General features: G+C 41.4%; 3 protein-coding genes across 3 annotated transcripts in view; 2 read left to right on the top strand and 1 right to left on the bottom strand.

The window, feature by feature from the left end:
- Positions 1-22,338: 22,338 nt before the first annotated feature.
- On the top strand, positions 22,339-31,872 carry LOC150040320 (amelogenin, X isoform-like). The gene is made up of 7 exons (XM_090327349.1): positions 22,339-22,392; positions 25,021-25,068; positions 26,414-26,458; positions 26,688-27,125; positions 27,908-27,923; positions 30,461-30,751; positions 31,778-31,872. The coding sequence occupies exons 1-7, from the start codon at positions 22,339-22,341 to the stop codon at positions 31,870-31,872; spliced, it is 987 nt and encodes a 328-aa protein (XP_090183475.1).
- Positions 31,873-34,862: 2,990 nt separating this feature from the next.
- On the bottom strand, positions 34,863-59,576 carry LOC150040319 (ubiquitin-like modifier-activating enzyme 1). Its single transcript, XM_090327327.1, has 25 exons — positions 59,514-59,576; positions 59,318-59,373; positions 59,065-59,233; positions 58,841-58,975; positions 57,694-57,800; positions 57,373-57,463; positions 57,146-57,278; positions 54,466-54,563; positions 54,209-54,355; positions 53,893-54,069; positions 53,677-53,781; positions 53,512-53,592; positions 53,096-53,251; positions 44,410-44,575; positions 44,083-44,279; positions 41,917-41,981; positions 39,667-39,862; positions 38,924-38,998; positions 38,628-38,817; positions 36,554-36,642; positions 36,293-36,385; positions 35,983-36,174; positions 35,431-35,532; positions 35,233-35,333; positions 34,863-35,096 (listed from the first exon to the last, which is right to left on the bottom strand). The coding sequence occupies exons 1-25, from the start codon at positions 59,532-59,534 to the stop codon at positions 34,961-34,963; spliced, it is 3,078 nt and encodes a 1,025-aa protein (XP_090183453.1). The 5' UTR covers positions 59,535-59,576; the 3' UTR covers positions 34,863-34,960.
- Positions 59,577-64,952: 5,376 nt separating this feature from the next.
- The window catches only part of LOC150040318 (ubiquitin-like modifier-activating enzyme 1), a 24,709-nt gene continuing 17,721 nt past the window's right edge, over positions 64,953-71,940 (top strand). The window contains exons 1-13 of the mRNA XM_090327326.1: positions 64,953-65,005; positions 65,146-65,201; positions 65,286-65,454; positions 65,544-65,678; positions 66,719-66,825; positions 67,056-67,146; positions 67,241-67,373; positions 69,955-70,052; positions 70,163-70,309; positions 70,449-70,625; positions 70,737-70,841; positions 70,926-71,006; positions 71,267-71,422. Of these exons, the coding sequence (XP_090183452.1) occupies positions 64,985-65,005; positions 65,146-65,201; positions 65,286-65,454; positions 65,544-65,678; positions 66,719-66,825; positions 67,056-67,146; positions 67,241-67,373; positions 69,955-70,052; positions 70,163-70,309; positions 70,449-70,625; positions 70,737-70,841; positions 70,926-71,006; positions 71,267-71,422 (1,476 nt within the window). The 5' untranslated portion in view covers positions 64,953-64,984. The remainder of the gene's footprint in view (positions 65,006-65,145; positions 65,202-65,285; positions 65,455-65,543; positions 65,679-66,718; positions 66,826-67,055; positions 67,147-67,240; positions 67,374-69,954; positions 70,053-70,162; positions 70,310-70,448; positions 70,626-70,736; positions 70,842-70,925; positions 71,007-71,266; positions 71,423-71,940) is intronic.

Here is a 71,940-nt window from a genome sequence, read left to right as displayed (position 1 = left end):
TTTCTCAAGGATAGATCTCTACCACTTGAGCCATAGCACCACTTCTGGATTCTATATGTGGTACCAAGGAATCAAATCCAGATCTTCGTGCATACTAGGCAAGCACTCCACCACTAGGCCAAACTCCTAGTCCCTCAAATGTCCTGTTCTATAGCCAAGTATTCAAGACAAAAAAATCTCTATAGGCAATTTAAGAACATGATTAAAATTAAGCTGAATCTTTGTGTCGTAAATACATATCAATCTATATAATGTAATATATTAATATTTGTCTATATAATATATCTCCTATCATAAACTTATATATCTATATAGATATATTTATATCTCCAATTCATGACAATGACTTGGAATACCAGAATGCTGTATTGTTTAGGTCTAATACCCACATATCAGGGAGCTCATGAAACTTTTGTTCCTTTTGTCTTGACTTAGATCACTCAACATGATTTGCTCTAGTTTTATTCACTTCCTAGAAAATGTCAATATTTTACCTTGTCTTTTGACTATGTAGAATTCCACTGAATATATGTACCAGTATTTGTCCTGATTGAGGAAAGGTGGTATCTCAGGGTCATTTTTATTTGGATTTCCTTTATAAAGATGGATAATAAGCATTTTCTCATGTTTCTTTGCCATTTTTATGTCTTCCTATAATGAATCTTTCTTTATGAATATGGATTTTTGGATTAGTTCTCTATTTCAGTAAACAATATCCTTGGGATTTTGATAGGGATTGCATGAAATTGTATATCAGTTTTGGCAGTATGACCATTTTCACCATATTGAATCTCCCTATCTGTGAGCATAGGATGTCTTTCCATTTCCTGGTACCCTCTTTCACTTCTTCCTTTAGGATTTTATACTTTTCATTAAATAATTCCTTTACATCATTGGCTAGTTTAATTCCTAAATATTTTATTTTGGGGTCTAATGAAAATGGTATCTTTTAAAAAATTTCTGCTTCTGTTTGTGTATTGTTGCATATAGGAAGTTTACTTATTTTTGAAGGTTGATCTTACATCCTGCCACCTTTCCAAGTTGTTTATAGTTCTAAGAGTTTGGGACTGGAATTTGGGTTGTTCAGGTCATGTGTGAAAAGGGATACTTTAATTTCTTCTTTCCCTATGTGGATCCCTTCTCTTGCCTTATTGTTCTGGCTAAGGGTTCCAGCAGGATATTGAAGAGAAGTGGAGAGAGTGGGCATCCCTATCTAGTTCCTCATTTTAAGGTAAATTGTTTTAGTTTTTCTCCATTTAGTATGATACTGGCTGTTAATCTGTCACATATGGCTTTAATTATTTTAAGGAATTTACCTCTTATTCCTATTTTTTGACAGTCCTGGGCTTGAGCTCAGGGCCTGAGCCCTGTCCTTGGACTTTTCAAGGCTAGAGCTTATCACTTGAGCCTCAGCACCACTTCCAGCTTTTTTCTATGTATGTGATACCAAGGAATTGAACCCATGTCTTTGTGCATGCTAGGCAAGCACTTCAACCACTAGGCCAAACTCCCGGCCCTCTTATTCCTATTTTAACCAGTGCTTTCAACATGAATAGGTGCTTTATTTTGTCAAATGCCTACTTGGTGTCCAGAGAAATATGATTGTTGACCTTAACTCTATTAATATGATTAATTATATTGATTGATTTGAGAATGTTAAACCAGCCTTGATCATAGTGTAGGATTTTTTTTTTTGGTGCCACTCCTGGGGACTGAGCTCAGGGCCTAAGCACTGTCCTTGGACTTTTCAAGACTAGAGCTCTACCACTTGAGTCACACTACCACTTTTGGTTTTTCTATGTACACATGTGATACCAAGGAATTGAACCCGGGTCTTTGTGCATGCTAGATAAGTACTCTACTATTAGGCTAAACTCCTGGCCCATAATGCAGGAGCTTTTAACTTTTCTCTGTATTGTGTTAGCTAACATTTTATTGAGGAGCTTTTGAATTTATCTGATAGATTAGTGTGTAGTTGTCTCTTTTTGGGGTTGGATCTTTCCTTGGTTTGGGGATAAGTGTGATATTGGCTTCATAGAATCAGTTTGGGATGGCTCCATTGCCGGGGCCAGCCGGCAGCAAACCAGAGTTCGCAGATTGGGGTTCCTGAAATAGGGGGCAAGGACTAGGAAAATATAGAAGAGAGACAGACACACCGGGTCCGGGATGTCTGCAGCCCAAGTAAAGACTGCCTCGTTTATTGTCAACTCCAGCTTATATCCCTTCTTGAAACCAGGGAACTTCCAACTGTTACATTCATATGGTAAATCTCAAGTAATTTAAACAGAATAAGGCCATAAAACAATAAGACAATAAAGCCATGGTCTGATGCAAATCCAGGTACAATTTGATTCTACTCTGGCTCCCAACATATCCCCCGTTTTTATTTTAAAAGAAACACAAGTGCAATTTTTACTTTTTCCTATACCTCTAATTATCCTGTCACATTTTCCAAAAATGACTTTGGTCCCTTCATCTAACGGAGATTGATGGGCGGAGATTCAGCTTCTGTGACTTCTTCAAGCTGACTCAGGGGCGTTGTCTCTGTGCTTGACCAGGGACCTTAAGAAGCCTAGCCTGTATTATCAAGGGGTTGCAAGGATTAGATATCAGGAATAATAATTTACTCCAAACTAGAGATCGTATTTAATATTTAACAACTGCACAAACCATCTTTGGCTACAATAGTGTAACTTACTTAGCACCCATTTGCAAAGGCTTTTTCTTGAATGTCTGGGGAACTAAATTTCTGCAACCTTAACAATGCTTCAGTTGTCAGATCTAAAGAGATTAATAGAGACACAAGCCCCAGATCCACAAACTTTCCTGAGTTTGTGGCTGGTGTCAAATAAAAAGTTTGCTCAATTAGGACTTTAAACTATCCACTATCACAGAAGATTAACAAGTTCCTGCCCAGTTATGAAAGGCACAGGAATTAGTAAGGCATGCTTACAAACTATTCTATGACCTCCCGGCTCTGATTAATTTGAGTGGCCAAGCACAAGTGACTCTAAGATCTGACACCATCTCTGCCATCCAAGCAGAGGCTTTCGTGTCCCAGCAGTGTCTCTCCACACAGGGATAAACATGCCATTGGCATTTCACTTTGTTGGTTGCTGTATTTGAACTCGGGGCCTGGGCACGGTCCCTCAGCTCTCCAGCTCTAGGCTAGCACCCTGCCACTGTGAGTCCCTAGCTTGGTGCTTGAGTGCTTCCCCACAGCTGTTCCTGTACCAGGTGCTGTACTGCAATGATCTTTTCTAGTGAAAGAGGCCACTGTTCGACCCATACCGGTTCTTCAGAGAGCCAATTTATGGGATCAGCATGAGGGGGAGGGCAAACAACAGCCCGCGTTAAAGAATACCCTAATCCTTGTCTCGTAGGGTGAGACTGGGGTTGGAGTGGCTCTAGCTCCCCCTGTGCTGCTCGGCCTAGTCCCCTAAAGGGGAGGAGGCCTTGATCAAGTAACTGCTTAGTGACCGCAGCACTAGGACTAAACATATACACTCCCATTTTTTCCATGATATCACGACCCCATAAATTATTTGGCAGATGATCCAAGACAAATGGCTGAAAATGACCAGAGTGCCCTTCCTCATCTCTCCAAACAAGGATAGCACTGCTCTGCTGTGGGTCAGTTGCTTGCCCAACCCCCTGTACGGAAGTCATAGAGGTTGTCAGGGGCCATTGGGCTGGCCAATGTTTTTTAGATATCACAGACACATCTGCTCCAGTGTCTAATATTCCTTTAAAGGGCTTTTCTTGTATAAATATAGTCATCTCAGGCCTCTCTTGTTTTATGCTTTGTACCCAATAGATATCAGAAGATCTAAATCCTCTCTGTTCACATGGGGAATTAGCAGTCTCCCCAGGAGGTAAAGGCACAAGTATTAGTTGTGCTAATTTTTGACCGGCTGGGATCGATACCACGTGTTTCGGGGGCAGAGGCCATAACTTTGATTTCTCCAGTAAAATCCTGGTCAATTTTGCCAGGTGTAATCTGTATCCCTTTAAGGGCTGAGCTACTTCGCCCTAACAGCAATCCAGCCACTCCCGGGGGAAGGGGGCCGAAGACCCCCATGGGGAGAGCTTGTGTCCCCATCTCTGGGGTCAATACTGAGCAGGTGGAGGAACAGAGGTCCAATCCTGCGCTGCCTGGGGTGGCACGGAGGAGGCTGGAGACTGATTTTGTGGGTTTGTTAGAAGATGCACTTGTGGCCGAGAAGACGGAGGGACTGCCCCATGGTTTTGCGGGGCCAGGGGATGGCCCCTTCTCCAGTTTCCCGAAAACAGGCGGCCATTGCGATTTGTTGCTGACTTGCAATCTTTAGCCCAGTGCTTCCCTTTACCACAGCGTGGACATGTGCCAGGTGATTTTTCTCTCTTTAACCTGGCCTGGCGTGGGCATTGCGTCATCCAATGTCCTATTTGTCCACAAGAAAAGCAACGCGCTGGGGGTCTAGCATCCCGAGAATGCCGCTGACCTCTATATTTTAGAAATTCAGTAACAGTCTTTCCTTGAGGAGCGGCGGCTAAAGTAAGGCCTTGTACATGGGAGGGTCCAATATCAGCACACAGTGAAATAAAGTCCATGATTCCTCCCTTATTCCTATGGGGTCTGATAGCCGCCTGACAGGCGGCGTTGGCATTTTCATAGGCTATGTGTCTAACTATAATCTTCCTTGCATTCTCATCTTGTACTAGGCGGTCTGCAGTTTCCACTAATCGAGACAAAAATTCTAGATATGGTTCATTCAGTCCCTGTTTAACTTCTAGCTAGTAGATTTTTTGTACGATTGGAATTGCCTAACCTTTTCCAAGCCTCTCTCTCCACAGCATTTATTTGTAAATAGGCCTCCTATGCATAACCCAATTGATCTTCGGTGTTTTTATAGGTTCCCTCTCCTAACAACTGATCAAAAGTGTAAGGCAGGTTCTTAGACCTATTTGTTTCAATTTTAGCCCGACACTGTGCAGTGAACTCTGTCTCCCATAATAAGCACTCTCCTGCACTAAGGCATGCTCTGGCAAGCCGCTTCCAGTCATTTGGGCATGCAATACCAGCACACCCGGCCTCCAATATTACTTGAGTAAAAGGGGCAGTTGGCCCATATTGGGAGCAGGCACTTTTTAAATCCTGTAATAGTTTAACAGGAACAGGTTGATGGTATACTTGTTCATCATGATCAACTAAACTAGGGAAGCATGGAGGCTCTGAAATATCTTCCCTCTCTCTAGCAACCTGAGCCAGGTTTAATTGCGATGCACTGTGCCTGGTTGTAGTGCCTGTTAAAAGGGACTTGTTGCTAGGGCCTCTAGGCTTGCCTAAAGGTTGAAAAAGGGATTGAGGCCGTAAGGCTGCAGCCGGAGGCGGTGGGTGTGAGGGGTAAGGTTTAGAATCAGACACCATAGTGGCCTGAGGGTCATATTTCTTTCCTACTTCTGGGGGGGCTCTCTGCTCCATCCCCATTTTCGATAGAAGATGTAGGATTTCTTCTAACTTCTTCTCCATCGTAGCCATCCAGCCCTCCATTGACTCATCATAACTTTCCTCCTTGATATTCAAATCTGAATTCTGATACTCAATATCTACTGGTTGTTGTTCCCTTTTCAAGATCTCACTTAGACTCTCTTGGGCTGCGGCATATGGCTCAGCCTCAGGTTTTTCAGAAGGGTCCTTTAACTCATCAATTTCCCTTAATTCAAGATTAAGTTCAGCATTCTCATGTTGAGGATTTATGCATTCACTTACTAAATTCCATACATCAATAGCCTCTACTGGAGTCTTTTTGGGGCCATATACATTATAATATTCTTGAATTCTTTTTCCTATCCGCTGCCAGGTTTTTTGGAATTCCTCCTCTATAAACCTCGGGCATGCCTCCTCGACAAACTGTAGGAAGCTCTGAAGCACCCCTTTTTCCACCCACGTTCTGTGGGCTTCAAGTAGGCCTGTTAAGATCGGTACATATGACCTATGGCTATTAACTTGACCCATAATTTTTACTCCTGACTATACACTCTCTTAAGATCCTCTCTTAATAGACCTATGATGTGTTACTCACCACAGGGGGGGGGGTCCTTCACCTTCGTCCCAGATTTTCATGGTCCCTGTTCGGGCGCCAGTTGCCGGGGCCAGCCGGCAGCAAACCAGGGTTTGCAGATTGGGGTTCCTGAAATAGGAGGCAAGGACTAGAAAAATATAGAAGAGACACAGACACACCGGGTCCGGGATGTCTGCAGCCCAAGTAAAGACTACCTCGTTTATTGTCAACTCCAGCTTATATCCCTTCTTGAAACCAGGGAACTTCCAACTGTTACATTCATATGGTAAATCTCAGGTAATTTAAACAGAATAAGGCCATAAAACAATAAGACAATAAAGCCATGGTCTGATGCAAATCAAGGTACAATTTGATTCTACTCTGGCTCCCAACACTCCATCTGCTTCTATTTCTTGAAAGAGCTTCATGAGTGTACATATTAACTCATCTTTAAAAGTCTCATAGAATTTTGAAGTAAAACCATTTGCACTTATACTTTTCTTCATTATCACTCTTCTGATTACTTTATCTTACTGTGTAAAATTGGTTTATTCAGTTCACCTGGTTCAGTTTGGCAGCTTATTTTAAAAAAATCTTACATTCCTTCTAAATTTTTTCTGTTTCAGTAAATCTGGAAGCAGTGATTTATAGTTGTTTGGATATCTTTATGTTGGTTGTAATTGCTCCTGTGGCATCTCTAATCTTATTTATTAGAGTCTCCTTTTCCCCCAACTTTTTTTGGTTAATCTTGAAAGAGGGCCATCAATTCTGTTAATTTTTTGCCAGTCCTGGGCTTAAGCTCAGGTCCTGAGCACTGTCCTTGGATTTTTCTCAAGGCTAGAGCTCTACCACTTGAGCCTTAGCACCACTTCTGGCTTTTTCTAAGTATGTGGTACCAAGGAATCGAACCTGGCTCTTCGTGCAAGCACTCTACCACTAGGCCAAACTCCTGGCCCCTTGTTAATTTTTTTAAAGAACAGTTTTTTGCTTCATTTACTTTATGGATAATATTCTGAATTTTAATCTTACTAATTTCAGATTTTATTAACATAATTTCTATCGTCACTCCTTTAATTTTTTCTTGCATTCCTAGGTGTTTAATTGCTTCTTTAGGTTATTTACATGAGTTTCTTCTTTTTTTTTTGCCATTCTTGGATCTTGAATTCAGGGCCTGAGCATTGTCCTTGGGCTTTCTCAAGGCTAGAGCTCTACCACTTGAACCACAACACCACTTCTGGGTTTTTCTACGTATGTGGTACCGAAGAATTTAACCCATGTCTTTGTACATGCTAGGCAAGTACTCTAGCAGTAGGCCAAACTCCTGGCTATTCTGTCTTTTCCACATGAGCTCCTAGGGAAATAAATTTGCCCCTTAGGGCTGATTTTTCTGTGTCCCAAAGGTTTCTTTGGGAAGTATTTTCATTTTCATTGCATTGTAGAAACTTTCCAAATTCTTTTTTAATTTATTCTGTAACCCATGTTTTATTCAGTAATGTGCTATTCAGCTTCCTTGTGTTTGGTTTTTATCAGTGTGTTAGGTTATTCAGGACTAGTTTTATTCCACTATGGTCAGATAGAATGCAAGGTATTATATCAGTCTTCTTGTATCTACTAGGTGTGAACTAATCTATAATCTATTTTGGAGAATGCTCTATGGGCCACAAATGACAAAGTGTAGTGTTTTGCTATTGGATGGAAAAGTCTGTAGATAATTATTAAGCCCAGTTAGGCTATAGTTTCATTTAACTCAGTGGTTTCTTTGCTTGGTTGATCTATCCTTTGGTGAGAGTTGGGAATCAAAGACTCCACTAGGATTGTGTTAGATGAGTAGAGATGAAGACAGTTAGTGTTGCTTGTATAATTAAACATTGTTTTTAATTTTTTCATCTCTTAGCTTCTTTACTCTCCAATTTCCTTCACATGTCTTTAAATGTGTCTTGAGATTTTTAACAGTTCCTTTTTCTAAACTGGCATTTTGAATTTAACTAATATTGTATTGTTATAACTTCCTTTTGCATAATAAAAGGTAATTCTTGGGGCTGGAGTTGTAAAGTTCATTTGGTAGAGCACAGTCAATGAACAAAATGCATCAGGCACCAGGCTAGATTTCCAGTCTCAAACCTTAAAAAAGAAAGAAAGAAAAGCAAGAAAGAAAAAGGTAATTCTAAATTTTATGAGTTTGATGAGGCTTTATTCCTTACAACTTCATAGTATTTTAATACTTATAAATAGAAGTTAAACAATGGTAGCCAATATTTGCTCCTTATCTAAGAAGATTTTGTTTTCAATTCAGGTGGCAGCAGATATAGTCTTAATTTCAACATGACCTCTCCCAGGAGACCCTTACCAGTTAAAAGAAACCCATTTCCTGGACTTGGCAGTACTCCTCCTAAAAGATCTAATTGTTCTTCTGCAGTGCAAAGCATTATAAAATGGGAGAACAAGGTATCTATTGCCTAGTGAAAGAGAGCTTCTTGTGAGTGAGGATAGTATCTTTTTACATATATTTTTATTGTAATTAATAGAAGGGTTACATTATATTCGCCAGATAGACGGTGCATTGCTTCACATACATTGGTTCCCTTTCTCGTGTCTTGGTCCCCATTTCCCTCCCCCATCATAGTCTCTCATCTTATTTTCCCCCCTTTTCTATCTGACTTCAAATACCCAAATACGTATATATAAAATATATCTGATAACCACGAGAAATTCTGTAACAATATGAGATAACCAAGTGACAACAAAAGAGATGAGAGATAACATAGTACATTAAGGACAACAACCACTCATTAGACATACTAATTTTCTGATACTTCCTACCGCAATGTACTTATCTGAGAGCTGTCACTTGACACAAGTGGATATTACCTGGCTACCTAATAGATATGGTGGGTTATGAAAGGGTAGGCACTCACCTTGGGGAAAATGATCTCAAAGGATTTTCTTTTGTGCACTCATGGTCCTAAGTAAACTGGTAGAAATGCAGGCAAGCACACAAGGGAAAGATGCCATGCAGGCAGTATTGTAAGAGTTTTGTTTAGCTTTTCACGGAGAGTCCTGGCTCTTCACAGTGTCAGGAGAGTAAGAGTACTTTGATGGTTTCTCAGAATTGGTGATGGTCTGGATGTGGAAGTGAACCTGTTTCACACTTGAGTATTGTGCATGTACCTTCTTCTCACAGATGGCTTTCCCAAGGAAATCCCTAAGGTGCATAGGATGGACTAAACAAAGTACTTGATTTATGGTATCCTTCTTACCCATTTTACACAAAAACAAAATTCCAAAGAAGGACTAGGCATTTATAAATAGTTCATTAGATTTTATATGTCACAGAAATACCAGAAATCTACTGCATCATTCTGTCACCAAGAAACCTTTTCAATTTTCCCCTCTCTACTTAAGAACCATATAGGTCATTATTAAATATACTATATAATTTTTCTACAAGTATTCACTGAAGGTTGCTGAAATTTTTTCCTGTTTACTAACTTCATGGAGTTTGCGTTTTCACTTACGAGAATACACAGGCACACTGGCATACACAAATACACACACACATGCAAACAGTGCACTCAAACATCTAAAATATCAGGTATTATGTTAGGTCATATTCACATGGCAGTGGTCAATGTTTGAGACTAATTGTGCAGCACCAACTGAGTCTTCCTGAGTGGCCAGCAGGGTAGAGAGAGTGAAGGCTGTCTTAAAAAGGCCTCCCTGGGTCCTTATGTTTCAAACATATCCAAGACCCCTGTACTATATCTCTGTGAAAATATCACATATTTATTTTCTCAGTCGTTATGAGCTTCTGTCGCTGTCTCTATATCTCTTTATATCTCTCTCTTGTGCTCTCTCTCTCTGTGTCTTTCTCTCTGTGTCTTTCTCTCTCTGTTTCTTTCTCTTTCTCTATTTCTCTGTGCTCTCTGTCTGTCTCTCTCTCTCTGTCTCTATCTCTCTCTCTCTCCAAAAGTATAAGTTCTTACCTGTTGCAGATATGGAGAAATCTTCTAGTGGGAGAGGCCCGGTGTTTGAAATGGGAGCATCAAACTGCTACAAGCCCTAAGAGAAAAGCATTGTGGATATCCTCACCTGGTATATGGCACAGGCACAGGATATAGGGACAGTGAGAAGTGGAACAGATAAGAGTCCTGCACAGGATGTAGCATTGTGGCTGCAAGTGTTAGAGTGTGAATCCTGAGCTGAAGAGTTCAGCGGGATAGTATAGGCTTGTGACCTCCACCACACAGTGCCGCCTTCCAAAAAAAAATAATCCTGTCTTTTGATTTCTTTGGGGAGCAAAGTCTGGAATGCCTCCAGGTCACCTTGGTCTTTAGGAACAACCCATACTACCAGGAAGGAGTGGATGTTGAAAGAATATCTGGTGGAGGCAGATATTCCACTGTGCTGTGGAGGAAGTGATTGTCAATGGCCAACACCCCTGAGATGTGTTTTCTCTTCTTGAGGGATATAGGGCATGCCATTATACTCCCACTCAGGGACATCATGGTGACAAAGGGATGCCTCCACAGTACACTTCCACAGGGGCCCAGACTTCTTCCTATTATTAGAAGAAAGTCAATATGTCCAGAAGCAGAGCTTTTACTGAGCATGTCTGGTGGGCTTGAGAATGGAAATCCCCTGAGAGGGCAGTGATCTGGCTTAGGGTGACTTTCACTGTCTCACAGAGGACCTGTGAGGGGCCAGCTCTCCTAGGTGTGCTGCCTGAGGAGTTATATCCTTTTCTGACTAAGATGAAGGGGATTCTTAGATATGAGTCATGAGTTTGGGTTGCAGATGAGTAAAGCTTTTAGGTATTTGGATGATGAAAAAAAAACTTCATTTATTTGATTGTGGAAGTCTCCAAAAACAATAACGATAAGAAAATGAAAAGGAGGAGCTGACATACCCAGAGGAAAGTTCTGAATGACACCTAGCTTTCCCCTGGCATAATGAAACAGAGAACAGGAGAAATTGAACAGGAGTACAATCCTGTTTGATCATGTTGGCCACTAGATTTAGCATATGTAAGTGGGGCCTTCAAATATAAGGCACTGAATTTTTGTGACTTAAGGGTCACATCAGTTGTGACAGATTTTTACTAGTTGCTAGAGAGATATAAAGACTTTCTTCTGCATTTGAAATTTTGAAGTAAGGAAGCCTTGTTTATTACTGGAAAACAATTCCTTCACTCCATGTTTTGCCCGTTTAGCTTCCATTACTGACATTCTATTTCTTTTTTTATTAAATAATTTTTATTGTGATTAATAGAAGGGTTACATTATATTAACCAGAGAGGAGTTGCATAACTTCACAAACATTGATACCCTTTCTTATGACATGGTCGCCATTTCTCTCCTACCCTTCCCTTCGCTTATCCTGATTTCCCCCCTTCCCTATCCAATTTCAAAAAACCAATTAAGCACATATAAAATATATCAGATAACAAGGTGAAAAATTATAACAATATGAGATAACCAAGGGATGGCAAAAGAGATGAGAGATAACATAGTACATTAAGGACAATACTCACTCATTATATGGCTTTTGTTTCCTTACCCTGGAGGCCCTTACATTTAGTGTCATACTATTTGACCTAATGTCTCTAGATTTTGTTCTATTGTAAATCCCTGCTAGGAGAGCCCAAGGTTTCTTCTGATTATAACAAATGAGGGAGACTCTTGGGCCTATGTTTCTTTGAGTCTGGCTTACTTCACTTAATATGCCTGGATAAGTGGGACTGCATTAAACTGCAGAGCTTTTGTATGGCAAAGGACATAGCTAGTAAATTAATTAGGAAGCCTAAAGAGTGGGAGAAGATCTTCACTAACCATACAATGGACAAAGGCCTCATATCTAAAATATATCAACAAATCAAAAAATTGAATCACTCCAAAACTAATCTCCAAAGTAACAACCATCCCATTAAAAATGGGCCAAAGACTTAAAGAGAGTCTTCTCTGAAGAAGAAACAAAAATGGCCTATAGACACATGAAGAAACGCTCAACATCTCTGGTCATAAAAGAAATGCAAATCAAAACAACTCTAAGATTCCACTTCACTCCGGTTAGAATGAGATTCTAGTTTCTATGTCAGTAATTCTCTTACCTATACCTTCCACTGTGGTTTGTGAACCCTTCATGTTTTCTATGTCTTATCTGAGTGCAATTTTTTTCCATCTAAAGAAACTTCATCTATTTTAATCTCCATTTCTTTTTTAAAAATGAGAAGTTCTTAAGCAATTTTGTTTATGTTTTGGGAATTATGTTTGGCATTCCTTGGTCAAATCTGTTATTATTTCTTTAAGTGATGTCCTGTCTTTCTTATTTTCCCTCTATCCCCTTTTGGAGTTTGTTTGAGATTTTAATTATTTTTAAATTTCATGATTTTTTTCTATGACTTTCATATTGGAGCTTCAAGGCTTGCCAGTTATTGTTATTATTGCTATTGGTGGTAATAAGTGGCAGTTCTTACCTGCTCTCAGACTGGTGATTCATTCTGGGTATTTATGTGCACCTGGCTTTCAGCTACATAGCATAATTGTTGCTGGCTTGTCCATCATGTTCCCAGTGGCAGAGCCCAGCTGTTGATGAGCTTGTTTGGTTTTATCATAGTATGGTGGGGCATACACCAGATTCCCAGTATGAGCATGAAGCTGTTGCTGGCACACCCACCTGCTCCAAGTGGTGGCTGGTAATTGCTATCCATGCATGTTCCTAGGTCTCAGCTGGATAGCTCATCTGTTTTTGGCTTGCCTACCTGAGGCCCAGCAGCAGGGCCCAGAAATACATACACACTTTTGGGTTTTCTGCAGTAGGATAGAGCATATTCTGAATTCCCAGTAGAAGCCTGCAGCTATTGCTAACATACCCACTGGTTCCCCTTGGTTCCCAAAAGTGGTAAACAGTTGTTGGCTGTGCACACACCAGTATCTTAGCTACATAGCACCAGTATTGCTGTCGAATTTATGCGCCCAATATCCAGCAGCAGGGACAAATTAAGTGTGTGCTTGTATCTATTCCACAGTAGCATGGAAAGTACACCTGATTTCAGGTTGGAGCATGTGATCTTTGCTGGAGTACGCATAGGTTCCCAATGGTAGCACTCAGCTGAAGACCAGAGTCTTGGTCATATAATAAAACTCTTGCTGATTTGCCCACCTGATTCCAGCAGCAAGGGGAGGTAAAAATGTACATTTCTGGGCTGGGAGTTTGGCCTAGTGGTAGACTGCTTGCCTAGCATGCATAAAGACCCAGGTTTGATTCCTCAGCACCACCTTGTGGAAAAAGTCCAAGGACAGTGTTCAGGCCTTAAGTTCAAACCCCACAAATGGCAAAAAAAATTTGCATTTCTGAGTTTTCCACAGTAGGACAGAGAGCACTTCTGATTCTCATAATCAATGTTTGGCGTGTTCACATGCCCTCCAGTTCCTAGTGAAAGCTTAAGATTGCTATCCCTGGCCCGTTTTTCTGTACTAGGGCAGAGAACACATATTATTCCCAGTAGGAGCATAGAACAGTTGTTGACTGTGTGCCCATCTGTGCCTCAGATAGGTAGCCCTACTGCTATTGGCTTGCCCACCAGCTCCCAGCAGCAGAGCACCCTGCCAGGTACTGGCCCCTGTGAGTTCACATATGCGCGCACACACACACTTCCCCTTTAGTCAGTGTTAGTGGGGAAACAGGATCTTACCACCCAGCAGTCTCAAGTTTCTGTGGCCTGGTGGCAGGGTTGTGGGGGACTCCTGGTTTCCTCCCATGGTTCCTTCTTAGATAAGAGTGAGAAAAGTCTGGGTTAAGTTCTGTGGCTTGTCATCAACTCTGCTCTCTGGAGTAAGTGGGTGGGGGATTCTGGTGGGCTAATCACTGATCTTGGGTCTGGCTATGGGCTCTTCCATGTCCAGGATGTTATAGCTTAAAAGAATTACATGTCATAAACACTTGATGTTTTACTGATATTTTCAACATATTTCTTTAATTGCTTCTTTTCCAGTATAAGTTATGTATGAGTACTGAGGTCTTCCAAATATTTCATGTAAACTATAATTTCCTTGTACTGTCCTCCTGCTTTCACTTTGTCTATCTTTCTAATGGAAGGTTCTGGTACAAGTCTGTTTATCTTTTTCTCTTTTCAGAATATTGTCATATTATTTATTTTTTCCTTTAAATTATTCTCAAATTCAGACAAGCAAACACTTGAACACTGGGTCTGGGCATTGTCCCTGAGCTCTTCAGCTCAAGGTTACTGCCCTTTCCCTTGAGTTGTGGTGCCACATCTGGCTTTCTGGTGATTAATTGGAGATAAGAGCCTCACAGACTTTAGTTCCCAGGTTGCCTTTGAACTACAATCCTCAGATCTTAACCTTTTGAGTAGCTAGGATTACAGGTGTGTGCCACCACACCTGGCCTCATTTTCTATTTCTTAATCATGAAGACTAGTATACACATACACATATGTATATGTACACAGATGTACACATACAGAAATACTTTTTAATCCATTGGGCTAGACATAGAATGGGGAGGGAATAAGAGTGTGAGGGAGAGAGGACAGAGAGACAGACAGACTTTATAACAAGGCTATATAGTATATGAAAATAGGAGAGATATAGTAGTATTTCGAGTGGTTTTTTTGTGTGTGTGTTTATGTGTTTGTATGTGCAGGATATGTATGTATCCAGGACTATTGTCTTATTATGTCATTAGTAGAAATTCAAATAAATTCATAAACATGTTAGTTAAAAAGTCACAAACTGGGGCCAGGAGTTTGGCCCAGTGGTAGAGTGCTTGCCTAGCATACATGAAGACCCGGGTTTGATTTCTCTGTACCACATATATAGAAAAAAAAGCCAGAAGTGGTGCTGAGGCTAAAGTGGTAGAGCACTAGCCTTGAGAAAGTCCAAGAACAGTGCTCAGGCCCTTAGCTCAAGCACAGGACTGGTAAAAAAAAAGTCGCAAATTATTCTCAATTATACAGTGACTTTGTCTTCCAGTACTGTTGCCGGTAATGTTTGGAAACATTCTGAGTTATCACTGGCAATGAATGATTTTTTTCCATATATTTTTATTGTAATTAATAGAAGGGTTACGTTATATTCACCAGATAGATATGCATTACTTCACATATATTGATACCTTTTCTTCTGTCTTGGTCCCCATTTCCCTCCCACCATCCCTGACCCTCATCTTATTTTTCCCATTTCCCTATCTGATTTCAAATAACCAAATACTCATATACACAATATATCAGATAAGAAGGTAAAATATTGTAATAATACAAAATAACCAAGGGACAGTGAAAGACATGAGAGATAACATAGTACATTAAGGACAACAGTTACTCATTATATGGCTTTTGTTTCTATATCCTGGAGGTCCTTTCATTTAACATCATACTGTATGGCCTTATGTATCTAGGTTTTCATCTATTGTAAATTTCTGTTAGGAGGAACCAAGGTTTCTATTGATTGTGAGAAATGAGGGAAACCATTGAACCTATGTTCTTACTTCACTTAATATGATTTTTTTCAAAGTCTTTCCATTTCCTTAAAAATTGGGTGATGCCATTCTTTCTGATGGGAGCATAGAATTCCATTGTGTATAAATACCACATCTTGTTGATCCACTCATCAACTGAGGGGCATCTGGATTGGTTCCATATCTTTGCTATGGTAAATAGTGCTGCAATGAACATCATTGTGCTAGTGGATTTAGTATGTCCTTGTTTCTGGACAATTGGGTAAATGCCAAATAATGGAATTGCTGGATCAGAGGGCAGCTCTATGTTTAGTCTTTTGAGGAACTGCCGTACTGCTTTCCATAGTGGTTGAATGAGTTTGCCCTCCCACCAACAGTGTAGTAGTGATCCCTTCTGGCCATATCCCCACCAGCATCTGTTGTTTTTAGATTTCTTGATCATGGCTATTCTAACTGGAGTGAGGTATAATCTTAAAGTTGTTTTGATTTGCATTTCTTTTATGGCCAAAGTTGTTGAGCATTTCTGCATGTGTCCATAGGCCATTCTTTGTTCTTCTTCATAGAAGACTCTCTTTAAGTCTTTGGCCCATTTTTAATGGGATGGTTGTTTCTTTGGAGGTTAATTTTGGAGTGATTCAATTTTTTGAGTTGTTGATATATTTTAGATATGAGGCCTTAGTCTGTAGTATGGTTAGTGAAGATCTTCTCCCATTCTGTAAGCTTTCTAGTTCATTTGAGAATGAATGTTTATAAGCAGAAGTCAAGGCTTGGAATAGGCAATGGTGTCTTTTTCAACTTAAAATATATGAACATAATTCTAAAAAGGCTGTTCTGTCACAAATTTGATTGCTTTACTCTGTGATTTATTAGTTATATGAGTTTTGACCTTCATTCCATTTAGTAAGTAGGGAATATTAGAGAAGCAATTATGAACCTTTCAATACAGGGCTCTATCTACTCAGTTACCAAGTAGATAACTCTACAGCTTTTGCTATATTAGCAAAAGTTTATGACACCTTATACCTAGATAATTCTATAAGTAAGGTATAATTTTATAAGTAGGTTATAATTCTCCTATCAATTATGAGGATTATAGCTTAGTCTCTGAAGTGCTGACATAAGATATCATGGGCAATTTTCAAACACAAATCCAGCAGGAGATCCAGTAATTATAACTTCTGTAGAAATAAATGTCTACCTAAGTAAAGTTCCATTTTTGTACTCAATTATAGGGAGAAGAAAAGAAGTGACTTTCAGAATTAGAATGAAAAATTACATGTATCTATTATCTTTGGCAACTAAATATGCCAAGCTCAGAACTTAATCCATAATACAGATGAGCATTACTTACAATTTAAATAAAAGTTTCTATGATTATAAACTCCTTGTTAATTTCCTTCTTGTCCTAAGAAATCCAATGTCAAGGACATGCATGGGTATATGAAATAAAAAATGAAGATCTCTTAAATAGATATCACATGCAATAATATAATAAAGAATGGATGTCAGATTTCTTTATTCAGGATGAAAAATAAAAACACTCCAATGCATAATAGACCAGTGAGAATCAAAGATGTAAACCTCAGAAAAGGAGATGAAAGAATGTTATACTTAAAAGTACTTTTGCATCTCACTGCCTTTCACAAAGATTAAGGTCTAGAAACAATAGAATACTTTAGAATAACCTTGACATATAAGGGATTATGGCTCTAAATGGTCTTCCCACATATACAAATCTTTCCAGATATACAAAATAGTAAGAAGAAATGGAAAGATGACAACAGTTTCCAGTGAACTGGCTATAATGATGAAATATAATATAATATAATAATAATTTAATAAAATAATATTCCATTGGCATGCCTGACCATGATGAAGAATTACATATTGTAGTGGAGGTTGTCAAAATGCAAGAAGGTTGAAGCAATGTGTGGATCTTGAAGGTTCTCAGCACTTTTTCCTAGTTTAAACACCATACAAAGCAAAACAAATGGTTCTGTTAAGAACATGGACAGCCTGCACCCTTCAAACAGAGTAAATTCTTCACCTGAAATGTCTTATGGTAAGATCTTAGCAGCCAGGAACATTTCACTCAACCCTGTGTTCTAAATATTCATGAGACTGACAGAATAGGTTAAAGCCACGCCAGATAGATAAATCTTTACCTTCAATTAGCTCAGAAAAAAATCAGAAACTGAAGTTGTGGCTCAGGTGGTAGCTTGTCAGTTGTGCAAAAGAGCTGAACAAACTCTGGAGGGCCTCATAACCACCTTTCCCAATTAAAAAAATAGAAAAGAAAGAACAGGAGAGAGAAAGAAGGAAATATTACCAAAAGAAAATCATTTTCTATCTTCACACATTCTCATACTGTTGTACAAATTAAGATGCAGGTCTACTTGAAATAGATAATATATCAAAGCCCTAATATCCTGTGGAATACTATAGACTGTCTTACAAAAAGCAGTTCTTGTCTTTTATGACATTGGGGATGAACACTGAGGACATTGAATTAAGAGAAATAAGCCTTTTGTTATGGTTTCCCATACCTATCATCCCAGGATTGCAGATAGAGGTCATCTCCAGGGGGAAAATATGGTAATACTACTACTCTCAATCAAATATTCCTTGCTTTGTCTTTTAGATGACTGGTGGGTGTTTTAATACTATGATAATTACCGTAACAATCTTGGTCATGGTATTTTAATGTCAATGTTTTCAGAATAGGAATAAGAGGAAAAACTTTTCCACATTTATAAATAGTGAGTGAAATGAGGAATAGCCATCCATATTGAATAAAAGATACAGTTTGAAGAGCTCACAAAACACAGTCTCTGAATTTTACTCCTCCAAAGTAATGATATAACATCTTCTAAAGAGTATGTCTAAACGTATCTACATGTGAAAATCAACTAATTTTCTGACTTAGTACAGCCTCTAATTTGCCTGTTAAACATATTATTACTTATAATGAAAGACTGCATCAGGTAATCACAATATATACTGCTAAATAACATGGTTGTTAAAAGTCCATGACACAGGACTTTTTAGTCATAATCAACACATTTATTCCTTTATAAATCTGATTGGTTGGTCTACATAACCTGAAAGATATAAATTGAGTTCATACTTGTAGTAATTCTAAAGGACTCATCATTCTTGGTTTTAAAACAGGAATTTTACTTGGAACAGATTGAAAGGTATGTATGTTTACTTGTAATATTTTATTTATATTACCTGATTTTGTATTTAATAAGAAACTTATTCTACATGTCTACGACTTCATGCTATGAAATTTATTTTATCAGTTGCACTAAAGTATCTATTAGTTACATTTTTTGCTACTTGAGCATTAAAGTAGATACATTTATATATATATATATTAAAAAAAATAGAGCCAGGAGTTTGGCCTAGAGGTAGAGTGCTTGCCTAGCATGCACGAAGTCCTGGGTTTGATTCCTTGGTGTCACATATGTAGAAAAAAAACCAGAAGTAGTGCTATGGCTCTAAGTGTTAGAGCTCTGGAGTTGAGAAAACCCAAGGACAGTGCCAAGGACCTGAGTTTAAGCCCCAGAACTGGCAAAAATTTAATAAAACATATCTTGTTAAGTACATAAAATAATAACATATTTATATAGAATTATCAAATATTTTCTGCATATTTTTATTGTAAACTTTACACAACAAATTTATTTAGTCATTCTGTATAGCTCTAATATCAGCTTTATTATTAATTATATAATATGAATATTACATAATATATAACCTATTTCCAATATGTAAAATATTTCTCATAAATTATTGTTCATATTTTAAAATCAACATTTTAAGAAATTTCTTTATTTTTATTTTTATTTTTTTTTTTGCCAGTCCTGGGCTTGAGCTCAGGGCCTGAGCACTGTCCTCGGACTTTCTCAAGGTTAGAGCTCTACCACTTGAGCCTCAGCACCACTTCAGGCTTTTTTCTATGTATGTGGTACCGAGGAATCGAACCTGGGTCTTCATGCATGCTAGGCAAGCACTCTACCACTAGGCCAAACTCCCGGCCCGAAATTTCTTTATTTTTATTAGAAGACCATATACAGAAGGGTTATAGTTCAATTTCAGATAATGAGTATATTTCTTTTTGTACAATGTCCCCCTTTTCCTCACCATATCGCAGTTTTTACCTACTGTCCCTAATCGTAATTTGTATAGTTTATTTTCAATATAGGGCCTAGTGGTTATCATTGCTGCATTTGTTCATCCTTTTCCCCAGCTTTTCTGCCCCACTACTTGCCCTCCCAAAGACAGAAAGACAAGACAAAGGAAATAAATGGCAACAAAGAATAAGAAGGGGAAAAGCCTCTTGTCTGACCCCTTGAAACTCATTTCAATAAATATTATTTTATATGGTCTGATACACATGCACATGTTCATAGCTCTTGTGCCTATGTGGTCCTCTCAAGAATATCTCCACTCTAAGTGAATGCTTAGAGACCTGTATAATTTACCACTTCATGTGTGTGTTTTTTTCTGTTCCTATTACCATTTTAGTGTGTTGATTTGTAAATTTGTAGGCAAATTCTAGTTCCACAGATGAGGAAAACCATGCAACTTATATTTCTTTGGATCTAGTTTTCATTGCTTAGCATAATCTTTTTTCCAAGTCTTTGCATTTCATATGGATGATACAATATCATTTTTTGTGATCAATGAGTAGCATTCCTTTGTGTATATACCACATTTCCTTGTTCAGATCATCCATTGAGGGGCATTGGTGTTGATTCTATATCTTGGCTATGGTAAACAATGCTTCAGTGAACATGGATGTGGTTAGCTGCAGTGTAGCTTTATTTGTATTCTAATGGATAAATGCCCACTCATGGGGTTGCTGGGTCATAGTATAGCTCAATATTTAGTCTTTGGAGGAACTTCCATACTGCTTTCTATAGCAGTTGAAGAAGTTTACACTTCCAAGAACAATGTGGTAGCATTCCCTTTTGTCCACTTCCTTGCCAGCATTGTTATTAGTTTTCTCCAGGTTATCCATTCAAAGAGGAGTCAGGTGGAATCTCAATGTTGTTGTGATTTGCATTTCTTTTTGGCCAGAGAGGTTGAACATCTCTTCATTTGTCTGGTGGTCATTCTTATGTATACTTTGGAGAAAGCTCTCTTTAAGTCTTTAGTTCATTTATTAATTGAGTTGTTACTTCTTTGAGAGTTTATTATTTTTTTAAGGTCTAAGAATACTTTCAATATGAGGTCCTTTTCTGATGCGTACCTTGTAAAAATCATCTCTCATTCTATGGATTTTCTATTTATATTATTAGCTAAGTACCTGTTTTTATTTATATAACATATATAATTTGTGGGTTAACTAAATGCAGCATCTGACTAAGGACAGCTATGACTGGAAAAAAGTAAACTTGTTATAATAGAAATCATTCAAAATTCATTCAATTTCACTTTTTTTACTTTTATTAACATTTTGCTTTTCTTTTTTCACTTTTATTCACTCTCTTACTCTATAATGTATATTTTGAACTCCAAAATATATTCTCCAGGTTCCTGAATGAAGTTCAACAGAATTGTAAATCTAAAAACGAATTCATGTCATTTCTACTTCTCAATTAAATGTTTTCAATACTGCTGTAACAAAGTCAGTATCGAAGATTCTTTTTGATATTATCCCAACAGTGTCAAAAACTAGATATCACAACATAAAACAGCTCTTGTTTTCTTATTTGCAAGAACTAGATTGAGTTTATTCTTAAGTAAGTATTAATTGAAGTTCTATGACTCTAGGTTATAGAAACTTAACTATATATTAAGCATAGACAAAAATTTCTAAGTATCATCATGTAAATGCTAGTGATGGTGGCTCACTCCTATAATCCTAGCTACTTAAGAGGCTGAGATCTGAGGGTCATAGTTCCTTGAGACTCTCATTTCCAGTAAATTACAAAAAAAAAATGAAGCTGGCAGTGGAGCATTGGGTCAAGTGGTAGAGTGCTAGCCTTGAGCAAGAGAAGTTCAGGGACAGCCCTGGGCTCCCAGTAGTGGCCCCAGTATATATACATGCATACATACACATGTATATACATATATAGCTTATGATATATTATCATATATTATTGTCATACATATATTTTTTGTGCCAGTCCTGTGCTTGAGTTCAGTGGCTGAGCACTGCCCCTGGACTTTCTCAAGGCTAGAGCTCTACCACTTGAGCCTCAGCACCACTTCCAGCTTTTTTTTCTATATATTTGGTACTGAGGAATCGAACCTGGGTCTTCAAGCATGCTAAGCAAGCACTCTACCACTAGGCCAAACTTAATAGCAACAAAAGCCATATAATGAGTGATTGTTGTCCTTAATGTACTATGTTATCTCTCATCTCTTTTGCTGTTCCTTGGTTATCTCATATTGTTAACAATATTTCACCTTGTTATCTGGTGTATTTTATATATGCTTATTTGAAATTGGATAGGGAAGGGGGAAATCAAGATGAGTGGGGTTGGGGGAGGGGAAATGGGGACCGTGTCATGAGAAAGGGTATTAATGTTTGTGAAGTTATGCACCTTCTATCTGGTGAATATAATGTAACCCTGCTACTAATTCCAATAAAAATATATGAAAAAAAGCATTTTTTAGTCTCGTGATTAGTAAAAAGCTACCTTACATTACTCTGACTTCAGAAATATTGCATCTGAACAAAGGTAGCTTACACAGAATGACTCTTTTACTAGCAACAAGTAATTAATTGTGGGTCTTTATGGAGAATTCATGATACTCATTTTTAAAGAAGAGGTGTTGATTTACATTTCAGAATTATCAGAAAATGGGGACATGGATTTTGTTTGCCTGTTTGCTGGGAGCAGCCTTCACTATGCCCGTAAGTGAATTATCCTTTAGCATGTCTCTGTCCAGTTTTACATATTTGGAAATAAAAATTGATTTGTAAATGTCGTGGCTTATAATATCACACAAATATTTAATTTTTTGTGTGTGGGTCATGGGGCTTGACCTCGGCCTGGATGCTGTCCCTAATCAAATCACCTCAAGGGGGTACCACCCTACCCCCTGGGCCTGGGCGTTGTCTCTGAGATCTTCAGCTCAAGGCTACCAGCCTACCCTTGAGTCAAGCCCCACTTCCTGTTTTCTTAGAAGGTCACTGTAGATAAGAGTTTCAGGTCCTTTAGTGCCCAAATCATCTTTGAACCTTGATCCTCAGATCTTAGCCTCCCAAGTAGCTAGGATTACAGGCATTACAGGCGTCAGCCACCGCGCCGGCAAAGCAATGCCTTTTTTTTTTTTTTTGGTGGGTCATATGGCTTGAACTCTGGGCCTGAGCGCTGTTCCTGAGCTCAAGGCTGCCGCCCTACCCCTTGAACTACAGCCCCACTTCTAATATTAAATGTTTTTGTGTTTAATAATCATCTAAGGTGGTCGTTAACATTCTTTTTTTTTTTTGCCAGTCCTGGGCTTGAGCTCAGGGCCTGAGCACTGTCCTTGGACTTTCTCAAGGCTAGAGCTCTACCACTTGAGCCTCAGCACCACTTCCGGCTTTTTTCTATGTGTGTGGTACCGAGGAATCGAACCCGGGTCTTCGTGCATGCTAGGCAAGCACTCTAACACTAGGCCAAACTCCCGCCCCAACATAGATTCTTTTCATTCTAATTTTCTCTGGACTATTGGAAATAGTATTCAATTAACATCACACATTTTAAACATATCAGAACATTACTTTCTCCCATAAATATATGTAGACATATAATTATTACAAATTAAAATAAACAGATGTAATTAATTATTCAAATTCTGTACAGATGAGAAGTACTGAGTAAACTGGTTTCTATTTAACTACCATTCAGGACATTCTGTTGAAACAATTATCTTTTAATTATGGGGCTATTAAAATTTCTCTATTAAGGAATTTACTTCCTGAGCTATGTTCCAATTCCCAGAGGTCCTAATAATTCTATTAAGCAAGTGGCTTGTTTTAGCACAATTGCCTGGAATCCTGCAATATGTGAAATGTACAGGAATTATTTTACATTTAAATGTATCAACAGCCAACCAGAGAATTTGAATATATACCGCTCTGTTGGTTACTCCTAAGACCAACCTGATTCTCTACTTTCTTGAAATTCTACACTCTGAAAGATGACTACATTCAAAATTCCACATTTTCATATTCAGAGCTTATACTGAGACAATATTGAAAAGATAATTACTGTAGTGAAACCATTTACAGTTGAGTAAAAGTAAGTAAGCCTTGTGGGATACTGTAGGATCAAGCTTGTAGTCCTAGTTAATGACTGATATTAGAAAATGTGCAGTTTGAGGTCAATCCAAGCTGACAAGTTGGTGAGATCACTTCAGAAATCCATGGATCGGAGCAGTGATGATGCATGCTGGTTACGCTAACTTTATAGAAGACTGAGATTTGTAGGATCAAAATTTCAGGTCCTCCTGGACAGGAAATTTTGCAAGACTCCCTTTTAGTGCACTAAGCTGGGGGAATGGTGGTATGGTATCCCAGCTAGGACAGGAAGCCGAAGGATAACTATATTTCAGGCATGTTCCTGGGCAGCTGGCAAGACTTGATCTGAAAGCAACCAGTACAAAAATGGGAGAATGCCATTGATTATTGTTACAAACTGTATAGAAAGCCTAACTCCCAGAGTGTAAATCAAATACTACAAAAATAGAGTAAATAAATACTCACAAAAGATGACAAACTTAAAAGAAGACAATAGGGTCATTTGAACAATATTTTCTGCACAAAATCCTCTTTTTTTGTGTCAACTACATCCCAGGATCACTTGGTGAACATGTTATTGATTGCAGAAAGTACATATTTATACTGTTTTTATGTGAAACTTTAAAAGTTCTGCCATACAAGACAGAGACATTATTAAGAAAAATTGACATATACTTTATAAAATACTTTATATTTTTATATATTTTATATACTTTATATTTTATACATTTATTTATTTCCATTTTACTGTGTCTTTTCTAATGTTTCTTTAATTCCATATTACATGCTAGCAATAAGAAATGCTTTTCACACTTAAGCAATTAAAAATAATTTGAAGATCATTTGTTTCCTTCTATGGATTTTTAAACTGCATAATAGAATTATGCCTTTCTCAACATGGAGGGAGTTTCATCAATGGATTGGTGAGTGGATCTAGTAGCCTTTTCCCTGATACCAAAGAAAATGAGTTCACTGGAGAATAGTTGTATATTCTTACAATGATGGCTCTGCTTCCAGGTCCTCCACTAAAACACTTTCACTCCTAGAGAAAAGTGTTTGTTTCTTACTTAGCTTCTTTAAAAGTGGAAGGCTTCTATTTCATAGCATACATAGTATGAGAAGTAGACCTTCATATATAGTCTATATGACATAGATATAAAAGTTGCATCTCCTTTAATATTGACAATTGATACTGACTTCCACTCTTTTTCCCTCCTTTTATTTTTTTGTATTATTCTTTCCCCTCTGCTATAAAAGCTACCACCTCATCCTGGGCACCCTGGTTATATCAACTTCAGCTATGAGGTAATTTTTCTTTTTTACTAATTTTAACTATGTTAATAGTGCCCACAACATTTTTTAATGAGTGCATTGATTCTTAAGAGATTTCTGAAGTGGTCATCCTTTTTCACTTCCCACCACTTGTCTCCAAGTTTATGTCTTGATGATTCAGGCTTTCTTTGTCCTCACTCTTATATAGGGGTGCTCTGATTCAACTTTTCTTTTTAAAATAGCAAAACATTTTCCAGGCAGACTTCTTGGTAGCCATAAAGTAAGTCTGAATTGAAAAGACTTGTTCTGGTCCACTTGTAAAATGTGGGGATGACTAAGATGTTGAAATTTCTAGGCAGAAAATTTCTGATTCTAACTTAGCAAAAGTGTCTCTCTTTAGCTTTGATGAACAAGCACAGTGATGGAAATTGTAAGAGCTTTGGAAATTGAGGTTGATGTCTTATCAGACGTACGCTAAAAAAACTACGCTGGTGACTTGTGCATATAATCCGAGCTACTCAGGAAACTGAGATCTGAGGATCACGGTTCAAAGCCAGGCCAGGCACTAAAGACCATGAGACGGTTCAAAGCCAGGCCAGGCACTAAAGACCATGAGACTTCTATCTCCAGTTAACCACTAGAAAAACCAGAAATAGTGCTGTAGCTCAAGAGTAGGCAGTAGCCTTGAGCTGAAGAGCTCAGGGACAATGCCTAGGTCCAGAGTCCAAATCCTACAAGCGACAAAAAAAAATTTAGAAGAATGGACATAATGATAATTTTACTGGAAAATAAAACACACATGCAAATCAAACTTGAGTAGTTAGTAGTTACAAACCTGAGGCTACTGAGAGGCTCAAATACATTACCCAAGTATCTGTTTGGACATATGACTAATCTCCTTACTACATACAAAGCTGAATAAAATGCTAGTGTCTCAGAGAAGATTTTTCTGTTAAATTTTTGAAAAGTTAACATACTCTACCAGCAAATCTGTTTTGAGGATAAGAGAGAGCATGTACACGTTTTCTGCTTCCCCCACCATTGTATGATCAAATAAAAAGAGATTAAACTAAAATGTCATAATTCTGCTTATTTGTTTTGTTCTTGCAATAAAGGACAAAAGTTGTTGAAAGGTTCTACTACTTTTATAACGTTTGACAAGCTAATAACCCTCTTTAAAGCCTCAGAACCTTGTCCATACATGTGAGGGTGACAGCAGTGACCTCAGAGTGTGTGAGAAATAGTCACATACTCAGACAAAATAAACAGAACTGGGCCAAGGAACCTAACAGTAATCTTAAGGCAGGAATAAGATAAGTATTTAGCTTATATTATACTAAATTTAATTAATTAAATGAACTTTAATGTTTCTCCCAAGGTGCTTACCCCTTTAAAATGGTACCAGAGCATGATAAGGCAACCGGTATGTAGATGTGTTGTTCTTTACTCCTTTGAAATTGAGAGGATTTTGAATTTCTTAAATGGCTATCCTGTCTGCCTATAGACACTAAGATTTTGCTTGGTAAAAAGTCGTATCTATGTGCATAGGTATATTTGTGTAAGGAATGGAATAGAATGTCTAGTACACTGCTACTTCTCCAGTTGGAAATCAACTGAGCCGATGGTAAACCTGACTCTCTGTTTCTCACCAGTATCCTTCCTATGGTTACGAACCCATGGGTGGATGGCTGCACCACCAAATCATCCCCGTGCTGTCTCAACAGCATCCCCCGAGTCACACCCTTCAGCCTCATCACCACCTCCCCGTGGTGCCAGCTCAGCAGCCCGTGGTCCCCCAGCAGCCAATGATGCCAGTTCCTGGCCACCACTCCATGACTCCAACCCAACACCACCAGCCAAACCTCCCTCCATCCGCCCAGCAGCCCTTCCAGCAGCCCTACCAGCCCCAGCCCGTTCAGCCCCAGGCTCACCAGCCCATCCAGTCCCAGCAGCCTCTGCACCCCATGCAGCCCCTGCCACCACAGCCACCTCTGCCTCCGATGTTCCCCATGCAGCCCCTGCCCCCCATTCTTCCTGATCTGCCCCTGGAAGCTTGGCCAGCAACAGACAAGACCAAGCGGGAAGAAGTGGTGAGTATACCTCCAAGCCACTAAAAGGCAGACCTTGGGCAATGGCTCTGTGCGATGGGCCCCACAGTCATAAATTTTCAAATAACCTAGGGCATAAAGTGTAGAAACCACAGGTTTCTATTAAGCCAAATTATGTACTATTGAATGTTATTTCATAAAAGTTTGTGTACATAACAATCGTATTGCAGGTTCAAAGCCTACTTTGAGTTCCATCCACAATACCAATTCCGAAGAGGTTGGGGGCGGGGAGCGTGGGACTTGAACTCAGGGCTTGGGACCTGGGTCCCTCTGTTTTTGTTTGTTTTTTGTTTTTTTCCTCTCAAAGATAGTCTCCTGAGTAGCTAGGATTACCAAGTGTGAGCCACCAGCACCCGACTATGTTTTTGTTTTTAAAAGCCAAGTATCATCTTTGAATCTTCATAGTTTACTGTCCAGACCCTGATAGAATTTTGTGTAAATGCATTAGTAAGGGGACTTGTATGTGTGCAGTGTATGAAAAGGAAAGATATGAAAGCACTTTAAAAACTTAACGTTTCTTTCTAAAGTTCTTTAACATAGAGATAAGCCAGAGGAGCTGAACACAGAGGAACGTTCTTTCAGAGTTCTGTCATTAAACTGACCTTTAAAAGGAATCACAAATAAGATTTGTTAAATCCTTACAGGTTTTTGCTAAATTAGTGGGACACAATAAGTAAAATGGCCATCTATTGTTACAAACCCTCAGTTTTATGTGTATGAATATGTAGTCTGATAATTCATAAATATGATTACTGTCATGTTAGCAAGAAGCAGAAGCAGGTGAGATGGAAATGACATTATGGAGGTGCCCAAATGCTCTAGGCTTTAATTCTGACTTTACCCTCTAAAAAGAGAAATAGATACAGATTATTTCAGATTTATGAGTATTTAACATTTCTTTATAATATGGGAAAATACTGGAACTAATTATTTCAATGCTCTGTTTAGAAAAACGTTACCAATCAAGAATTATATGGGGCACATGTAGAAATTGTAACTTACACAAATACACTTATGAAGAATGTAGGACAAAATTGTCTAAAAATTTTTTGTATTCCTCATAAGGAATAACTATACTCTTAATATATAAATAAGGTTTGTCTTTATTAATATTCAAGGCCCTGAATTCTGTTTTATATCTCATCAATATTAGAGAAATATGACTCTGAATTGGCATTTTTAATTTTAGAATTTCTATACATGTAAAATTTGCATATAACTCCGTGTTTAGAGTTGTTTATGTAAATGAAATAATTACATCACTGATACATATTCAACAATATGTTATCAATATAATATTGTTATAGATATTAAATATTCTGAAAGTAAGACTATCTTTTTAAATATATCATACTGAATGACTGTGTGATTGTAAAGACACTTTGTATGTAATAGATTTCAAATTAAGTTGGAACATATACCTTTAAACAATTAAACATACACATTTTAGTCAGGCACTGATGGCTCACGTTTGTAATACTAGCTATTCAGGATTCTGAAGCCACTTGGGCAAGAAAGTCTGTGAGGCACTTATCACCAATAAACATGTGTGTGTGTGTGTGTGTGTGTGTGTGTGTGTGTGCGCACACGCATACATATGCAACTGTATGAATGCATTCATATATTCTTCTATATATAGTTTTATGGGAAGATGTAAATTAACTATTCCTTTTCTTTTTTCTGTATGAATGCATTCATATATTCTACTATATATAGTTTTATGGAAAGATAAAATTAACTATTCCTTTTCTTTTTTTCAGGATTAAAATTCAGGTGCTTTCATGAATAAAAGATGAAAACAACTTACCATTATCATTAGTTTAGGAATTCTGTGATTAAAGTACATATGCCAAGAAGTCAATAAAGTCAATAAAATGACTTTAAAAGTATTCATGTATTATTTTTCAATAAAGTTTTGTGTTGTGAAAAAGTGTAACTGAAGAGTTATAAATACGTATTTGGTAAGAACTCTCCTAAATTTGAATTGGACATAGAAAATAGTCACCAATTAAGAAAAAAAAACTCCAAGCATATAGGCTTAACGTATTATTGATCATAAACATAACTCTACATTAGAATCATATCTATAAAACTTTTATATTGGGAAAGAATGAATATATAATTCTTTCAAAGAATCCTCAGTAACAATTGAATAACCCACCTTCATAAAACTCATCTCACCAAAAATTATTCCATGTCAATTTTGTGAGTGAAGATTGAAGTGCATCTGACAATTTTGGTGGCACAAGCAAACTTCCTCAAAATACACTACTTAAAGAAAAAAAAAGATTTTTGATATGAGAAACTAGGTCTTTATCCAGTTTGATAACATAATTCTCATGAAATAATTAAGAGGAAAATTAATTTTAGGAAAATGTGCTAAAACAAATATCAGATATATAACCTGAGGATTAATTTATTTAAATGTCAGGGTGATGTATAGAGGGGTTACAGTGACATTCATCAGGGAGTGGCTTCATTACCTCTCATACATTGTTACCCCATCCCACGTTTCTGAGGATAAATTACAACATACATAACCATACTGTTCAAAAACACGATTATAAATATATATATGCATACACATATGCATGTAAGCACATATACACAAAACCAATGGGCAACGGAAAAAATCAGGAAATGAAAGTAAAACCTTTCGTCAGATAAATGAAAGTGAACATATACCATATACCATTTACGATAGAGCAATTGCACTTAGTAGTGGTTAGGGAAGTAAACTATGATTGAGGCCAATGTTAAACAACACTAAAAGCTGTAAGAGAGTGAGAGATAAAATTTACCACCTGCATCATGGCACACAGACATCAGTGTTCTGATAAAACAGTATGCAGATAGAAGCTATGTATCATCTGGAAGGACTGAACTTTATAGATGTGTAAGAGAAAATGAGTGGGATGCTAAGATCAGCAAAGTAGAGCACACGAGAATCCTCCAACAGAATGCCTTCAAGTCAAGGTACAACAACCACAAGAAAAAAAAGATGATTGCCTAGCAGATTTATTGTCTAGTCCTGCATCAAACTTTACCTTGTTGTGGCTATCAAACCACTACACACAGGAAATTGATGTCCTTCCCTTGTGTATCAACGAGACTCTCGGGCCCTCTCTTAGCTCCCTCTTTACTTGCTAATCAAGTGATCGAACACCCAAAAAGCTGTTCAAGAAAATGGCTGTGACCAGGAGGAAGAACTGGGGGTCTTGGGTCCTGTGGTGGGATGGGGAAAGACCCTTCTGTCTAGGACATGCACAATCTCTAGTAAGAAAAGTGAACTCTCTGCATGTAAATTTGGGTGGCAGCTGAGACAGAGACGGGCATGATCACAACAGTCAAGATCACTCAGGGAACATGTCTGGCCATCACCACATTCCACACGCTCAAGGCCTCTGGGAATTTTGGTGGAAATACAGCCACTCTTGCCAGGGACTTAACAGGGCCATGCATACTCCAGCTGCAATGCCTCCAGTGTCGCTATGGGAGCAATTTGGATGCAGCACCAATGTTTTCCGAATTGCCAGACATGCGTACAAAGAACCTAGGGAAATTCCACAAGCAATGCCAGTCGTTCATAGTGACTTTCAAAGGCAAGGGTGAGCTCAGCCTTCAAACAGTGCCCTATTCAACACACACCAGTTAACTGCCAACATCAGTAGCTTAGACAAAAGTGAAGTATCTTCTTCCTCTATGTCAGTGGGTTTCCTTTCTTCCCTATTGAGTTTCGAGTTGTCTTCTCATCCCCCACCTTTCTTGTTTATCACTCTACTATTACTACTTCTACACACAGCAGACTTAGAATTTCTACATTTGTCTCAGAGGCTATTCTCTCCTTTGTTCTGTAAGCCCCTCAGCTTCCTATCCTTTCTTGGGGAAGAGTTGTTCCTTAAAAAATAATTTAAGTATCCAGTGGCTACTGACATTTTTAAGCTATTTAACAAAGTACTTTATGAAAGCAATATATTTTGATCAGGGTCGTGTTGATGATTTTGTGACTGTGTGTGTGTGTTTGCGTCTTCAGTGTGCTTTCTCTGCCTCTTTGGTAGTGTAGATGGAGAATCAGGAAGAATGCTCACTGAAGATACTCCACATGAAAACGGAAAGCAGTAAATGTCCCAATGCATCACACAAATCACACCAATCCCGAGAGTTAGGCAGAAAAAGGCATTTCGGCAAAGTTCAAAACTGACTTTGAAAATACCCAAACTGCTGAAATGCCAGGAAACAATCCCACTAAATTTTGGAACTCTATTGTTTTCAGGACACTATTTTGGAACTTTTTATAACCATTTATTTACTCATTCATTCATTTTATTGCCAGTACTGGGCCTTGAGCTCAGGGCCTAAGAACTGTCCTTGGGTTTTCTCAAGGCTAGAACCCTACCACTTGAGCCACAGCACCACTTCTGACTTTTTTCTATGTGTGTGGTACTGAGGAGTCGAACCCAGGTCTTCGTGCATGCTAGGCGAACACTCTACCACTAGGACAAACTCCCGGCCCAATTTTGGAAATTTTGATTGAAAACTGGACTTGTAAACCTAATGATGTACTTGCTCTCAAATCATGATCACCTTGTTTTATTCATGTGCAGGTATTTGCTAGCTTTCTGTTTTTCTTGCAGTAAGATTAAGTACTTCCGGAGTCCTGGAGCTGTATAATTCCCTCGACTATACAGCTGCCTGGACATCATGCCTCCAGTCTTCAGTGTCTATCTAGCCCCCAAGAAGAGACTGACAATAGGGGAAAATGACTAGTATTTTACATTTTCCAGAAGCCACCTCAGTTGCAAGAAGAATTGGGAGAATCGCTGCTGTCTCTTTGCCTCTCTGTAATCAGATAACTCAGTCTTGAATTTGATCTCTCACAATTAGGGAACACAGTGCTCCCTGCCCATCCTGTCTCCTACAAGCCTCACAGTTGTTCCAAGAATAGACACACAGGCCAAGGGGAGGACGCTGGACAGCTGCTTCTGGTCAAAGATCTGTCATGGACTGAAATGAAATGCAGTTTTCCAGACAAATCTTCTCTTGGCTGTAGCCTGTTCTAATACAGGTATAGCAGTAAAACTGTACAATTCCCAAAGAGGAAAAAGATGATCTGTTGTATAGAATTTAGTACTCAACAGTTCCTTCTGTAAATCCATCTGATTTATGCTGAAGGCAGGCTATTTTTATTTAAGCAAAGCCTAGTGTTTTATCACCACTACACTGCCATTTTTTTTATGGGAAGGATTATTTTCACAAAATTGAAGACAGGCTAACACTCAAAAGATCAGAAAGTATTTTAATTGCAACTCTCAAGGTGTGAGTGACATAGAGTTCCTTCTTCATCAGCTGTGTAATGTGCCTGTGGAAGTCTGAAAGTTTTGTCTGTGTGCGTGTGTGTGAATTTAATTTGATCATAGTTGGGTAAACCAGGAGTAGCTCACCTAGGAATATGGTGAATTTCGAGAAATCATTTAGAATAGACATGGCATACCATTGCAAACCATTTCAATGTGGGAAGACAAGATCCTGATTGCTTTTGCTCTTAGCATCTTCCCGAAACTCTGAGGGGTCTAACAAGGTAGCTGTTTCCTGTATGTTCAAAAATATAATCTTCTGACTATATGGAATACATACATTTGATTTAATCTTAATGAAACAGCCCATAGACATATCACTGTCAATTCTGCTTCTCGGGTTGTTTTTTTCCCACTGCTCCACTTTTTTCTCTACATCTGGTGTACTTCAATTGTATGTCAGAGTGCAGCAGCACAGCTTAGTGAGGGCACTGCCATTTTTCCCAAGGGATCCAGTCACAGGCCCTGCACGCTGTAAGACAAAGTTGTTTAGCTTCCCAAGTATGGAATGCAAGCCAGCCACTGACAAGCACATTGCTTCTAAATGAAATTGGGTAACAGGTTGTTTTGTTTTAGAAATGGTGGGGACAAGGTGGTTGGCTCTGATCCTCATTTGCCTAGCTTGGCGTATAAATCCCTCTATCCTGTCCTGGGTGCAAGGATCCATCTATCGTGCTGTACAAGCCAGGCACATGCCTGTAATCACAGCTACTCAAGAGGCTGAGATCTGAGGATCATGTTTCAAAACCACCTGGGAAGGTGAGACCATAAGACTAATTAGGTACCAAAAGATGCTGGAAGTGGGGCTGTGGCCTATGGGGTAGAGTGCTAGCCTTGAACAGAAACACTAAGAAACAGTGCTCAAAAGCCCTGAGGACTGGACCAAAAAGAAATGAAAAAGAAAAAAAAAATGAAAGCAAGCACTTTCTTCACAGCCAGATGTTCACCTGTGATGTTTCCACTTTTTTTTCATATATTTTTTTTGTAATTAATAGAAGGGTTACATGATATTTGCCAGATAGAAGGTGCATTAATTCACATACATTGATACCCTTTCACATGTCTTGGTCCCCATTTCCCTTCCCCCCACCCCCATCCCTCATCTTGTTTTCCCCCCTTCCCTATCCAAATTCAAATAAGCAAATACAAATATATCCGATATATCAGATAACAAAGTGAGATACTGTAACAATAAGAGATAACCAAGGGACAGCAAAAGAGACGAGAGATAACATAGTACATTAAGGACAACAATCATTCATTATATGATTTTGTTTCTATATCCTAGAAGTCCTTTCATTTAGCATCACACTATATGGCCTTATGTATCATTTCCACTTTTTAATAGTTACCATTTCTCTGCTGCTAAGCTTCCAAATGGTGGAAAAGCAAAGTTTGATTTGCTTTTCTCTAAAATTGTATCTCTCACTACTGTGTAGCTGTTATTACACTTTTCAAAATGTTTTAGTAACAGGGGTGATTGCCTTGCTATATTCTGTAGTATGCTTCCCATGACGTACACCGCAGGCTGTCGCTCTGGATGATAGGAGGCACGGCAATCCTATAAAGAGGGGACCGAAGATGGTTGAAGGAAGTGATGGAAACTTGAAAGGGGCTTTGTTTAAACCTGTGCCCACAAACCCAGTATGTTTTCAACACTGTAGAATATATACGGAGGCAGTGATAACTCTCATTCTAGTAAAGATTTAAAGGTCTGTATGTGTAAGTCCCTATTAGGCTCCATTCATAAAATGAAGAGTGAGGTGGGTAAGCCTGTCTGGGTAGAGATTTGAAGAAGCAAGGACACACACACACATGAACAGCAAATGTATGTGCAAACGTACACCACGTATCAACTGCACTTCACCCTGAACTCACTCTTCCTTCCCGTAGACCTGATGCTCCTTTGTTTTCCATGGGGGTGATTAAAAACTGGAATTCAGAAATACCAATGTACTATTGTGTCTCTATTAGGTGGTTAACTCAAATTCAGGTGAACAAAATGCAGAATCTCTACTCTTCCAATAACATCATGAAAGTTACTTCATGAGGAAGTACGGTTGAATGAAGCAAGGGTGGGACCTTGCTAATGTCCCTTGTTATTGTCTCTATTTCTCAGCAGAAAGGGCAAAAAGAACAGTTGCCATATCCGACATTTCCATGGGTACAATCACATTTACTCTTCTTTGGTCTTGGAGTTGGGACGACTTCCATAGGATCAGCATGGCTTACAAAGTTCTACCGTGACCCCCTCCCAAGGAAAAGACCCTTCTGCTTCCCTCAAAAAAAAAAAAAAAAGGACACACCACAGGCAGGTAACCATTTATTATGCTTACCGATTTGGAACCAACAGAAAGCTGTACAGAAAAGAGCTCTTAGAAAGAAGACAGATGGGCTTGGGTAGGACCAACTTTTATTAAAGAAGGAGGGACCTGGAAGTGAACTGATAGGGTTCCGGGAAGATCAGCGTATGATGTATCGTACATAAGGGACTTCGATGTCCTCTCCACTCTGGTTATTGCAACACAGCTCAAGTACCAGGGTCCGGACGTGGCGGCCAAGGTCTTGCTTCGAAACAGAGCTCACGATCTGGGTCATCCTGAGTCAGACAGCAGAAGATCAACGCAAAAATCAAAAGGTAGAGCAAAGAATTCCGTGAACCACTCTGAGTGGTACAGATGGAACCTCAGAATACTACAGAAGGCCTCCTCCTCCCTGCCCGGATACCAACTCACCGCTGATTCAACCGTTCCTTAAGCTTGGTAGCTGGCATAAACATGGAATAGAGCATAGACACACCTTGGGATAGCATGGTGATCTCCAACCTGTGCTCCTTCTGTGGAGAGGGGGAAAAGAGGAACAGTGGTTTCCGTGAGATGGACAGCACACAAGTGCTATCCCAGAGGTGGCACATGAAGGAGAATGAGCCTTACCTTAAAGTACTCTAGGAACTGCTTCAAGGTCATCTCCTCACCATTGGGCTGTATGCCTTGTACCTCAAAGCGATCCCACAAAGTCCACTCGTGCTCATAGTACTGAGGGACAAACAGGTGTGACAAGGGGTTACCCTAAGTGGCCCTACCATCTTATAGTGGGATCAGTCACACCCCTTTCCTTTCTCCAGAACCTTTTCATTTTCCATCCCTTATTCCAAGCAATTGAAAGAAACTCCTATAGTGACAAGAATGGTCACTCTTTCAGTCACCTAGCAGTTGCACTACATTTTCACTCAGTTACCTCCTCCTTTTTATTCAAACACAGTAGTCCAGACTTACTGTCCATAAAGGTATCTGAGGCGTGAGATTGATGAAGTGGGCTCCGCACACATATTAAAACTGCATTGCAAAAGGTCTAATATCCTGTTCTCAGGCCTAGAAGTGGTTAACTGAAATCACGCTCTTTCTCTCCTGTCTCTCTGAACCACCAAGAGACTTCTAGGAAATGACGGGTAAAATGGAAAGTGTTTAGGCTGACAGCCCTCCTACCCGGTGACGTGGAGGAGGAAGGGGTGCAGAGAAGCTGAAGAAGGGCAGGGCCAAGTTGATGAAACCGTTTTTATAGGACTCAAGCCGCTGGTGTCCCTGGACCACCTTGTACAACTCCAGACACACAAGGCCAACTACAGCTGCTGTGGTGGTGGCAATGGCAGGGATGATCTTCCCTGCGATCAGCTTGCTCTGTGTGTGAGAAAGGACAGGATCAGGAGAGATCATGGTTCAGAGAGGACAGAGTCTGTGCGAGGCAAGAAGTGTGGGAAACCCCAGCTTGGCAAGATGGGATCTGTACTGTCTTCACCTTATGCCGGTCTGCCGGGGAGATGTCATAGTTCTCTGCCCGAAGGTTGGATGCAGCCAAAATGAAATCCATGTGGAAGTTACTGTCATCATCCTGTTGGCAGTGAAAGAGACTTCTGTAGCCTTTGAGGAAGACAAACGTCTCCCACCCCAATTATATGCAAATACAGTGAACAACTGGGTTCCACCACAGGCCTAGACTCTTGAAAGACGTGGTGCATTTAACAACCCTCCTGTGCATTCCAAGACCCCTGTCCAGTACCTTTTCAAAGTCAATAGGACACATCTTGAATCCAGGGAGCATAACTGGACTTGGAAGGGTGGCCATGAGCTTTTCCAGGTAGACATCATCTGCGGAATGGAAGGGAAATACCGTCAGTACTGTCAAAAGCACCCAAGTGTCTGAAGTAGAAGGATAATCCAGGGAGGAGCAGTTATTTGGGCAGATAAAAATCTTGCAAAAGACAGGAATTCTTGAACAGAATAAACAGAAGGAGAGAGAAAACCACCCGACCAAAAGGACAACAAGAAATGGTTGAGGCCAGGTGCTGGTGGCTCACGCTTGTAATCCTAGTGACTCAGGAGGCTGAGATCTGAGGACTGCAGTTTCAAGGCAGCCCAGAGTATTACTGAAGTCTGTAAGACTCTTCTTATCTCCAATTAACCACCAGAAAACTGCAAGTGGTGCTGTGGCTTAAATGGTAGAGCACTATCCTTGAGCTGAAGAGTTCAGGGAAAGTGCCCTGGCCCATGGTTCAAAACCCATGACCCACCAAGAAAAAAAAAAAAAAGACGATTTCATTGTCAGAATCACAGATAGATGCGAGCTAACCCAGAAGGCTGTGTGGAACTGAGGTGTTAAAACCCATGCAGAATTAATCAAGGGAGCAAAGTGAACAAAACAATGAGACTACGCCTTAGATGTACAAGTATATGCAATTTTATGTAATTCTATTACATGCATACAGGAGACTACTACTTAGCCTTACCAGGCTAACGTGACTTCTAACACTGAGAACAATGATATGGACAAAGTCAGTAGGGAGTGGGTCTCCCTGACATCTGTCTAGGCACAACTGAGTCTACTTTACTATGTGAAATTAGCAAGACACACGAAGAAAGATCCCAGTACGATTTCACTTACATGCCACATCGAGATTCAGGGAACTGACATACACAGAAAGCAGAAGCAAGTTTCCAAGGACAATGAGAAGCAGAACATAGAACAAACCGTTTAATGGATATACAGTTTTCACTGTGTAAAAACATGAGAGAAAGCCCAGAACCCTGTCACACAGAAAATGTTGATACATTTGACACCGGTGAATACAAATCACGTAGAATTAAGAGCCAGGTAGAAAATCATATGTGTTTTGACTGAAGTAAGAACAAAGAATAAGAAATGGGAAATGTAAAGGAGAATTTCAAGTGAATTCAAAGAAAATGTAAGTGAAGCACTGGAATTGGAAAAATGGGGAAAATTCTGAAGAGCGAGATACAGTCGAACAAGAGCAGGGCTAAGGGATAAAATGATTGTTTACTCAAGAAAATGTAGAGAGGGAGAAACATGTGGGGGAGATGTATGTATTGAGGTAACACAGAAAAGAATGTCAGGAGCCAAGGTACTTGGGAAAGGAAACGTGGAAGAACGCAGGCTAGTGAAAAGTACAAGAGATAAGAAAGGCAAAGAAGAAAGAAAAGGAGTAACCTGATAGTTAATGATGGGGAAAGAGGGACACAGGGATGAGAGATGAGATGAAGGATATTACCATGTGAAAAGCATACAGAGAGGCACGTTTCGGGGTAGATGTGCAGACAGGAAGATGGGAGTGATCTGCAAGCACACACACCCAGCAAGGTATCAAGCAAGGGATCAGCCAAAGCACTGACCACAATCATCTTCCTTGCATTCCTGAAAAGAAAATTTCAAGGAGAAACACAGGAAAGAACACATAAAGAGGCCAATGCTAAGACAACAAGGAAAGAACATGCTAGACTGGTGTGGTCATGACTTAATTCCAGCACTTTGGACTCTAAGGCCGGGGGATTCTAGCTTTGAGTCAGCCTGCAACTCAAAAACAAGTTGGTCCAGTTTCAGTTCTCTTGCAATATTACAGTGGGAAACAACAACAACAAACCAATGGGAGTTTACCTCTACCAATTTGATCCTTCCCTTCTATAGAAACAACATGAGAGGCTCAAGGAGAAGGGTGTATGGAGAAAGCATGGCCACAGCATTGTAGAACATGACCCATGGCAGAAGACTACTGAGGAGGTTTAGATAAGATGGGACAGGTTAGCTTGTGACTTCCGGACAAGGGTCCAAACACGCTCACCAACAGAAGCACTGCTGCTCTGCAGCTCCTGGTCAGAAACATGGATCTTGATGCCAGACTTGGGGGTAAACGTGGGGACCTGAAGGGACTGTATGAACGTGGCCACGGCAGCACGGTCCCGAGAACCTGTCAGTCCATACGTCTGGGCGAACAGGTTGGCAGCGGCCATCACATAGTCCAGATGCAGGGTCTGGGGGAGAAAGCAGCATAATCTAGGATGCACAGTATCTGCCCACTTCTCTCCCATCCAACTGCCACTAGATGCTTGGTGGCCCCACTGGGGGAGAGGGACTTACGTTATTCACATCAAAGATGAGTGGATGGGGACAGCGTTTGGGCCCAGACCAGAACAGCGCTCCTGAGCTTGAAAGCTATGAGAATACAAAGTTTGGGTGGGGGAGGGGTGTTTGTTGTTGCTGGATTCTATTTCTTACAGGTTACTTAAGAGAAGACTCTAGGAATCCTGACTTGTCGTCTGGTTCCTTGATGTCCAAACTCACTATTTCTAGCTCTTCTTACGGGGTCGCACACACACAGCTTGTTAACAAACTCGAGGACTTGTTATTTTGTGCAAGTACTTACCACTAGGCCAAACTCCCAGCCCTAATCTTAATAAATGGAAATAGATCTTCATAAATCTCCTTTGAGATCAACATTCATCACTCGATTGATCTGGACATGTTGGTATGGACAGGAAATGTACAAGGCTCAAATGCAGCTGAGACCAGATTACACACACACACACACACACACACACACACACACACACACTCACCTACCTGTTGTCTGTAACTTAAAAATGCCTCAACTATACCATGGACAGCTCTGTTAATGAAGCATGATCCAGCCCTCACTAACATGCATTGAAAATGATGGACAGGGCAGGGAAAGCCCTATTTGAGCACACAGGACAAAACCGTGTATTTACAGAAAGCACCAGCTTAAATAATCATGGTCCTACGGAGGGTAGCAGCATGATTGCCTTGGTCCTCTTTCCTGGAAATGGTTACGATTAAGATACACAAGAAACATCCCATACCTGGTCAGGAGGGAAGTTGAACAGTAACTGCTGGATGTTGTCGGAATACTGGGTGTGCCAATGCTGGTAGGCCCATGTCACACAGTCAGACCAGTTGTGGGGCAACTGCAGCACCAAGCTGCGCTCTACTACCTCCAACACCTCCAAAGGCTGGTTCCCTGCCAGATTCAGCGTCTGATCCACAAACTTCGAGTCCCTATCAAAGGTTTGAGAAAAAAAATAGCTCTTGCAATGATAGTCACACATTTCTTCATTCAGAACATCGGTTACTATAGCGTCAAATTTCCAATGTTGCTCAAAATACTCCATAAACAAAAAAATGAAAGAAATGCTAACCTATGAATTCAATGAAATGAATAGTCTCCCACTACCAAACCAAACAGAATTATATGAACATCATCAAAGTTACAGACACCATTCTCTGACAAAAACACAGAAACATTCTCAAGGAAATTTTAGAAAATAAACACACTGACAAGATCATGTGCTATGCATGACTTATTTGGGATATCTTCCAGAGATGCAAGGATAATACCAACGAATAAACAGAATCAGATCGTCAACATAATACCAACTAATAAACAGACTCAACAGGTCACCAGGCACAAAGCATGTAATCATATAAATTCTTGAAGAAAATAATGGCCTTGATAAAATTCAACATTATTTCACAATATGAGCTTTAAAGAAAGTAGGAATAGAAGGATTATCTCTACATGTCATTATCTGGTAAATCTACAAAATCTACAAAGTCTCTAGCCAACAACATTCTACACTGAAGAAGCTACTGAAAGCAATTCCTCTAAACCCCTGAACTCTTCCACTACTCTGATTGTTCTTAGAGTAAATAACAAGGCAAGAGACATGTAATAAACAGAAATAGGAAGGAAAGAAGTCAAGTCATCCCTGTGTGCAGATATGATCCTATACCTCGGAGTTCCTTCAGAGGCCCTCAAAAACTCCCACATCTCATCCACATTATGGGCATGGTTGTAGCATACAACACCAACACAAACCAATTAGCAGTACTTACAAATTCACAACAAAAACTGAAAAACTTCAAAAAGAAAGGAACAAAAGTATGAGAGGCTGCAAAGACTGCTATGTTCATGGATAGCCCAAAGTAGTTCAAGAGGTAGACTCCCTGTGTAGCAAACAGGAGTTTCAAGCCAAGTATGGCGAAAAAGTAACAAAAACTGAAAAGGATAAACACACAGAATTTAAAAGATGATGCACAAATGGCCAATACACACATACAGAAATGTCAATATCCCTAGCTATAAAAAATGCACAGCAAAGATGGGGGTGCCTGTAGTCATACATACTCAATAGTTCACTAAAGTCAATGAGATTCTTATCTCCAATTAATCACCAGAAAACCAGAAGTAGTGCTAAACAAAAACAGCCTGTGCCTAGTATCCTAGCTACTGGATACTATGCTTGACTGGAAGAGTACCATGCCAGCCATGAGTAAAACAGCAGGCTTTGGGTTCCAAACTTAGTACCAGTACACACACACACACACACACACACACACACACACACCCTAAAGACAGAGCTACCATATGATCCTACCTGACACGCTATTCTTAGGCATGTGAGTCAATGTAAGACAAAGTTCCAGAGAGATACTTTCACACTGCTATTCAGCAGAGCAATATTCACAACAGCCAAACTATACTTAATCAACCTTTGTGCCAACAATTGGTAACACAAGCAAATGGGGTATAAAATGTAATTATCTGGTCATGAAGAAGAATGAAAAGAACAGAGCTAAAATAAGAAAATACTATTGCTACAGTAGTAGTAGTGATTATTACTACAATTAATAATGTGACTTCAATTTCCAATAAGGACTGATGACAGGGGAGGGGAACTAGGAAGCAGAAAGAGTAGGAAAAGAAAGAGTGATACAATTAATGTGTACACATGTATACACAGAACACAATATGATGCACATGTATATACAAAATACACGTGTATATTTGTGTATGTACATACATAGAAACATATACACATACATAAATATGGTGTATACATATGCCTATGAATATGTAGGTATTAACATATGTGATGCAATAACAATGGACACCTAAAAAGGTAGGGAGGCTAGAAGGGAGGGGGGTTAATAGAGTATAGTGGGGAGGAGTGAATTTGATCAGTATATGTGCTCACGATGTGTAGAAAAAAAAATAAAAATGGTTATTGCTGAGTATGCCAAAGATAAGGAGAAGAATTTTGATGACGTACATGAGGTACTGGTTAACGATTTCTGCCGGCTTCTTGAAAAGTCCTTCAAACTCGTCCCGAGCCCACTGCAGACAGAGCAAACAGAATTATGCAGTGTACTGGCTGACCATATATACTGCTGTAGCTATCACAAAGACCATCAGGAAATGGCTAAGAGGAAAAGCACACATTACTTCTGGGTAGGAGATCACAGAAATCTCTCAAACACAGTTCCCAAAATAAATTTCCCTCATATCTCACCTGCAACTTAAAAAACAAAAATAAAAAAAAACAATGACCTTGACCTGCACAAGTATTTACATGTGAAAACATAATAACTGTTTTATCGTAAGCACATCAATGAAAAAAGAAAAAATACCAACACTGATAATCAACTTTTACAGTTCCTGGGCTTTGTGCAGGAGATAGGACAGAAATTTGTATGTGGCTTATTTTAGGAGGTGTCTAAGATTTACACAATTACTGAAGCTGGCAGCTCTAGGCTCTGCATATTCAGACTCAAGTCCAGTTCTCCCTACATTACCTGCCTCTGTGACTTCAGCAGGTGTCCAGGAAACAACCAGGCCTCGGTCTCTTTTAAAAATAACAACTGCAGGGCCAGGAGTTTGGTTCACTGTTAGAGTGCTTGCCTAGCATGCAAGAACACTGGGATTTAATACTACATACACAGAAAAGCCGGATATGTTTCAAGTGGTGGACAAAAGCTTTGAGGAAAGCCCAAGGGCAGTGCTAATGCCCTGAGTTCAAGCTCCAGGACTGAAAATTTTTTAAAAAGAAAGAAAGGAAGAAAGTCCTTAAAATAACATTTGCCCTGGGCCAGGAGTTTGGCCAAGTGATAGAGTGCCTGCCTAGCGGTAGTGACTGTCAAGCAAGCACAAAGACCTAGGTTCAATTACTCAGTACCACATACTTAGAAGAAAATAAAAACCAGAAATAGTAGAGTTCTATTCTTCAGAAGGGCCAAGGACAGTGCTCAGGGCCTGAAGTCTAAGCCCCAGGACTGGCAAAAAATAAAACTTGCCACAGTATAAATATGCCGTATGTCTATGGATAGATGACATACACTGAATGTGAATTGCACATATAGAAACTGGGATGACAGACCAACTGCTGAGTAAATTTTCAGCAACACTTAGAAAATCTAAATGTGTATAGGAAATCTTTAAAACAGTAAAAGGAATAAAGGTACCACAGCATTAGCTGTTTGTAAGGATGAGATCTGGAGCTAGCATAAGCACAGTTTTATGGTCCCATTTCAACAAACATCTGGATGTGATGGCACACTGTGACCATGCAGCTAAGACAGAAATCAACAGAAGGATCCAAGTCATACCCAGGCTCAGAGTGAAGCAAAAATTGAGACCCTGCCTCAAAACAAAGCAGAGCAAATGAGACTGGGAAATAGAGGTCAACACATGCCTCATAAGTACAAAGTCTCCCCAATTCACAGGCCACAACCACCAAAAAGAGAGAAAAATATTCTGAAATTTATTTGTAGTAGAAAAGCACTGAATGCATGGAAACATCCTCAATCTCCAAGCTGGGTACCACTGGCTCACACCTGTAATCCTAGCTACCCAGGAGGCTGAGAGCTGAGGATCATGGTTCACGGCTAGTCTGGATAGGTACATTCATGGGACACTTAGCTCCAATAAGCTACTCAGAAAAAGCTCAAAACGGCCCTGTGCCTAATGTGGTAGAACCTAGCCTTAAGCACACAGAGGCTCAGGGACAAAGCACAGGCCCTGAGTTGAAGCCCCAGAACTGGTAAAAAAAAAAAAAAAAAAAAAAAAAACAACAACAACAACAAAAAAAACCTCTCAAAATATCAACATTCTCTATTTTCAGATATACAACAAATTATATCTTTTATATACTTTCAGACAAGAAAAATGGGGAAAAAAATAGAGAGGGCTTGGAGATGTGGCATGAGAAGGAGGTAAAATCCAAGGACCCAAGATGAAACCCCAGTACCACTCAAAAAACAAACACCCACAACTAAAGAAAATAATTTCTAAAATTTTAGGTTACCAGTGCAATCTCACAAATTTGAATAGTAAAACTAATAGTCATGGATTTTCCACATCTGAAGATAAAGGGCTTGGTCGCAAAGACATCATCCACCTGTCTACTATCACTTCCACCCCCATTCCTGAGCTTGTTTACCTGCAGGGTGTGCTCGATAGCATTGGGGAAGTTCTTCAGTGTGCAGATAGGGACAGACTTCTCAGGAGGGTCCTGGCTAGAACTGTAGGACTCAGTCAAGTAGGGGATGACCACCTGCACATTGCCCTTGGTGCCCAGAGTGCCAGATTCCAACAGAGGCTTGCGATAGTACACACAACGGCGGTCCACATATAAGCCTTCACGGAGGAGATAGAAGACAAGTATGCACACAGGAGGAACATTTGGGTGAGACAGGAAGACAACCATTCCTCCATGCCCTCTTTCACATCTCTGCCCTCATCCTAACCCACCAACCACCAAACTTACGAGCATCCACGTTGTCCAGAGCATTGGCCACACCATCCAGGTTTTGGAAGAAGTCATCATCATAGACATGCTCTGTGTCAGGGCCCACATGGTTCTGGTGGCTCATCACCCTGATGAGGGGATTAATCTGGCGCACTGCTGCTGCAGCCGTGTCAGACTTCAGTTTCTGGGTGGCAACAAGGAAACAGAGATGTTTCCCACTTACACTCTTATTCTTAGGGCAGATTTACCTAATGATGGTTCCAAGTTGACCAAGCTCCTGAGTAAGAGACAGCAATACCTAAAACAATGTCTCAAGATGGTGGCAGGAGGAGAGAAGAAAAGGAAACAACTCACACAATTAATCAATGGATCAGACTCAACACACCATCTCATGTTTCTGTTTTAGTTAATGCAACCCAGAGTTGTGTGACGTTCCCCCAAAGAAAACCAAAGTGGTAGTACTAGAATAAGCAGAATCCCCCCGAAACCCAAGTTACCACCCTTATTTGAGGTAAATTCTCCCTTCAAATGCTCTCTTACATTCTTATACCCATTCTGGGTCTTTGAACAAATGCACATTCCCAAGCAGCCTCCCCTGTCCACACTGCACAAGAGCACCTTCCATGTCACCTCTAATTTCTCTGTTTTGTTTCTCAGTAAGCTTTTGTACTTGTTGGAATCTAACAGTAAGTCTGTACCTAGTCACCATTATTTGTCTATTGCGGCAGTCAAACAAGTCTTAAAAAAAACAACAACAACTTCCAGAAGAAGTCTTATGTGTGCCCCGATGTGTATGAGTGCATGCTGGTCCTGAAGTAGGAAGCCAGGGGCTAGATCCTGTCATCCATGACATTTATTCCTTAAAGCTAGCATTCTACAACCAGAGCCACGCTTCTCCTTCTGGCTGTTAGGTGGCCAGATGGGAAATAGAATCACAGAGTTCCTGCCCAGGCTGGCTCTAAACAGTAATCACCAGGTTCAAGCTATGACTGCAGGAACAAGCCAGCAGCACATATCCCAGAAAGTGCTTTTGTTAGATGTGTACTCATTCTTGCCCAAATGATAAATTTAAACACAATACTAGAGAGTAGCTCATTCAAAGACGCAGTATGTAAGACACACACACATACGCATGTACACAGAAACAATATGATTCTAACGACTGTTTCATGGGATAATGAAAGGAAAGAAAACAATAGAGAGGATAAAGGGAGGGTGAATAAATTTCAAAAATCAGCGCCACTAGTCATGAATACTGAACAAAATAATCTTAATGAAAGAGGCCATGTCTGTGGCATAATGGCAGAGTGCTTGTGTAGCATGCATGAAGCCCTGGGCTTGCCTCCTCGATACCACATACACAGAAAAGGCTGGAAGGGCTCAAGTGCTAGAGCCCTAATCTTGACAAAGCTCAGGGACAGTGCCCAGGCCCCAGGGCTGGGGGGGAAAAAAAACCCAAAAAGCAACATAATGAAGGAAGTTGCTGACCAACATGGAGAGGGAGGTAGGAAAGGAGAAAGGAATGGACAGAACCATTCTGGTTAAAATGCAACATGTAGAGATTAGATGGTGAAACACTTGATCCAACAACTGATATGCCCTTTAAAATAAAAAGAAAGGAAAACAAACCTCAAACAGGCTCTTGGGGTTGGATACCTCTGAAAGATAAGAGGATAAAGGTACATGGTAAATGAGGATGAACTTGATCAAAGAATGCCTTTGTGTACTTAGGGAAACAGAACACAGAATTTCCCTGAAACATTTTTAGAAGGGTGGTGGGGAAAAAAGAAGGTGATGAAAGAAATCAGTGTGGCTTCTTAGCAGAAAGAACAGCGCTGGAGGAATTTCAATTCCAAACTTTAGACTCTATTACAGAGCTATAATTCTCAAAACAGCTTGGTACTGGCACAGGAACAGGCCTGAAGACCAATGGAATAGAACTGAGGAACCAGATATTAAACCACCTAATCTTTGACAAGGGAGCCAAAAAAATAGAATGGAAGAAAGACAGCCTCTCCAACAAGTTGTGCTGGCAGAACTGGTTAAGCACCTGCAGAAAACTAAAGTTGGATCCTTCTTTGTCAGCCTGCACTAGAATTAACTCCAAATGGATCAAAGACCTGGAGGTAAAAGCTGACACACTGAAAACTCTACAGGAAGGAATAGGGGATACACTAGGCCTCCTTGGCACAGGTCGAAACTTTCTTAATAAGGACCAAGAATCACAACAAATCAGAGAAAGGCTGGATAAGTGGGACTGCATTAAACTGCAGAGCTTTTGCATGGCAAAGGACATAGCTACTAAACTAATCAGGAAGCCTACAGAGTGGGAGAAGATCTTCACCAACCAAACAACGGACAAAGGCCTCATATCTAAAATATATCAACAACTCAAAAAATTGAATCACTCCAAAACTAACCTCCAAAGTAACAACCATCCCATTAAAAAATGGGCCAAAGACTTAAAGAGAGTCTTCTCTGAAGAAGAAACCAAAATGGCCTCTAGACACATGAAGAAATGCTCAACATCTCTGGTCATAAAAGAAATGCAAATCAAAACAACTCTAAGATTCCACCTCACTCCAGCTAGAATGGCCAGGATCAGGAAAACGAATGACAACAGATGCTGGAGGGGATGTGGCCAGGAGGGATCACTACTACACTGTTGGTGGGAGTGCAAACTCGTTCAACCACTATGGAAAGCAGTGTGGCAGTGCCTCAAAAGGCTAAACAGAGAACTCCCCTATGACCCAGCAATTCCACTACTTGGCATTTACCCAACCATCCAGAAACAAGGACATACTAAACCCACTAGCACAACAATGTTCATTGCAGCACTATTCACCATATCAAAGATATGGAACCAACCTAGATGTCCCTCAGTTGATGAGTGGATCAACAAGTTGTGGTATTTGTACACAATGGAATTCTATGCTGCTGTCAGAAAGAATGACATCGCCCCATTTGTCAGGAAATGGAAAGACTTAGAAAAAATCCTATTAAGTGAAGTAAGCCAGACTCAAAGGAACTTAGGCTCAATGGTTTCCCTCATTCGTCATAATCAGTAGAAACCTTGGGCTCTACTAGCAGAGATTTGCAATAGAGCAAAATCTTGATACATAAGGACATATAATGTGAAGCTAATTGAAAGGACCTTCAGGATAGTGAAACAAAAGCCATATAATGAATGAATGTTGTCCTTAATGTACTATGTTGTCTCTCATCTCCTTTGCTGTCCCTTGGTTATCTCATATTGGTATAATATCTCACTTTGTTATCTGATATATTGAATTTATTTGTATTTGGATATTTGAAATTTGATAGGAAGGGGGGAAAACCAAGACGTTTGGGGGGTGTGTGGGGGGGAGGGAAACGGGTACCAAGACATGTGAAAGGGTATCAATGTGTGTGAATTAATGCACCTTCTATCTGGCAAATATCATGTAACCCTTTTACTAATTACAATAAAAAAAAGAATAAAAAAAAAAGAAATCAGTGTGGACAAGATACACCGTATGCATGTAAGCTGATGGCACAATGGGAAATTCCCTAGTAGCACTAAACTATGGTAATAAAAATTAGCATATACTCGTTTGAAAAGTAACCTGTCACTGAATCACAGGAAACTTCCTGTAATTTTCTTCCAATTGACAAATGCAGTTTGAATGAAAAAACACTCACTATCTTAGGCTGTTGTGTCTTGGTGGTTCTGGGGTTTGAACCTATAACCTATATGAGCAAGTACAGCATGTGAGGCAATCCCCAGTACTTCCCGGTTCAGTCACATTTCACAAAAGGTCCTGGGTCCTGAGGCCAGCATGGACCACCATGCTTATAACTATACTCAAACCACTAAGACCTCACTATGTCAGGATTATTCTTTGAGATTAGAATCTCACTAACTTTATACCCTGTTGGCCTCCAACCTACGTCCTATCACTGTCCCCCACTATCTTCGATGTCACATCTGAGCCATCCTACATGACATCGCTATCATGTGGCCTCAGCAAGGGCTACCAACCAGGAGTCAGGATATACTTTGAGAACGTCTTCAGTTACTATGCAATCTTCGTGCCATTACAAAGCCTGGGAACGGCTATTTTGGCTCCCTTACCTATTCTAAACGTCTAGGTCCTAGAATGTAGCATTTAAAACAAATCAAGCAAGAGCAAGTGAAAGTAGCCTTTCCTAGAAAAGTCTGCTACAGCCTTACCATATGCCCATTTTTCTACTGTCCAAGAATCAAAGAAAATACATAGTGAGGAAGGAGTTATTAAAAGCTTGACAAGTCAGAGGAAGCAATATGATGCCAAAACAATAGGGAGCCAGCCTAGCTCTCCCACAAAAAGAGAGAATCAGGGAATCCCAGGAGCCAACTATCTTAAGAAATCAACAACTACAAATTTAAGAAGCAACAGATAAGTATACAAACCACAAAAGAAACACAGATAAATCTTATATAATTCAGGTAAAGCTTATATCCAACACTCTTAAAAAATCAGAAAGGTGAGGACCCAACCACCCCCCCCCAACCCCTTGCCTCCGAGATTCGGCTGATGCCGGGCAGGAAGCCCTGAATGCGAGCAAGCAGCAGAATCCAGATGCAGGAATCCCACACAGACTAGGCACAAACACCACAGACAATGGCTGAGACCAGATGGGAGGTGAACGACCCTTCAACACCATGGAGCAGCTCACAGCCAAACCCCCAATGAGTAAGTAGCCCACTGGCTTCCCCCAAACCCTCCTGGAAAGCAGAGCTGGTGGAGAGCTACAAAACTTAAACCCATACCCCACTCAACCCCACCCAAGAAAGATTGGCAAGTGGGGGGGGGCGCGCAAGAAATTCAGAATCATGTCCCTTCCTCCAACAGCCCCCTTCCCAGGCCTAAAAACAGGTGTGGAGGTGTTCCTGCTCACACCTGCTCAACAGCCTCCTCCTCCGCAGGCCACTGAAACTGGAGACTAAAAGGGGCTAAGACCCTGCAGTTCCAACCGTGGGTGGGGTTATGTGGAGGCACACCTGCTTCTGAGTAAGCCAACATTTAGTGGGGTGCTCTCCTGCCAGGAGCCTCTGGCAAGCCAGCACCAGGGGGACCTCCCAATCGAGTTACAGAAAAAAACACAGCCAAAAGCAATCCTGTACCTCTGACGGAAATCAGTGGTGCACTCTGCCCTAGAACGGAAAAACAGAAAGAGCTGGGAAAGTAACCGCGAAACACAGCGGGGGGAAATGGAGGGCAGACCAGCAAGGGCCGAACTTGCACTTTGAGAACCAGAAAGGCGTGGCTCCACCCTCAGATCCCACATCCTCAGCTGGGCCCTGCCCCTGGGAACAGGGCTGGAAAACTAGTAGTTGGGCTCGCTGAGACCACCTAGGTGCATAGCTGCACACAGCCTTAGGAACCTGAGGACACATCAGCAAATGCTGCAAGCTCAGATGCAGGCAGCAACAGAACTAATGTGGCTGAGAACCACACATATACACAGATACCCAGAACCATGAGCCCCAAGTAAAGACCATTGCCTACTGACCACAAAGCAAACTCCCACAAGGCGGCAGACATCACAGTGACAAATCATGAAATAGATAAACAATCAAAGTCCACACAAATACCAAAAGGAAACAAGAGTGAAGGAATGAAAGAACTGTCACCATCCAAAGAAATGACACCTGAAGAGACTTGAGACATGACTCTCTCCAGGGAGATACTGTGGGCATGACTAAAGAGATTAAAGCAGAATTTCAAAAACAATTCCTGGACCACACATGATGGGCTCAATGTCCACAATGCAAACTGAAAGCAACAGATTGACTGAGATGGAGTCCTATAGGACATTAGGAACAGAAGATAAAACACAAGCGCTAGAAGAGTGAGTCATCAGTCTGGAGAAATCTGTCAGAATTCAACAAAGAGAAGGCCAAGAATTGGCAGGCACAGCCAAGAAATCTAATCTTCCTATAATACAAATTGATGAGGGGGAGGAGTTTGAAACAAAAGGAATGCGACACTTATTCAGCAGAGAACTTCCCCAACCTCAAAAGGGAAAGTCTCACATTACTGAAGCCTTTGGGACGGCCCACAAAGCTGGCCACAGAAGGAACTCCTCCGGACATCTCATAGTAAAAAACATTAGACCTGAATATTAAGGAGCTGATCTTAAATGCCACTAAAACAAAGAAAGAGATATATACTACAATGGAAAAAAAATTTAGAATCACTGCAGACCTCTCCACACAAACCCTAAATGCTTGGCAAAATATCATCCATGTCCTGAAGACCAACAACTGTCAACCCAGACTGATATATGCAGTGCAATGCATTTACAATTAAGAGAGAAACAAAAATATTTCATTCCAAAGGGAAGCTGTATGAATATATGCTCAGTAAACCACCATCACCTATAAATCAGAAAACACAAAAGGGGAAAAGAGCAAGAGAGACACAGAAGGAAAAATAAATAATGACCAAGGACGCTAATCACTTTTCCATAACTTCCCTAAGTGTGAACAGGCTGAACAATCCAATCAAAAGACACAGAACAGCAGATTGGCATAAGAAACAAGACCCATCAATATGCTGCGCCAAGAGACCCACCTCACTGCCAAAGACAGAAACAAACTCCAAGTGAAAAGCATGGAAAAGAATTTTCTACCGCAACGCACTGTGCAAAAAAGCAGGAGTAGCAATCATAATCTTTGACCAAATTAACTTCTCAGTAAAATCAGTGCATAAAGGTAACGACGGCCACAACCCATTTGTATAGAATATTACAATTATAAACTTTTATTCCTCCAATGTGGGAGCACCTAAGTATATCAAGCAAACTTAAGTTACAGAACAAGGTAGACTCACACACAGTCATAGTAGGAGACTTCAATACACCACTCTCACCAAAAGACAGACCAAAAGCTAACCTAAATGACACCACAGCCCAGCTGGGCTTACCAGGGTATACTCACAGAGTCTTCTACCCAATGGCAAAACTTTATACATTTTTCTCAGCATCCCATGGAACACACTCCAAAGTAGATCATGTAATAGTACATACAGAAAACTTAGGCAGACACAAGAGGACTGATATAATCCCCTGCATTCTATCTGATCACAGTTGAATCAGACTAGTTCTAAACAACATAGTAAAGGGTAAAAAAAAAATTCATACACTTGGGAGCTGAACAATACACTTCTGAATGACTCCTGGGTTACAGAACAAATCAGAGAGGAAATTCAAAACTTTCCTGACTGTAATGACAATCAAGATACATCACAAACAGCAGTATTAAGGGGCAAATTTATTACACAAGGAGCCCATATTAAAAAGACAGGAGAAGCTCATGCAAACAACCTAAAGAAAGAAATTGAAGTGCCTAGAGGAGCAAGAAAAAGTTAATTCTGAAACAACTAGAAGGACAGAAAAAAACAAAAGTAAAATCAGAAATATCAGAAATTGAAATAATGTCTACCATACATTAAATTAATACAGCAAAAAGTTGATTCTTTGAAAGAGTCAACAAAATGGACAGACCCCGGGCAACATTAATCAAATAAAAAAAAAAAAAAGAAGAGGGGAGACTCAAATAGACAAGATTAGAGATCCTATGGGAACAATCACGACTGGTGGGAATGTAAACTAGTGGAGGTTTCTTAAAGAACTGAAAATAGACCTCCCCTATGAGCCCACCATACCACTCCTGGGCAACTAACCTGAGCATCATAACCCAGGACACCTGCTCAGTTATGTTCATCTTTGCACTGTTCACAATAGCCAACCAATGGAAACAACCTAAGTGCCCTGCTGCAGATGAACAGATACAAAAAATGTGATATATATACACACAGTGGAATTCTACATAGCCAACAGACAAGAGAAAGCAATGGCATTCAGTGGGAAGTGAATGAAGCTAGAGCAAATCATGTTGAGTGAGATAAGTCAAGACCAAAGGAACAAAAAGCACATGGTATCTTTAGTATGTGGATACTAGATTCAAACAGTACAAGAGCAATGACCCAATATTTGGGTACTCAATGTTGTGGACATGATCTTGGAGATATAAACATAACCACATTGGGGCAGAGAGTTTAGCCTAGTGGTAGAGTGCTTGCCTAGCATGCACGAAGACCTGGGTTCGATTCCTTGGTACCACATGCATAGAAAAAGCCAGAAATGGTGCTGTGGCTCAAGTGGCAGGATGCTAGCTTTGAGGAGGAACAATGCCCAGTCCAAAGTTCAAGCCCCAGGACTGGCAAAAAAAAAAGTGCTAAAATAATCATAACCACACAGACATAAAAATCTATGATGAGCTATATGCTCTACAGACATATATACTCTATAGACAATGTTTTATTACATAAATTAATATATACCTATGACATACAAACACTGATCTTAATTTTAATTATGTTCTAAAGTCTAAGTGCCAGTGATAGCATATAGAGATTCCCTTCTTGAATACTTGTTTATTAAACATGACCTTTGAAATATGAAGTAGAAATCAATGCTAATAAACTCTTTAATTTAAAAAAAAACTGACAAGTCAAAGAACATAAATATTCACTAGAAATCTGCCTAATTTTAGGTTGGAAGGCAAAAGAAAAGAAATGGGATTAAGGTTGGAAAGCAAGAGTAAATCTGTTATAAAGGGACAGGGATGGGAAACAAGAAAAAGAGAGCTAGGGAACTCTAATCTATCATCACTCACTGTGACATCCCAGGGACGGAAGAGAAACTGTCGGTTCAGATTGGACTTCTCAATGGTGTCCATGTCTGTAACTGTGATTTGCCCATCTTCCCCACAGCCGAGCCCAATCATGGCAAAGTTCTTGAGCAGCTCACAGCCAAGAGCACCTGCACCCACCTGGAAAGTAGAAAAGGGTCTAATCAGAATGAGTGAAGGCAACACAAGGCCTCCCACTACCATTCTCTTGCACTGCAGAGTTCCCAGAAGGTAAGATGCAGATCCTGGGGCCATAAAATCCCACGGCTGCCTGAGAGAGGAGTCATTGGGCAAGGGAAAGTAAAGGATGCTTCAGGCTAGAATCAAGACCAAAGCCCAGAAAGAATGGGTGGTCCACGATCAGGAGACGAAAACAATGAGGGGCCAACAGTGTCATTCACCAGGAAGTACTTCTGCTTGCCAAGCTTCTCTTGCAGGTCTGACCCAAATACAGCCACTTGTCCATCATAACGGTTCTGACGCTGGATCATGTGAAAAAAAGGCAGGTTAGTCAGGAGCTTTCCCAGAGATAGTCCCTCCCATCCTACTGCCTCTCACTGACATACCGGGAGACACCGGTCTTCCATGAAGGCTACTTTCTCCTCAGGGAGACATTCCAGGGCATCAAAATATAGCCACTGCCGGATGGGCATGAACTTTCCAGAACAGGCCTATGGAGTGAAGGCCATCCATCCAGTCAAAGGGACAGGCACAGGGAGATCACAAGGGTCAGGAGGGTGCCTGGATCACATCAAGACATGCCCTTCCCCACCCGTGCTGACCTTCATGACCTCCTGGGCAGCCAGGCCTCCAATGAAGGCATTCATGGGTGCCAAATCCCCAGCAGCCACATAGGACAGCTTCCGGATGAGATCTTCATCCAGATTTTCCTGCTGGACTGCCGGTGCAGCTTGAATATTCACAGCTTGTGCTAGGGCCACCAGTTCTGCTGCATCCTCCTGGTGGGTCAGGAAGACCAACAGAGAACCCCTCATATTACCATGGCAGTCGCAGTAGGGAGGAAGAGCAGAGGGAAGCACAAGCATGACAGAGCTTCAAGCCAGGGAGCCTGAATGGCTCTCCTACCCACCCGCCTACCTCATTGTGGGGCCGAGGTGCCCTGCTGTGTTGAGCACAGAACTGATGGAGAGCCTGGAAGCCAATGTGCAGCTGAGCAGGGCGAGAATACTTGGCAAAGTCGGTTACCACAAAGTCTGGATCTGCCAGTGAGGCTCCTAAGGACTTCTGTGGAAAGCGAGGTATTAAGACCAGAAGTGTGAAAACAAAACTAACCCATCAACTGGAAATGCCTAAAACACCAGCTTTTCTTCTAATCTTCACTTCCCCATACTCACAAAACCAATCTTCTGAGATACTTTCACTTGACTGACAATGCCTCCACGAATATAGTCAGAGAAGTTGGAGGTGTCACAGATACTAAACGTGTACGGACCTGGGGAAAAACAAAATATGGACAGACAACTGGTCAGATCATGCACTGTCCCTCTTTCCCTTGTAAATTCAGTGGCAAAATCAAGACAAGAACTGGACGAGCCATTTTGTCCTACCTAACCCATTACCAGTGTTCTTGACCAATTACTAATACTCAAACCATCTCCCATCTGATTGCATGCCTACACTATTGTTAGCACTTAAGAGGCTGAGGAAGGGGTATTATTTGATTTGAGGCCAGTGGGCCTATTCAGAGGGATGCTGTGTTAAAATGTTTACACCCACTAACCAGTAACAGCAACAACAAAAAATGAAGGCTAAGATTATGGTTCAAATGATAGACTGCTACGAAGGTATAGACTTTGCATCAAAAGTTTAGTATCAAGAAAGATAAGGAAACACACCAGCCAACACTCTCTCTTCTGCCCTGGATCTAGGCCAAAACCTACACAGACCACATGTATTAAGTGTCAGCCAGAAGGCATTCTGGTTGTGTCAAGCTTCTTCCCTCTCCAGTTTGACTGTCACCTTCAGACCTTGAGACCAAAAGACTATTCAGCTCAGACCCAAAGGGGCTTTTCCACATGCTCTTATGGTTCAGTACAAATGACAGTATTAGCTTTCTATTATATCCCCAACTGACCAAACATGACTCAAAATTCTGTCTTCTCAAAATTCATGTCTTTTCTAACCACAATCTAACATCTCACCTCCATTTCCCCTCACCACAGACTCTGTAGACATTGTTTCCTTACCAGCAGATGGAGCTCAACTCAAAGCCCCATCGCCCTGTTTCTCTTTAGCCATAACCCTTACCCACTCCAGTCCACAGAACAGGCCTTCTAATCCCAAGACTCAGATCAGACCCAGATGCATTCCTTAATAAGCAAACCTGACTCAGACAAGACCTCACTGACTCTCAGGCACCCTTCTTACTTCAATAAACAAGAACAGACGGGGCCCCAAATTTCCACTTTTGGCCCTTATCTTTCCACCTTAGCAACTACATCATAAAAAACACATCTCACTTTAGTAACAAGCACAGTTAAGCAAGAATCCTGAGATTGTAAACAAAGGGGATGAGATCTGAAATCACTGCCATATTACTGTCTAGGCACAGAAAACAGGAAGGCGGGGAAAGCCAAGTAAATTCCCTCTGGTTGAGACAGACCAAAGTGTTCAGTGCCTCAGTACCAGAGAACAAAGACAAGGAAGGGAGCCAAATTCAGGAAGAAAGACCCTATCTCAAAGAAAGCCAACCCACGAAAGAAGTTGAGACATGGTTTAGTGCAAGAGCATGGCACATATGAAATTCGAAAGACTCAAACATTAAAAGAGAGGCAGGGAGCGTTTCCTAGTAGTACAGTATCTGCCTAGAATGCAGGAAGCCCTATGTTTGGTTCCTCACTACCACATACCCAGACACAGCTGGAATTGGTGCTGTTGCTCAAGGGCGAGACTTGACAAAGCCCCAAATCAGAGCCTACACCCTAAGTTTAAGCAGCAGGACTGGCAAAAAAAAATAAGCAAAACAGCACCAACCAAAAAACACCAAACCAAATAAAAATGTACCCAATGAGAATACAAAACCACAAATGAGACCATTATGGTAACTCCTAAATGATAAGGGAAAAAAAAACAAAAACAGAAGCACAGCAGCAAAATCTCAGCAAAATCACAATACCTGGAAGGGGAGGGGGATGAGAAAAATAACTATCATTACAGAACAACACAGTAAGAATGAATGCGCAACATTAGCAATACTGGAATAAATCAATGAAGGAATGTTAGCAGTCAACCTAGAATTCCATTCCCAGAATAAAGGTCCTTCAGAAACCTACAACAGGCCAGAGAACAAGGATCATGAAGCAACTGATTGCATAGCATGCTTTTGTACCTGAATTTAAATTCCAGGATGACTACAAATGACAAAGAAAAGAGAGAAAAGAGAAGCAAAAAAGAGAGGCAAAAACAATCTCACATGTATTAGATCTACAAGAATTACCAGCAGACCCAACACAGGAAAAACGCCCAAGTCATCATTCCAGCAAACAAACATTTTTCATACTTCAATCTGGGTGAATAAAAAATAGCAAACTATGAAAATATTTGGGAGTGTGGTTAAAATACTTTCTTGGAAAAAACCTGAAGGTATAAAACCTGAATTTTTCACACCAAACAATAAAGAAGCCTATAGAAGCACTTTCTTGTGTCAAATTTTTCTGAATGTTCAGGCTTTTTGCATAAACACTTGTCCAATTCCAGATGCGTGTTAGTCTCAGTAAGAAAAAAAAAAGCAACAGTGATAAATGATTGCCCTGTAAAAAGGGAAGACAGACTTTACTGAAAAGAATATATCTATTAAAATTAAAACACAGAAAAGAAGGAATGGAAACACTAGTGGACATAAATTGTGAGTCTGCACCTCTTATTTTCTCAGTCATTTCCTATGAACCATCTCTAGATCTTACTCAGATTCCAGAAACACAGACTTCTCTCTTGGACTCTGGGACAGCCCACACCCAAGAATATGGTTCACCCTGGTTTGGTCCACCATTTCTCACCCCTACAGCTTTAGCATACCCAGCACTGTGATCTCTGTAGGATGGAGACCATTGAGTTCACTCATGCCCTGAACTTCTGTGAAGGACACAAAGTCGCCACTCTCAAACCCATGCCGAGATTCATCCAGGCAGGTGACAACTCCAGGATTATCCTGCTTGGAAAAGAATAATGTTCAGAGACAAGTTCAAAGTGCCTGTGGACAGGGAAGATGGTCATCGTGCACCTGCCAGGGCTGGCCTCCTTACCTTGGTGACCATAGAAACCATCGCACTGAGTGGTTGCTCCCCAGTGGAATCTACAAGAATCATTTCTTCTCCAAAATCACAAAAGAGTTGCCTGTAGAGGGAGATAATAGAATTAGACCATGAGATAGTGCCGAAGGTACTCTCTGGCCTATCAAGGCCCAGTGAAAGCTTCTAAACAACCTCAGCCATCACTGGTAGGAATCAGATGGCTCCTATGCCACACAGCAGGAATGAACAAGCAGAACTGGAAAGCTGGCTGGCTGATGAAGAGGGCCTGGGGATATGGTAGAATATGAAGACAAAAGAGGAGGAGGCACTCACCCAAATAGGCCCCTGGTGTCTGCCACCACCAGCTTGATTCCACGGTTATGACAGATCTCACCCACCTGCAGCTGATACTCCAGAGGAGAGTTGGTGAGAACCACCACCTGTAATGTCAAGAGGCTCAGGCTGAGGTTCTGACACTGGAGTGAGAGGGAGCAAAGGACTGAAGAGGAAGGCTGACAGGAAAGAGGGGAGGGTAGTGGGACAGATTTTGCCTGCTCAGCCTTCTTCTATAATGGAGGCCTTCGTAAAAGGGAAAATTAACCCCCACAAAACAGAAGAACAGAGTCTGAACAAAACTTTGGCAAATATGAACTGCCATCCCCCTACTACTCTGTTGAGCCACAGAGATGAATTTCCAGTCAAACCCTTGTTTTTCTACCAGTACACACATGTTCTACTTCTTAAGAAAATATTCTTCAGACATCATTTGTGCAAATTTCTCAATATCCTTCTGGATTCTATTTTGGAGTAGAATCTATTCTAATCTCTTTTAGAAGCCTTGGTGCATTAGTTCTCTCAGACCACCATAGGGTAGTTTATCCACTGATAAACACCCAAAGCATTCCTCTAAGCATTACACTTAATTAACAAACACCTGTAAGACACAACCCTCACCTCAACTCTCACAAAATCCCTACAAGGAAGACATTTTATTTTTCCTGTTCTGGGAAATTCAGGCAGAAGAGTTTAAGGGACTTTACTATGGCCGTATCATTACAAGAGCTCAAAAACTATACACATCAAGGCAGTTTGGCTGGTCCAGAGCTTGCTTCTGGTAATGACTATACACAGACACACTCATGCATCTCTCCCTGAAAATAAGTGAATGTACCAAAGACAAATGCAAACATGAATTTCATCCTCTATGTCTAGACAGACAAAAGGACCAACACATCTGAAAAAATTATCTTTAAAAGCAAATCTTCTTCTATAACCTGGCTCATGTAGTAGGGAACATACTGAATATCAAGGGAAAGAGATAATTCCAGAAGGAATGTGAATTGATTCAAAGAGGGAGAGAAGGAGAGGGAGATAGGGAAGAGAGAGAGGGCAGGGGAGAGAGGGAGCGATGGGAGGGAGGGAAAAGGAGAGAGGGAGAGAGAAAAGAAAATTATTTAAACAGGATGATGCTGTTTTGTACCTGGAAACCATTCAGGAAGTCTTCTATCAGGGGCCCAGTGTACGAGCTGACAGGCACATAGCTGTTGAGCTCAGCAAGACGGGGCTGGGATACTTCAGCTCGGTTTTTACCAATGTCTTCCTCGCGAAGGTAGAACTGAGGGTAGTAATAGGCAGGACTGAAATAGATGAAACTACTCTCATGATAGGCTGCAGCTTTATTAAGGGGAAGAGAATAAGAAGTACCTGTGAGGACAGGTCACTCCACTGGGCAGTCCCCGGGTCATGAAGGGTGACAGCCTTGACCCCTGCAAGGATGATATTCTTGGCAATTTCCACACCTAGTCCCCTCAGGCCAGATATCAGCACGCTGGATGTCTGGAGATGCTTCATTGCTTCATGACCCAGTACATACCTGCATAAATGTAAATCTCCCTGTTAAGATATATATACTCTGTGCCTCCTCCCACAGGTCAAATCCATCCCTGGAAACACTTACAGTTGCCGAGAGTAAAGACCCTCATCTATGTGTGTTTCACTGGCTTTTGAGATTTCCTAGGTGTGGAGAGAAACAGTTTCAGTGGAAATAAGTAATAGGAACTAGGGTAGAAGAATAGAATCGGGATGGAGGTGGTACAGCCCCACCATCCAATCAACCCATCCCTCATTCCAGTCTTCAGGAGGAAGATACTCACTTTGTTTGTTCCAGAGGCCATGGCGAACAGGACAGAGCATGCAGTGGAGCAGTCAGAATGCAGCTGGAATGAGATTCAGAAAATCAATGTTTCTTAGTGCTCTGCTGTGTAAGGGAGGATCACACTTGAGGCACACAGGAGCAGGCCCTTTCTATCCGGGGCCAAAGGACATGCTAGGAAATTTTTTATCTACTGATGTAGAACGGGAAGGCAATTGGACAATGCAGCCCCCAGAAGTTCACTAACACTGACTAGATCCACTACTGCAACTGTTTCTCTGACCACTCACACTGAACTCCTGTGAAGGCTGCCATCAAAAGCAGGGAAAAAAAATAAAAGCAGGGACAAGGCCCACATTAAGTTTACCTTTCTTTATGGCAGATTGGGACTAGAACCAGTGGGCTAAACGATGGTTTCCTAGGAACTGGTTGGAGAGGCAGTGGGTGGACTATGTCTCATGTCTGGTCCTTTGCAATGTTGGGGTCACTGGGAGACATTAAGGGTTATCCCAGGACCATGAAAAAGCAAACAGAATTGCACGAGAGACAAAATCAGAAATAGTGGAGCAAGAAATTCTATGTCCTTAGCTTTTGATTAGCAACATGGGAAGCCAGAAGTAATGAAAATCAAATAATACAGCAAGGATGATTTTTATATTCATCAGAGTACTTTTCGAAAATCAAAGCCTGGCTGATCTCTGATGTCTGTCAGCTATACTCCTAGCTACTCAGAGGCTGAGATCTGAAGATTGCAGTTTGAAGTCCAGCCGAGGCAACAAAGTTTGTGCAATCCTCACCTGCAAGGAACAACCAAAGTAGCCAGCAGGGGAGCTGTGTGGTAAGTAGGAGGACACTGGCCTTGATCAAAAATTCTCAGGGTCAAAGCCCTTGTCCTGAGTTCAGGCCACAGGCTAGCACTAGAAACATGAAGGAAAGAAAAGAGCAAAGATGTAAGAAAAGAAGGAAGAGGGCAAAAAGAAGGAAGAAAGAAGGAAGGAAGGAAATGAAGGGAAAATAAATGCAATCCTGAAAAGCAAAAGGAGAACTTTTGACAACATGGAGATATTGTGGTAGGAAAAAGAAAGCACAAGTGATTGAAATTTACTGGATGAAGGAAAGAGGCAAGGGAAGTGGCAGTTGGGTGGGTGAGTGTAAAAGACATTTCAACTGTGTATTTTGTCTGTGATGTTTGCAGGCTGAATAACACTCCACTTTTTAAACCTAAACTACATGAATGTTGCCTCATATAGAAAAATGTAGTTTCCTATTGAAGATAGAGATGTGGTATGGGTTGACAAAATTGCCTTATAGTAATTCTCATGTATAGGAAGCAGGAGTCAAAATTCAAGGAAAAGGGAACTTCATGACAGAAACAAAGTACGAGGTGATACGTTTGAAAATGTGTGGCTATAAGAGAGAAGCAAAGAGTGGTAACTAAACAGTACATAAAGTCTCACCAGACTGGGGCCCAGGAAATCCAAGATCATGATGTTGGCACTTGGCATTCCCTGTTTTCTAAAATGACATGGCACCAGGCAAAAGAAAGACAAACATCATGCATTCCTGCTGAGCAGAGGTGAAGTATGTGCAGAGTCTCACTTTTCTTTTCTTGTATGTAACAGCTGTTATTCATCCCCTTTGTCCCTTTGGACTGGCACACCATAAATGAGAAAATTATAGTGGGTAAGAACTGACCAATTAATGGGGACCAAGACACGTGAAAGGGTATCAATGTATCTGAACTAATTCACCTTCTATCTGGCAAATATCATGTAACCCTTCTGTTAATTACAATAAAAAATATATGAAAAAAAGAACTGACCAATTTCACACGAGTTCTACTTTAAAATGTGATATCTGGTGTTTGCTGGATAGGAAGCCCGGAGTTTTTACCATGTGCTTGGATTTAATTCTTTTCTTTTTCCAAAGCTACTGTTCTGTGTTTCACAGAGCATCTAGACCACAAAAACAATGTGGTCCGTTATTTAGCGGGAAGTAACTGCAGCAGGTGAGAAATGACTCAACACTTAAGCGACGTGCTGTATAAAATTCACCAGCCGCATGGCCAGTTACACACCATCTTCCCTTCTTAGATGCATTTTTGTCCTTTTCGCCGTATTTCTTGATTTCCCGTTACCTCAGAAGTTTGTCTATTGCCGGACCCACAGAGCCATCGGGTTTCTTTTAAAAATAATTGCCACTGATGATGGTGATGGGTTTGACCCTTGTATTTGTCCAAGAGGTTAGTGTTTTTGCCAGGTGCCGGCTGGGGACAGCAATCCTCGTACCTATGCCTCCAAGTAGCTGTGCTCACAGAGTGTGTGTCTGCTTGCTGGGTGAGAAGGGAAGAGGTGGGATCTTAGAAAACTGTGCCAAATATGTCCGGAAAGCTCCTACTGACCCCCAGCTCCCCAAGGGCAGGGAAGCGGCAAGGGCAACTACGCTAGACTCTACCACAAATACTATTTTCTGCACAAAATCTCACTAGGAGTTTATTTGTGAATCGCTTACGGCCGAAAGCATCTGCTTTACGTTGCCAGGAGCACCTCAGCGTTACTTAAAGCCGGCACTTCGGCGTGGAGAACAGAGTCCCGGAAGTGCCGTGCTCCGGCACGGACGGAGTCACGTGGACGGAGTATCGCGAGGCGTGTGACGTCATAAGGAATTCAGGGTGGGTGGGGCTCTTCTGCCGCCCCTTCCGGTTTCCCTCGCCAAGGGAAGTGGCAGCCGCCATTTTGTCGTCTGTCGAGGGCCGCGGCGAGGGCGAAGGAGGCATCCTCTCTGCGGACGGGGCGACCACGGCCCCACGGCGGCCGAGGAGGGGTAGGCGCAGGCCGCCGCTGTGGTCGGGGTGGCTTGGCGTGTGGGGAGAGGGTGGCAGCCGAGCTTGACGGGCTGCTTCGGCGCGGCGACCTCGGAAAGGAACGCTTTTCTCGGAGCCTACACACTAGCGGGAGGCTGTGAGTGTGTGGGGGAGGGGGAGGGGCCCGGATCCGGGTCCGGGTCGGGGTCCAGTTCGGGGTCCGGGTCGGGTTCGGAGTCCGGGACCGGCTCGGGGTCCAGTTCGGGGTCCGGGTCGTGGTCCGGGTCCGGGTCGGAGTCCGGGTCGGGGTCCGGGTCGGGGTCGGGGTGCGGGTCCGGGTCGGGGTCCGGGTCCGAGTCAGGGTCGGGGTCGGGATACGGGTCCGGGTCCCGGTCGGGGTCGGGGTGCGGGTCCGGGTCGGGGTCCAGTTCGGGGTCCGGGTCGGGTTCAGAGTCCGGGACCGGGTCGGGGTCCAGTTCGGGGTCCGGGTCGGGGGTTCGGGTCCAGGTCAGGGTCCGGGTCGGGTTCGGAGTCCGGGACCGGGTCGGGGTCCAGGTCGGGGTCCGGGTCCGAGTCGGGGTCCGGGTCCGGGTCGGGGCCTGGGTCGGGGTCCGGGTCAGGGTCCGGGTCGGGGTCCGGGTCGGGGTCCGGGTCGGAGTCTGGGTCCGGGTCCGGGTCGTGGTCCGGGTCCGGGTCGGGGTCCGGGTCGGGGTCCGGGTCGTGGTCCGGGTCCGGGTCGGGGTCCGGGTCGGGGTCCGGGTCGTGGTCGGGGTCCGGGTCGGAGTCCGGGTCCGAGTCCAGGTCCAGATGCAGGTCCAGGTGTGGCGGTCCTCACGCTGCTGGGGCCGAGGGGCGTAGAGCACATTCGGGACGCGGGTTTCGCTCCCCTGACCTGTATTTGAGACACCGGAGTCGAAGTTTGCTTGCTTAACGGCCATGCTGGGAATCTTCCCGCCGCCATGCGCCGCCAGACCGCAGGTTCAGCTTGCAGTCTCAGGTATATTACGGACGCTCGGAAACTCCACCACTCGTGAACCTAAACTAGGAAACTCCCGCCAGTGGGCACTGGGGTATCGCGAGTGTGGGTTCAGCCGTCGCACCTGCTTGTCCCCGTTGTGTGCCTTAAAGGTCCTCCCGTGGGGACTAGGAATGTGGTCTAGTGGTAGAGTGCTTGCATGCCTAGTGTACATGAAGCCCTCAGTACCACATAAACAGAAAAGGGCGGGGTGGTGTTGTGGCTCCGGTCCTACAGCACTAGCCATGAGCAGAGAGACTCAGAGACAGAGCCCAGGATCTGAGTTCACACTCCAGGACTGAGAAATATATATATATATATATATATATATATATATACACACACACATATATATACATATATATATACATATATATATGTATATATATACATACATATATATACACATATATACACATATATACACACATATATATACATATATATACATATATATAAATATATATACACATACAAATATATGTATGAGTGTGCGGGTATGTGTGTTATATGTAGTGCCATTAATTTTTTTTCCACAAGTATTGGTAGGTTGTAGACCTGATCAGGGCAGGTGTTACTGAAGTGGCCCAGAGCATAGAGTTAATTTGTGCAATTGGTAGATTTGAAAGTGTCATGAGAGCTATATACAATGGGTGAAACAGACCTAGGAGCAAACTCTACCATTGCTTGTTTTTCATCTTTCCAGGAGGGGTCAGATACCTAGCAAGTCTGTCTACTTCAGTTGCCTTCAAAAGAATTCCAAAACTCTAAACAAAGTCTTGTGACTGGTTAGCCCAGATATCACTGTCTCTCCTCCCTTCCTACCCATCTGTACAACTAAACAAGAGGACCATCTGGACATGGACTATGTTTGTCATTGGTCTCTGCCCTGAGAGCTTGTTTATTGTGAACTGTTTTTCAAGAGATAACCTTTATGGGTCCTGATTTTCTATGCAAACTGCTTCCCTAGAAATCTGTTTTTTTTCAGACTTTCAACCCTGCAGAGGGGTAATTTCCCAAGGAAATTCCTAAAGTTTCTACACCTAAGTAGTTGGTCTGCCTTTCTTACTCCAGCAGTTACACCAGAAACCCATGTGAGACAAAGTTGTTCTATAAGGACACAGCATGTACTCTCATGCAATACTCTTTGCTTTTTCATGGTCCTGGGATAACCCTTAATGTCTCCCAGTGACCCCAACATTGCAAAGGACCAGACATGAGACATAGTCCACCCACTGCCTCTCCAACCAGTTCCTAGGAAACCATCGTTTAGCCCACTGGTTCTAGTCCCAATCTGCCATAAAGAAAGGTAAACTTAATGTGGGCCTTGTCCCTGCTTTTATTTTTTTTCCCTGCTTTTGATGGCAGCCTTCACAGGAGTTCAGTGTGAGTGGTCAGAGAAACAGTTGCAGTAGTGGATCTAGTCAGTGTTAGTGAACTTCTGGGGGCTGCATTGTCCAATTGCCTTCCCGTTCTACATCAGTAGATAAAAAATTTCCTAGCATGTCCTTTGGCCCCGGATAGAAAGGGCCTGCTCCTGTGTGCCTCAAGTGTGATCCTCCCTTACACAGCAGAGCACTAAGAAACATTGATTTTCTGAATCTCATTCCAGCTGCATTCTGACTGCTCCACTGCATGCTCTGTCCTGTTCGCCATGGCCTCTGGAACAAACAAAGTGAGTATCTTCCTCCTGAAGACTGGAATGAGGGATGGGTTGATTGGATGGTGGGGCTGTACCACCTCCATCCCGATTCTATTCTTCTACCCTAGTTCCTATTACTTATTTCCACTGAAACTGTTTCTCTCCACACCTAGGAAATCTCAAAAGCCAGTGAAACACACATAGATGAGGGTCTTTACTCTCGGCAACTGTAAGTGTTTCCAGGGATGGATTTGACCTGTGGGAGGAGGCACAGAGTATATATATCTTAACAGGGAGATTTACATTTATGCAGGTATGTACTGGGTCATGAAGCAATGAAGCATCTCCAGACATCCAGCGTGCTGATATCTGGCCTGAGGGGACTAGGTGTGGAAATTGCCAAGAATATCATCCTTGCAGGGGTCAAGGCTGTCACCCTTCATGACCCGGGGACTGCCCAGTGGAGTGACCTGTCCTCACAGGTACTTCTTATTCTCTTCCCCTTAATAAAGCTGCAGCCTATCATGAGAGTAGTTTCATCTATTTCAGTCCTGCCTATTACTACCCTCAGTTCTACCTTCGCGAGGAAGACATTGGTAAAAACCGAGCTGAAGTATCCCAGCCCCGTCTTGCTGAGCTCAACAGCTATGTGCCTGTCAGCTCGTACACTGGGCCCCTGATAGAAGACTTCCTGAATGGTTTCCAGGTACAAAACAGCATCATCCTGTTTAAATAATTTTCTTTTCTCTCTCCCTCTCTCCTTTTCCCTCCCTCCCATCGCTCCCTCTCTCCCCTGCCCTCTCTCTCTTCCCTATCTCCCTCTCCTTCTCTCCCTCTTTGAATCAATTCACATTCCTTCTGGAATTATCTCTTTCCCTTGATATTCAGTATGTTCCCTACTACATGAGCCAGGTTATAGAAGAAGATTTGCTTTTAAAGATAATTTTTTCAGATGTGTTGGTCCTTTTGTCTGTCTAGACATAGAGGATGAAATTCATGTTTGCATTTGTCTTTGGTACATTCACTTATTTTCAGGGAGAGATGCATGAGTGTGTCTGTGTATAGTCATTACCAGAAGCAAGCTCTGGACCAGCCAAACTGCCTTGATGTGTATAGTTTTTGAGCTCTTGTAATGATACGGCCATAGTAAAGTCCCTTAAACTCTTCTGCCTGAATTTCCCAGAACAGGAAAAATAAAATGTCTTCCTTGTAGGGATTTTGTGAGAGTTGAGGTGAGGGTTGTGTCTTACAGGTGTTTGTTAATTAAGTGTAATGCTTAGAGGAATGCTTTGGGTGTTTATCAGTGGATAAACTACCCTATGGTGGTCTGAGAGAACTAATGCACCAAGGCTTCTAAAAGAGATTAGAATAGATTCTACTCCAAAATAGAATCCAGAAGGATATTGAGAAATTTGCACAAATGATGTCTGAAGAATATTTTCTTAAGAAGTAGAACATGTGTGTACTGGTAGAAAAACAAGGGTTTGACTGGAAATTCATCTCTGTGGCTCAACAGAGTAGTAGGGGGATGGCAGTTCATATTTGCCAAAGTTTTGTTCAGACTCTGTTCTTCTGTTTTGTGGGGGTTAATTTTCCCTTTTACGAAGGCCTCCATTATAGAAGAAGGCTGAGCAGGCAAAATCTGTCCCACTACCCTCCCCTCTTTCCTGTCAGCCTTCCTCTTCAGTCCTTTGCTCCCTCTCACTCCAGTGTCAGAACCTCAGCCTGAGCCTCTTGACATTACAGGTGGTGGTTCTCACCAACTCTCCTCTGGAGTATCAGCTGCAGGTGGGTGAGATCTGTCATAACCGTGGAATCAAGCTGGTGGTGGCAGACACCAGGGGCCTATTTGGGTGAGTGCCTCCTCCTCTTTTGTCTTCATATTCTACCATATCCCCAGGCCCTCTTCATCAGCCAGCCAGCTTTCCAGTTCTGCTTGTTCATTCCTGCTGTGTGGCATAGGAGCCATCTGATTCCTACCAGTGATGGCTGAGGTTGTTTAGAAGCTTTCACTGGGCCTTGATAGGCCAGAGAGTACCTTCGGCACTATCTCATGGTCTAATTCTATTATCTCCCTCTACAGGCAACTCTTTTGTGATTTTGGAGAAGAAATGATTCTTGTAGATTCCACTGGGGAGCAACCACTCAGTGCGATGGTTTCTATGGTCACCAAGGTAAGGAGGCCAGCCCTGGCAGGTGCACGATGACCATCTTCCCTGTCCACAGGCACTTTGAACTTGTCTCTGAACATTATTCTTTTCCAAGCAGGATAATCCTGGAGTTGTCACCTGCCTGGATGAATCTCGGCATGGGTTTGAGAGTGGCGACTTTGTGTCCTTCACAGAAGTTCAGGGCATGAGTGAACTCAATGGTCTCCATCCTACAGAGATCACAGTGCTGGGTATGCTAAAGCTGTAGGGGTGAGAAATGGTGGACCAAACCAGGGTGAACCATATTCTTGGGTGTGGGCTGTCCCAGAGTCCAAGAGAGAAGTCTGTGTTTCTGGAATCTGAGTAAGATCTAGAGATGGTTCATAGGAAATGACTGAGAAAATAAGAGGTGCAGACTCACAATTTATGTCCACTAGTGTTTCCATTCCTTCTTTTCTGTGTTTTAATTTTAATAGATATATTCTTTTCAGTAAAGTCTGTCTTCCCTTTTTACAGGGCAATCATTTATCACTGTTGCTTTTTTTTTCTTACTGAGACTAACACGCATCTGGAATTGGACAAGTGTTTATGCAAAAAGCCTGAACATTCAGAAAAATTTGACACAAGAAAGTGCTTCTATAGGCTTCTTTATTGTTTGGTGTGAAAAATTCAGGTTTTATACCTTCAGGTTTTTTCCAAGAAAGTATTTTAACCACACTCCCAAATATTTTCATAGTTTGCTATTTTTTATTCACCCAGATTGAAGTATGAAAAATGTTTGTTTGCTGGAATGATGACTTGGGCGTTTTTCCTGTGTTGGGTCTGCTGGTAATTCTTGTAGATCTAATACATGTGAGATTGTTTTTGCCTCTCTTTTTTGCTTCTCTTTTCTCTCTTTTCTTTGTCATTTGTAGTCATCCTGGAATTTAAATTCAGGTACAAAAGCATGCTATGCAATCAGTTGCTTCATGATCCTTGTTCTCTGGCCTGTTGTAGGTTTCTGAAGGACCTTTATTCTGGGAATGGAATTCTAGGTTGACTGCTAACATTCCTTCATTGATTTATTCCAGTATTGCTAATGTTGCGCATTCATTCTTACTGTGTTGTTCTGTAATGATAGTTATTTTTCTCATCCCCCTCCCCTTCCAGGTATTGTGATTTTGCTGAGATTTTGCTGCTGTGCTTCTGTTTTTGTTTTTTTTTCCCTTATCATTTAGGAGTTACCATAATGGTCTCATTTGTGGTTTTGTATTCTCATTGGGTACATTTTTATTTGGTTTGGTGTTTTTTGGTTGGTGCTGTTTTGCTTATTTTTTTTTGCCAGTCCTGCTGCTTAAACTTAGGGTGTAGGCTCTGATTTGGGGCTTTGTCAAGTCTCGCCCTTGAGCAACAGCACCAATTCCAGCTGTGTCTGGGTATGTGGTAGTGAGGAACCAAACATAGGGCTTCCTGCATTCTAGGCAGATACTGTACTACTAGGAAACGCTCCCTGCCTCTCTTTTAATGTTTGAGTCTTTCGAATTTCATATGTGCCATGCTCTTGCACTAAACCATGTCTCAACTTCTTTCGTGGGTTGGCTTTCTTTGAGATAGGGTCTTTCTTCCTGAATTTGGCTCCCTTCCTTGTCTTTGTTCTCTGGTACTGAGGCACTGAACACTTTGGTCTGTCTCAACCAGAGGGAATTTACTTGGCTTTCCCCGCCTTCCTGTTTTCTGTGCCTAGACAGTAATATGGCAGTGATTTCAGATCTCATCCCCTTTGTTTACAATCTCAGGATTCTTGCTTAACTGTGCTTGTTACTAAAGTGAGATGTGTTTTTTATGATGTAGTTGCTAAGGTGGAAAGATAAGGGCCAAAAGTGGAAATTTGGGGCCCCGTCTGTTCTTGTTTATTGAAGTAAGAAGGGTGCCTGAGAGTCAGTGAGGTCTTGTCTGAGTCAGGTTTGCTTATTAAGGAATGCATCTGGGTCTGATCTGAGTCTTGGGATTAGAAGGCCTGTTCTGTGGACTGGAGTGGGTAAGGGTTATGGCTAAAGAGAAACAGGGCGATGGGGCTTTGAGTTGAGCTCCATCTGCTGGTAAGGAAACAATGTCTACAGAGTCTGTGGTGAGGGGAAATGGAGGTGAGATGTTAGATTGTGGTTAGAAAAGACATGAATTTTGAGAAGACAGAATTTTGAGTCATGTTTGGTCAGTTGGGGATATAATAGAAAGCTAATACTGTCATTTGTACTGAACCATAAGAGCATGTGGAAAAGCCCCTTTGGGTCTGAGCTGAATAGTCTTTTGGTCTCAAGGTCTGAAGGTGACAGTCAAACTGGAGAGGGAAGAAGCTTGACACAACCAGAATGCCTTCTGGCTGACACTTAATACATGTGGTCTGTGTAGGTTTTGGCCTAGATCCAGGGCAGAAGAGAGAGTGTTGGCTGGTGTGTTTCCTTATCTTTCTTGATACTAAACTTTTGATGCAAAGTCTATACCTTCGTAGCAGTCTATCATTTGAACCATAATCTTAGCCTTCATTTTTTGTTGTTGCTGTTACTGGTTAGTGGGTGTAAACATTTTAACACAGCATCCCTCTGAATAGGCCCACTGGCCTCAAATCAAATAATACCCCTTCCTCAGCCTCTTAAGTGCTAACAATAGTGTAGGCATGCAATCAGATGGGAGATGGTTTGAGTATTAGTAATTGGTCAAGAACACTGGTAATGGGTTAGGTAGGACAAAATGGCTCGTCCAGTTCTTGTCTTGATTTTGCCACTGAATTTACAAGGGAAAGAGGGACAGTGCATGATCTGACCAGTTGTCTGTCCATATTTTGTTTTTCCCCAGGTCCGTACACGTTTAGTATCTGTGACACCTCCAACTTCTCTGACTATATTCGTGGAGGCATTGTCAGTCAAGTGAAAGTATCTCAGAAGATTGGTTTTGTGAGTATGGGGAAGTGAAGATTAGAAGAAAAGCTGGTGTTTTAGGCATTTCCAGTTGATGGGTTAGTTTTGTTTTCACACTTCTGGTCTTAATACCTCGCTTTCCACAGAAGTCCTTAGGAGCCTCACTGGCAGATCCAGACTTTGTGGTAACCGACTTTGCCAAGTATTCTCGCCCTGCTCAGCTGCACATTGGCTTCCAGGCTCTCCATCAGTTCTGTGCTCAACACAGCAGGGCACCTCGGCCCCACAATGAGGTAGGCGGGTGGGTAGGAGAGCCATTCAGGCTCCCTGGCTTGAAGCTCTGTCATGCTTGTGCTTCCCTCTGCTCTTCCTCCCTACTGCGACTGCCATGGTAATATGAGGGGTTCTCTGTTGGTCTTCCTGACCCACCAGGAGGATGCAGCAGAACTGGTGGCCCTAGCACAAGCTGTGAATATTCAAGCTGCACCGGCAGTCCAGCAGGAAAATCTGGATGAAGATCTCATCCGGAAGCTGTCCTATGTGGCTGCTGGGGATTTGGCACCCATGAATGCCTTCATTGGAGGCCTGGCTGCCCAGGAGGTCATGAAGGTCAGCACGGGTGGGGAAGGGCATGTCTTGATGTGATCCAGGCACCCTCCTGACCCTTGTGATCTCCCTGTGCCTGTCCCTTTGACTGGATGGATGGCCTTCACTCCATAGGCCTGTTCTGGAAAGTTCATGCCCATCCGGCAGTGGCTATATTTTGATGCCCTGGAATGTCTCCCTGAGGAGAAAGTAGCCTTCATGGAAGACCGGTGTCTCCCGGTATGTCAGTGAGAGGCAGTAGGATGGGAGGGACTATCTCTGGGAAAGCTCCTGACTAACCTGCCTTTTTTTCACATGATCCAGCGTCAGAACCGTTATGATGGACAAGTGGCTGTATTTGGGTCAGACCTGCAAGAGAAGCTTGGCAAGCAGAAGTACTTCCTGGTGAATGACACTGTTGGCCCCTCATTGTTTTCGTCTCCTGATCGTGGACCACCCATTCTTTCTGGGCTTTGGTCTTGATTCTAGCCTGAAGCATCCTTTACTTTCCCTTGCCCAATGACTCCTCTCTCAGGCAGCCGTGGGATTTTATGGCCCCAGGATCTGCATCTTACCTTCTGGGAACTCTGCAGTGCAAGAGAATGGTAGTGGGAGGCCTTGTGTTGCCTTCACTCATTCTGATTAGACCCTTTTCTACTTTCCAGGTGGGTGCAGGTGCTCTTGGCTGTGAGCTGCTCAAGAACTTTGCCATGATTGGGCTCGGCTGTGGGGAAGATGGGCAAATCACAGTTACAGACATGGACACCATTGAGAAGTCCAATCTGAACCGACAGTTTCTCTTCCGTCCCTGGGATGTCACAGTGAGTGATGATAGATTAGAGTTCCCTAGCTCTCTTTTTCTTGTTTCCCATCCCTGTCCCTTTATAACAGATTTACTCTTGCTTTCCAACCTTAATCCCATTTCTTTTCTTTTGCCTTCCAACCTAAAATTAGGCAGATTTCTAGTGAATATTTATGTTCTTTGACTTGTCAGTTTTTTTTTAAATTAAAGAGTTTATTAGCATTGATTTCTACTTCATATTTCAAAGGTCATGTTTAATAAACAAGTATTCAAGAAGGGAATCTCTATATGCTATCACTGGCACTTAGACTTTAGAACATAATTAAAATTAAGATCAGTGTTTGTATGTCATAGGTATATATTAATTTATGTAATAAAACATTGTCTATAGAGTATATATGTCTGTAGAGCATATAGCTCATCATAGATTTTTATGTCTGTGTGGTTATGATTATTTTAGCACTTTTTTTTTTGCCAGTCCTGGGGCTTGAACTTTGGACTGGGCATTGTTCCTCCTCAAAGCTAGCATCCTGCCAC

The sequence above is a fragment of the Megascapheus bottae genome, chromosome Y (genome assembly GCF_031878675.1).
Source record: "Megascapheus bottae isolate mThoBot1 chromosome Y, mThoBot2.hap1, whole genome shotgun sequence".
In the NCBI taxonomy this organism is placed as follows: Eukaryota; Metazoa; Chordata; class Mammalia; order Rodentia; family Geomyidae; genus Megascapheus; species Megascapheus bottae.
Note: the sequence above shows the minus strand (reverse complement) of the source record. Positions and strands in the feature narration are given on the sequence as shown.

Coding starts and splice junctions, on each gene's coding strand:
- LOC150040320 (XM_090327349.1), top strand. CDS start 22,339: ATGGGGACATGGATTTTGTTTGCCTGTTTGCTGGGAGCAGCCTTCACT. Junction 22,393..25,020: donor GAGCAGCCTTCACTATGCCC/GTAAGTGAATTA, acceptor CTGCTATAAAAG/CTACCACCTCATCCTGGGCA. Junction 26,459..26,687: donor AGAGCATGATAAGGCAACCG/GTATGTAGATGT, acceptor GTTTCTCACCAG/TATCCTTCCTATGGTTACGA.
- LOC150040319 (XM_090327327.1), bottom strand. CDS start 59,534: ATGGCCTCTGGAACAAACAAA. Junction 57,801..58,840: donor ACTTCCTGAATGGTTTCCAG/GTACAAAACAGC, acceptor TTGACATTACAG/GTGGTGGTTCTCACCAACTC. Junction 35,097..35,232: donor AAGGAACGGTTGAATCAGCG/GTGAGTTGGTAT, acceptor TGTCTGACTCAG/GATGACCCAGATCGTGAGCT.